Consider the following 70,863-nt stretch of genomic DNA (forward strand, 5'->3'; position numbering starts at 1 on the left):
GGAATAAAAGGCCAAACCTAGGGAAATACTAACTATTACATATTTCTCTTTAGGTCCTCCGTCTTCTCCATAGCGCCTTGAAATTACATATTAATTTCTATACTACTAAAGATAACTTCAATTAATTTTGAATGGAATTAGATGAGAGGAGAAATTACAATAGATAGTAGATAGGCAGGACTCGCAGGCCCTATTTCAAAAATACCAAAAGACTAAATAGAGGGTCCAAATATGTCCATGACTCCAAACATACATAGACTCAATTAAATAAATTTAATTGGTTGATTACATAATATACTTATGTAATATTTAGGTTTTTTTTTTGCGTAACGGTTGGGACTGTGGTGAGCGGTTTAGGGGCCGAAATTGGCACTCTAAACTGGAGCTCATCAAACCCTCATATTATAAATAAAAGAAAAGTTCAGTACAGGAGGAGAAAATGAAAAGAAATGTATAAAGAATAAAAGAAATGAAAGAATGACAAATTAACGAACACGAAAGTTGGCAAAGTTTGAGATGTCGGAGATGATGAAATTGTGACAGAAGGCCGGGGCCATCTCCCACCAGCGTATACCGGAGACCATAACGCCAAATTTGGCTAGCGCATCCGCCGTTCTGTTTCCTTCCTGGAAGATATGTGTTGCAATTATTTGCATTGACGAGCATTGTTGAAGGCATTTGAGCCATATCTGCTTCACATTCCAAGGAACCTCATCTGACTTGTCCCGGAGCAGGCGGATCACATATGTTGAGTCTGATTCTATCCAGAGATTCGTCCACCCTTTTTCCCACGCAATATCGACGGTGAATGTGACTGCCCTTAGCTCTGCAACATGTGCGAAATCCGGACTCAAGGAGAAAGCAAAACAGCCCCTAGCAAATCCTCTGTGAGATCGGAAGATTCCTCCTGCGCCTGATGCCCCCGGAGAGTCCTGTGCTGAACCGTCTGTGTTTACTTTCATCCAGTTCAGCGGCGAGGCAATCCATCTGACGCAACGGATGTTTGGAGCTGGCGGGATGCGTGGCGCGATTCCAATGTTTTGGAGGATGCGTCTGTCATACGGCCTGTGGCAAATACCTGACCCCCTGGCTGCGGATTCCTTGGTTAGAGATTTGAGCTTCAAGATTGCCATTTGGATTGAAGGGAGTTCTGATTGGAACGTTGCTGCGTTGCGCATTTTCCAAATTAGCCAACAGCATGAGCAAACCGCGGACTGCCAGGCCGAACGCGCCTGCCTCCCGAACCTCAGTGAGATTAACCTGTCAAAGAAGCTTATTAGTGTACCTGAGTAATCTATCATCACGTTGAACAAGCTGCTCAGTGATTGCCACAACGCCTTTCCAAACTTGCAGCTGACAAATAAGTGCAGAGAAGTTTCAGATTCTGATTTGCAAAGAATGCAGTGCGAAACGATGGCGATCCCGCGCTTTTGCAAGTTATCGTGTGTGGGGAGACCGTTTTGAAATTTTTTCCAGCACATGGTTGAGTGAGAAGGCAGGATATGGGCCCCCCAAATAAATTTGTACCAGTTCAGTTCCGGGGCTGTCGGAAGTGAGAGCTTATAGCAGAAATTTGGCGAGAATCGACCTGAAGGGGAGGGCTCCCAAATGCAAATGTCAGATTCATGTGAGCCTCTTGAGATATTCTGAACCTGTTGCGATATTTCTGGTGTTAGGGGCGGGAGGTTCCAGTAATCCCCAATTAGAAATTCCTCCACCCGCGAAGTGCACGTACGACGAGCAGTAGCTGACAAACCCATCTGATCCCCTAAATTAGGCTTAATCCAAAGCCCGGTCCAGAAATTCAATTTCGATTGGAGGCCGATCCACCATCTGACCTGACTGTTTAACACTTAAAACCTTGTTCTGCAGGAAGACCAGATTGTTGAGGTGTAAATGTAAGATCGGGGGGTGCCTGTTTTAGATATAAAACGGACCCGGAGGAGCTCAGCAATAAATGTGTGACCTTGAACAATATCCCAGGCCATTTTCCCCAGCAGTGCCTGATTAAAAAGTTGAAAATTTTTGATGCCCAAGCCACCTTGATTCAATGGTTTGCAACATTTAGACTAAGGAACCGTTACTAGCTTTTTAATGTCTGTGGATCCCGTCCAGAGGAAGTTGCGGACCTTTCCGTTGAGCTTCTTCAGCAAGCTGGCTGGCCATTTATATATTGTGAATGAGTGAACCAGGACGCCAGCAAACGAGGCCTTAATCAGAGCAAGCCTCCCAGCAAACGACAGAGACGAACCTTTCCAGTTACTGAAAGTACCTAGATACCGATCCGCCAGCCCATTTAAATGTCTTGCGCGTGGGCAACCTACGAACAGCGGCACGCCAAGGTATTGAAAGGGGAGAGGGGCTTCATGTAATCCCATGATTCCTTTAAGGGCGTGTCGTCTCCTAGGAGGAACCGCGGAGCCCAAATAAATTGTTGATTTCTCAAAGTTCACCTGCTGCCCAGATATATTGCCATAAATGCGGAGGATGTTCTCTAGCGAACGCATGTTACTGATAGAGGCCTTTCCAAAAATTATCATGTCGTCTGCATAGAGAAGATGAGAGGGGAACTTTGAACCTTGTGTATAGCGCATAGGGGCAAAGGAGCCGTCTAATTCCGCTTTAGAAAGTAATCTGTTGAAGAAGTACTCTGCGATGCCAAACAGAATAGGTGAAAGGGGGTCACCTTGTCTTACGCCCCTGGAACACCCAAAGTATCCGTGAGTCGAGCCACCAATCATAATTGAGATTTTTGCAGAGGAGAGGATGTTAAGAATCCAGTCACGGAACTGCAGAGAGAAACCAAATGCTTCCATAACTGACAATAGAAAGCTCCAGTCCAGTGTGTCGAACGCCTTCCTGATATCCACCTTGATTGCCATATTGCCTCCAAAACAATCCTTGTTGAGTAGATTGATTCCTTCAGATGCGGCCGCGATACAATGATAAATATTCCGACCCTTAACAAACCCGAATTGGTACCTGGATATGATGCGCGAGGCGATTCCTGCGAGCCTGTCTGACATCAGTTTAGCTATTATTTTATAGCTAAAATTGCTCATCACGATAGGCCTATAAGCCTCAATCCGGTCCGCCCCCGGCGTCTTTGGGATAAGTGCCATGAGGTTGGAATTTAGCCTAGGAAGGATATGCCCAGATGTGAAGAATTCTCTAACCATGTTGCAGACATCATCCCCGACGATATCCCAGCAGGCTTGGTAGAAAAGACCCCCGAATCCGTTCGGGCCAGGCGCACTATCTTTGCTCATACTGAAGACGGAAGTGCGAATTTCAAAAGCCGACGGCGTAGAGATGAGCAGCTCGTTTTCCTCTTCAGTGACAATATTCGGGATGACAGAGTGTATCAAGTCAATGTTTTCCTGAGCAGACCCTCCACTGAATAGATCCTTGTAGAAATCCACTGCGTGTAGAGAGATGACTTCCCTATCTTCAACCAGCTGTTCATTTATCCATAGGGATTGGAGGTTCGAATGCACCTTTTTAATTTTTGTCGAACGGTGAAAGAAGGTCGTGTTTCTATCCCCTGCTTCCAGCCACTTGACTCTGCTTTTCTCTCTGTAAAAGAGTTCTTGTCTGTAAAGTTGCATCCCTAGGTCCTCCTGAGTAATGCGCTCCCTGTTCTGCAGATTAGGAGATAAGCCTGCAATACTGATTTCATTCTGAATAACTGTGAGCCTAGCTGTTGCTTCCTGAATGTTCATCTCTACCTGGCCAAAAACTTCCCTGTTCCAAGCTCTTAGAACTGGGCGCAGAGTCTTGAGTTTATGACAAAGCAGCTGGGATGGTGGCAGCGAAAGAGAAGAGCTTCGCCAGTGGGATCTGACAATATCCTTTAGAGATAGATGGGTGAGCCACATAGAGAGAAACCTGAACCTGCAAATCTGTGCACTCCCTTTCTTACATTTTAACAATAACGGATTATGGTTTGAGCAGTGTCTGGGGAGGGTAATACAACTAATCGAGTCCCAACTATCCAGCCAACCATGTGAAATCAATGCTCTATCAAGACGGCATTCTACATGATCAGGGCCCATTCTACCATTAGACTAAGTGAACTGAGAGCCGGATGAGTCCACCTCAATTAAATTGCATCGGTTAATGAAGCCCCTGAAGTCTGTGCAGGCCCTGTTAGAAGGTTCTGAGCCTGTTTTTTCATGTGCCCCTGTTACCGCGTTAAAGTCTCCCATAACGAGCCAGTTTTCATGAGTGACTGCTTCAACTAGGTGATCCCAGAGCTCCCTGCGACAAATGGTTGAGTTCGAACAATATACAAAGGAGACCCTTTGAACATAATCAGTGCGTTGTATGTTGATGGTTACATGCTGTTGATGAATGGAAGCAATGGTTGTGAGAAGATGAGGTTTGGCAAGCACCCATAAGGAAGGGAGTGTTGTGTTGTTACTAGAAATTAGCGTTAGCCCCAAGGATAGCCAAAAGGAAGACGGCGAGCTTTCAAAACTGATCAAAGGTTCCACGAGGCAGAGGATATCCGGCTTGTGAGTGTGACAGAGCTGCTTGAGAGCCCTTTGAGTTCTATTATTGCGTAGGCCCCTGCAGTTCCAGAACAACAAGATCATTGTAAGCGAAGAGGGGGCCGGCTGAGCCTTTTGGCTCTAGCTGCTATCACCTTATTATACTGCTTCTTCCTTCTAACTGTTATCCACGACGGCTTGTCCTCTTTGAGCTCTGCTTCCGGTTCCGTGTTTGAAGTTTCATGCAGTACCATTACTGTATTCTGAGCCCCTGGGTTTCCTGAATGTGTGTTAATTGATTGAGGTAACTAGGCTTGTAGGGGGGCAAATACCGTTTGTGGAAGCCCTGGTGAAGGTTCGCTCGGTTTCTCCGATCCCTTGTAAATCTGGATAGCGGTATTATGGTCAACTTCCGCCTCTGAAGCTAGTGAGCTATCTGTATCGCTGCAATCCGCCCATTGTCTCTGTTTTGAGTCATTTTCTTTACTCTCAAGAGGAGGAGATGTTGATGAGCTGGGGTCGGTGTTTAGAGGCATCTGTGTCGCCTTGGTCTGATTAGGGGTTCTTACTGGATTTTTGTGCTTTTGGGGCTGTTCCCTACCGGGGTTCTTACGGCACTGGCCCGCTGTGTGTCCTACAACTCCGCATATGGAGCAAAAATTTGGTAAGTTCTCATATTCCAGGTGAATCCACTACATCAATGAGTCAGTATCTACTCGGAGTTTAAACTGAAGCATCTGAGCAAGATCGACATCAATTAAAACCCTTGCATAGTGCCCAAATTCCCCTGCCACAGTATTCTGATCAAACCTCAGCGGAACACCGACAGCGCGAGCAATACACGAGATAATTCTCTTGTCCTAGTATTCCCAGGGCAAGTTATAAAAGCGGACCCAAACCTGTGCAGAAGTAGCTTTGTGGGAGTCAAGATTGAATCCGGGAGACCATGGAGAAAAACGGATAATACTGGGTCTTAGCGCAATGGCCCCTTTAGCCCAGACCGACTAAAGTGCCTCTGCCGAAGGCATGATTATATGGTAGAAACCCCTGCCTAGTGAAATCAATTTCCAATCCATCTTCCTATCCCAGATCGTGTTTAGTTTGAGCTTCAATTCAGAGTGTTTCCATGGGGATTCCCCTTTTAATAGAGTAATTCTACCAATAATAGAATTTTTGCATACCTGTAGCCTTTCCTGGTAGACTGATTGCTGAATTCTGACAGCCCGGAATCCACCCTCATTCGAGATTATGGGTTTGTCCTCGCCTGCTGCGATAGCTGTTTCTAAGTTTTTCCCCAGTGCCGCCGCGAAAGAGGTCTTATCTGATTTGGGGCCGTTGGCGTTCCGAGCAAAAGCATCGCGGCTGAATAATTTTGAGATGCAGGGGATGTCCGGAGCTGCTAGTTCCCGAGCGAATGATTGTTTTGAGAAGAGGTGCGCGATTGCGAAATCGCAAGTGGAGGCTGTCCCCGGAGTGATCGTCGCCGCCATGGTTAGGTTAGAGAGAAATCGCCGCCGCCATCAAGAGGTTGCGAAATTCCTTCTGATGTAATATTTAGGTTAATCACATTAACACATCAAATTAACTTTCATCCAATTTTAATTCTATTAGTTTCGTATCTTATATATTAACCTTTTAGATTAATACAACTATACAAAACTATATTCATGCATATCCCAATTATTTTGATTTTAATTCATTTAATACTTTTGATTTACAAATAGGTAAAACAAACTTTTAAATAAATTTTTCATTCGATAATCAAAACAGAAAACTATTAATTTCTGAAACATATATATAAATATATTTAAAACTTAATTTTATTTTAAAAACAATTTTTAAAACAAATACCCATCGGGCCCGAAGCCATGGCTGCAGCCAGCGTCTGGCCCGTCGCTGCCTTACGGCAGCGGCGGCCAGACGCAACCCGGTTGCTGTCGTGAGGCAGCAACCGCGGAACAGCTGTTCGAGTCGCGCGGTGCGACCCGAACTGCTGTTCATCAATTTTTTTAAATATAAATACATATATATATATGTTTTAAAACGGTTTTAAAACGATTTTCAGAAAATAAGGAAAAAACTTATTAAAGATTTTTCCGTTTTATCTTTAGAATAATAAAACTAATTTTTATCAATCTAACTATAAAACTAATAGATTTTGTTATAATGATTATCAACCAAAATAATTAGGAACATATGCAGAATCTATTTTAATTAACAATTAATTAAAACTTATTTATCTTTAGAATTAATTAATAAAAAATAGTTTCGTTAATTAACCTAATTATAAATATTCATTCTATCTGATTGAAAAACTTCTAAATTTTCATATATAAAATAACGGATTTAACGCAGGCTCTGATACCACTGAAGGAAAATAGGCTAACGTTTGATAGCGGAAATATAAAAATTTTAACCTATTTCCATTAACCCAAGATCCGTTAATCGTTATTTCATATAAAGAGGGATAGAAGGAAATACCTTTTGGAGTTCTATCTACCGTTGCAATCGTAGTGCTCACAACTCTTACTCCGAGTTCCCGAGCACAAAACAAAACACAATTCAAAATCAAGTTAGAACTCAACCGTATAAAACAACCAAAGTAGATTGTCTCTAATTAATCAACACAAGATCAAGGATTAGAGAAAAGAGATTGATAATCAATTGAAACGAAAGGAAGCGGTGGATAATCTCGTCCTCAACAAGGGGTGTCGAAATTCTCTCTCCCGGGATTGTCTGTGTTGGTCGAAATTTACCAATAGGGGGGTTATAAATACTCTCTTGTATCTAAACCCTAGTTAGATAGAATTAGGTTACTGAATAAAAATTTAATTCGGAATATAATTCTTATTTATTATTTACAATTATATCTTAAATATAAAGATAATAATAATAACCTTATAGGATAATAATAGGAGCAATTTAATCTCATTAAACCTCCTAACTTATTTATCCTTTAATTAATTTAATTCACAATTATAATCTAATTAGAATTGTTAAAAATCAAATTAATTATTTATGTATTTTACTACATAAAATCGCCCCCCTCATTTACTGGGCCTTAGTGGACTCAGTTGGGCTTCCATCAATTAATTAACATCTGTTTCTCTTTTGGGCTCCAAGTCTTATGTGTGACCCATTAGGTTCTTATTGCTTCTAGCCGTATGCAACTATTAAATTAATTTTCTCAGAATTATATTTAATCTTTGCATAACGAAATGAGTACGCGGAATGTGATTAGCAAATCTGAAACATTCCCCCAGAGCTATAAGAAGACAGGTTGATTCTGTCGTTGACATTTCCGTATTAGTTACAGTATAATTCGACCCTTTATCAACTACATCCTTGAACTGAATCTTATGACTATGGATAATGTCAAGTCACATATAGCGAGACGTTCGTTTTACTTGTACAGGCCGAGCCAACTCCAATTAGATAGGTTAAGTGAAATCTGTATTTCAAGTCTTAAGCTATCACCTTGCAAGGATTTAGAGTCAAGTCTTCTACAAGCGATCCTTGGACGTATCTCCCATTTATCCGGAGTGACAAATTCTCAATCCAATGTATAACTTTCCTGCAATTACTTCATGTGATACCCAACGTCTGCCGTTCACACCCCAGAGTCATCTCTGTTATGGATCGTGTTACAACAGGATCAAAGCATCACATTCCATAATCCAGAATCACCAATTAACATTCCTTTGAGTCTGAGGATTACTTATGCCTATTAATACCAATGAGATGAACAGGTGACAAGGATAAATCTACCCATCCTGTTATCTCAAGTCGGGTCCCCAATCCTAATGAACTCCCTTTCATTGGATCCATGCAACTGTCCAGATTATCTGTATATCTGAAGCTTGTGAGATCAGCTCTCTGTCTTGACAGAAGACATTGTTACATGCAAGTCTCAACAGTGATATGTCAATCCTTTTCTAAACATATTACTTGACTTGGGGTGGTTTTAAGTTTATTAGTTTATTATAAAGTTTCGTCTCACACTTTCAACTTGTAAGCTCTAGCTCTAATCTTTCAGTTTTTTTATCAATACAAACATTTCTATACAATCCAAGCAAAGTTTCCCTCTTTGAATTCTCTCTTTTGCAACATCTTAGTGTAGTCATAATCAGTCTTCTAAATTTCACTACGAATTTTAAGCATTTTATGTCCTTTAAGCTTTTACACTTTCGTTTGATTAGAAGTTAGATCTTAGCTTTTAGCTCTTTTTGTAGTTTTTTGACAAAGCTACTGGCACGCTCGCAATCCGATCCAATCCACACCAAAAAGGCACGAAACAGTTAGCAACAGCTTTATCAAGCAAACGATCCTCTCCGCACCAAATCTCCTGCCAGAAGAGAGTATTTTTACCATTTTGAACAATCCTACCAATCCTTTTAGCCAAAAGACTTGATCCTATCACAATGCTCCTCCATATAGAAGATTGCGAGTTCTTGGCCTTGAATAAATCCAATCATTCTCTATTAGCACAATATTTTGCTTTTAGACACTTGACCTATAACGCTTCACTGTCAGTTAAAACCAGCTAGAAGAGTTTTGCCACTATCGCTATATTAACTTTCTTAATAGTCCTAATGCCGAGACCACCTTTCAATAAATAAATTATAAATTAATAAATAATAAAAAATATTTAAAGATTGCCACGTGTCTAAACAATATCAAAATTTACAGATTTGAAAATTTGAAAAACTCATTTGATTTTGAAAAAAAAAACTCACTTGATACTTATCCCAATTTCTTTAAGTAACCATTAAAAATCCGAAATTTTTTGACTTTAAGATGGAAAAATTAATATTTGGTCCATGTTGAGATTTGCGTTATTGCATCGGCGTCAGAGCCGATTCTGAAAATCCAACAACCCCAAGTCTTAAATTTGGGTTCCTTTCCTTCCTCCAATTTCAAAACCTATTTCAATTAATGTCCGATTCCAATTTCTCTCTCCCTACTGTTGTCTTCTTCTCTCCTTTGTCCCATTTTCATTTCCTTTTCTATCTCACATCCTCAACTTAATTTTTAGTTTTTCACTATTGGATTTTGGCGATGACAATCACTTTTTCCCTTTCTGCGCTCTCTTCCCCTCAACCTGTAATCCCTGTCTCTTCTTCATTAACTCGGCGACTCATTTCACCAATTGGAGGGGACAACTGTGCATCACCAATTTACTGTCATAGACAGATATGTAATAGCAGTCATGGTCGGATCAGAAGTAAATGTAACTCTGTCCTTTCCAGTATTTATCAGAACTCATCTGCGCCCGTTACTGCATTTAATGAGGTATGCACTATTTTTAAATGTGGTCATTTTTTATAAGTTTTTTTCAATTTTGATTTACTGTTGTGATTATCTTTTGGTTAGCTGCTTGAATCTTTGATTGATCGGGTGGATTTATCGGAATCAGAGGCCGAGGCATCGCTTAATTTTTTACTAGATGATGCCAATGAGACACTTATTAGTGCTTTTCTTGTGCTGCTTAGAGCCAAAGGAGAGACTTTTGAAGAAGTGAGTAGTTTCTGCTTCTTAGTAATTGAAAGCTCAATAAATGTATAAACTGAGTTTATTGGAAGATTTCCTCTCAAAGCTTCGGAACTGTTAACTGGACCAATTCAATTTGCTTATTTCGTTTAGTTTCAGAACAGTCCCGTACAGTAATTAGTTGAATTTGATGCAGTAATAATGATTTTGGCATTTGCGAGGGCTAACAGGTTGTAGGATTGGCAAGGGCGATGATTAAGTATGCTAGGAAAGTTGAAGGGTTAGTTGATGCAGTTGACATTGTTGGAACTGGTGGTGATGGAGCAAACACGGTTAACATTTCTACAGGGGCAGCAATTCTTGCTGCTGCTTGTGGTGCAAAAGTTGCCAAGGTGACCACTTTTCTAGCTTTAAATTAAAGGGATAAGGTCAAACTTTATCTTGAGAAGTGAAGATACATCCTATTGTAAAAAATGGTAAAATTCAATGTGTAAAAATAAATTCAGCTCATATTGGTTGGACTTCAAATTTATTTTGTCCGTACCTAGGCTAAAATGCTGCCATTTTAACTTGGGTTGGGGGCAAAAAAACAATAAGATGCACGATACTTCATTTGTTAGGTGCAATCAGAACCCCCGTAAATGAAGATGAAGTGATGGGCAAGGGTATAATTATCCCTATAAAGGATGTACCCAATAGCCAGGGGTGCGCTGACACCCAGTGCCCCCTTGTCTTTGTCTTTCTGTCCAGGAAAGAGTATCGTTTTATAGTTTTGTTACCTGAGCCCACAATTGATTTTAATGCACTGTTATTTTAGCCTTAAATTGCTCCAAGTTGGAAAAAGGACAAAATTTTACCATTTCTAGGGATATATTTGCACTTCCCTAAAAAGCGTGGGCAAATTTGAACTTATCCCTAAATTAAAGCAATAAATGTGTTTCCTGGTTATTCATTGTGACATGCTAACTGTTAGGGAAGTTGATTTTTTTAATCACAGCAAGGGAATCGTTCTAGTTCCTCTGCATGCGGAAGTGCTGATGTATTAGAAGCGTTGGGAGTTGCGATTGACCTGGACTCAGAGGTAGGTTATTATGAATGAAAGCCATTAATGCTAAAGGTTGAAGTTACTGCATTGTTTTTGTGATAATGATTTTTTGGTCCCTCTTTTCCAATATCTATCCCTAGAGCTGCTAAGCTAGTAGTATACTAGTATTAGGAAACTAAATGCTCGTCATGCCAAAACCTTCAAATGATAAATGTTCCTTTTTGCGCTTGAACATAATGAGATGATACCTATTTAACTTTAACTGCATATAATATTTGGTTATGGTTTTGGTTGAGTTGAGCATTTATTACTAGCTTGAAAAAAAATAAATGGTCCATGTCCACGAAATATTATTGATAATGTGTCAATTCCTTGCTAGATTTTGCTAGTGCATAGATATTCCTTGTCTGCTCGAGTGTATGGTTGGAATTATGTTCCTAATCAATAATGCAGCTGTAGTAGGGGCGGGGACGGATCTAGGAGGGTCGGGAGGGGGCTTGAGCACCACTTATCACTGGAAAACTCCATTGAAATCTGTGTACGAAGCTTTAATTTTTAGAGTAAAAACATCCTAAAAGTTTCAATTAAGCACCCTACGCATTGGAGCATTCTATGTCAGTGAGTTGTCACTGGGTAGGGGTTAAGTTACTGAGAGCTTTCGAGTGATATGGTCTCCACACTTTTTAAGCTCCTATCTAAATTGGAGACTCTTTAGGAACGCAACTTCTTTGGAGTTATAGATGGTTTCAGTTTTTTCTTTTTTTAGACTGAATTTTAATTAGGTGAAATTTAAATTATTGGTGAACGGTTAACCTTGCATTTACAGAATTAAACACATTGTTCTTGTTTGTACTCATTTAGTTTGGTCTCTTGTCTGTTAAATGAAATCAGGGGGTACGGAAGTGTGTCAATGAAGCAGGAATTGGTTTCATGATGTCCCCGAAATACCATCCAGCAATGAAGACCGTCAGCCCTGTGAGGAAAAAGCTGAAAATAAAAACAGTGTTCAATATTTTGGGCCCTATGTTGAATCCTGCACAAGTCCCGTTTGGTGTTGTTGGTGTATACAAGGAAGATTTAGTAAGTACCTATATCATACACCCTATTTGTGGCAGAAACAATCTGCAGTTGTCTCTTCACTGGTTCAGTTCATTAATCCTACTGCCGAATGTTGATGAAAGAATATAAATTCATGATTAATTGAAGTTTTTGAATTCCGAGTTCTTAACATGTCGATTTACATCCAATTATGACATCTGCAATTGAATCTGTTGATATTGGTAAGCATTTGGTCGCTGACAGTTACAAGCAAATGATTTTATGTTTGTATAGTGCACCGGGCCGCCCTTTATCATGATTCATGACCATATGATATCTATATGGGACTTTTCATTTTAAGATTCTCATTGTGGCCAAGGCAAAAGTTTGGAGAGTTATGGGAGACTACTTTTCTCACCGTATCATCTTTTAGAATACTACTTTTTAATGTTCCTTCTTAGGTCCCTAAAATGGCTAGAGCATTACAACGATTTGGAATGAAGAGAGCACTAGTTGTTCACTCAGAAGGCTTGGACGAAATGAGTCCCATTGGTATAATTTCTTTGTTTTCTCTTTTAATCTCTACTTACATGGAATATATAGTGATACTCTGAGTTTAAGATGCTTCAATTCAACTGTTCTAATGATTCGATTTGGCCTTTCGTTTCAAGCTCGTCTAATTTACGCGTAATGTTCTGAATATAGGACCCGGGGTAGTACTCGATATTACTCCTGAAAAGATTGTGAAGTTTTCATTTGATCCACGTAAGTTCTTCTCACAAACTTGGTTATTCTTTGAAAATGTGGCATAATGATAGGGCTGTGCATCGGTTTAAAACCGACCGAACCGAACCGAAATATTTAAAAATCTTGTACCGAACTGAACCGACGTAAGAACATAAACCGAACCGAACCGAACCGATTTTTTTCGGTTCGGTTCGGTTTTTCCCGAATTAACCGAATTATTATAAAACTTTACAAATAATCTAAAAAGCACAAAGCTTTAATTCATATACTAAGTAAGAGCATAAATTAATGGTTATATTAAATGTTTTTTTAAAGTAAATAAGTGTTAGATTAGAATTTAATGGTTATATTAAATTCAAAGTTAAGGTAAATAGATGTTAAATTAGAATTTAATGGTTATATTAAATGTTTTTTTTTTTTTGTAGAATCATAAAATTAGCAGGTTGTGTTATCATTAGATAGGTGGTGTGTATAAATTTAGGAAGGATTAGAATTTTTTTCCAACCATAAATATATAAAACGACATAGTAGCGACTAATCGGTGCGGTTCGGTTATTTCGGTTTTTATTAGAAACCGAACCGAACAGCACCGAAAACCGAAATTCTCCAAAATAACACACCGAATCCGAACCGTGGAATAATAAAACCAAACCGAAAAACCGAACAGTGTCGGTTCGGTTCGGTTTTGCGGTTTCAAACCGCATAATGCACAGCCCTAGCATAATGTGGCAGTAGCTACGTTAAGTATCACATTAACTGTGTGATTTGTCTTTGAGAAGTTGTATATGCATATGATTATGTTGAACTTGCACTAAAATGAGAGTATATTTTGGACAGTGGACTTTGGTATTCGTAGATGCACTTTAGACAGCTTACGAGGTGGAGATCCGGAGTATAATGCTCAAGCACTAAGACGGGTGCTGTCCGGGGAGAAAGGACCAATAGCAGATGCACTTGTTAGTTTCTTCAACCCTTTATATTTTCCCATAACAATTTCCTGTTCTCCTTTGTGTTCTTCATTGAAATATGTAGTCTCATTTCGAGTTCTGACTCGAGAATTACATATCATCAGATTCTTAATGCGGCAGCAGCTCTCTTGGTGAGTGGAATTGCGGATTCTCTAGCTGAAGCAGTAGCTCTGGTTCGTGAGACACAATCATCAGGAAAAGCTATGGAAACGCTTAATTTATGGATACGCGTTTCAAATGCATGTAACATTTCATCTTGAACTTTTCACCATGTTTTTTATATTGAAACTTCATCAATTTAGTTGTGAAGAGCAACAGCCCGAAAGATGAAAATACTTGTCAAGCAAGACTGCCTGTATTTTAATTGGTCTTAGATTAAGCTTGAACAAAGCATTGCCAGAGATTTGGCAATTCTATAGAGAAGCTACAGCTCTATGTGGTGTGTGGCTTATGTATGTAGCTCAAATTTTCAACCATTGACTTGTAACAATTGCTGTCTTGAGTTTGAGGAATGTAATCCTAGCAAAAATGTAATGCATCCCAATGAAACCCATTTACATTAAAGTGTTCATTCGGTTCTTTCATATTTTTTTTCTTCAATTTGAATCTTTACTTTCATAGCTCTTTTTGGCTTTTTCTTTTTCTGGTAGAATATAAGTGTTTGGTTGGAACTCCAAACAGTAGAATTTGAATCTTTATTTTCTTGGCTTTTGCTTTTTCTTTTAGAATATAGGTGTTTGGTTGGAATTGAAAAATGGTAACGTCGCAATAACAAGAGTAGATATAAACTACAACTGAACCAAATACATGAGTCCTCATGAATTATTCCTTACAAACCATTTAATTTTGGATTTGATTACATTACATTTTATTTTTGTTTGCACATGATGAACCTGTTTTCTAACACCTATTTAAAGCTGAGCAGAGTTGTTAGCAATGGCGCCAGCTTCATTGAGAAGTGTCAAGAGCTCGCCATTTTTGTACTTGTCGAATGTAGCTGCAACCAAATTAAACAAGAAAATGTAATCAGATATTGAATTCTATTGCAGTAAAAAGCAGAGGAGAAACAGAAGACATACAATCACAGCCACCGATGTTTTTTCCAGCAATAAACACATTAGGAACGGTCCCCAGGCCAGTCCATTGCTTTAAAGCTGAATGGATATCATCTCCATCACCTTCATCAGAAAGAAAAGGGGAATTCAAATTGATAAATAAAAAGAAACAAGTGATGTATATACTTGATTAAATAGCTATAAATAATCTTACTTTCCACATCCAATTCAATGACCTTAAAACTTGCTCCTAATTGAGTCAGCAGCTGCTTCACTCTCGTACAATAACCACAATAGGTTTTGCTGCAAATAAAGCACAAAGATTCTCAACAACCTGATTTTTATCCCTAAATTGAAAGGCAGAGGAAACACAAATTGGAAAAAGAGGGAATCGGAAAACCTGAAAACGACGACAGGGGCAGAAGTGGCGATCTCCTTGGCCTTGTTAAGAGCCATATCAAGTTCTTCTTGTGTTTTGTTGTTAGAACTGAAGATGGAACCCATTTTTCTGGCTATGTTGGAGTATTTTAGGGATTGGGAGAGCAGAGACGGACAAAGGTAGCCGATATGCGAGGAACAGATGTCCTGTTTTAGATTTTCGTGCCGGCGGAGAAACAGGTGGCTCCTCCTCAACTAGGCACACGGCAGCACTGCAGATCTTGAGAAGGTGTACAACACAGAAACGGATCAGATGCTCTCTAGTGAGAAAGCCCGTTGACCTTTATGCGTAAAATAATTTGGATTTTAATAAAATAACCGCTATTTCTATTTTCTTCACACTTGGATTTTATCTGCCAGGCTTAAAATAATTTGGATTTTAATCACACTTATTATTTCTTCAATGTTAACAAGTGGTATGATGTAAAAACATTAACAATGTTAATGGTGATAGGGTTTCCAGAAATTAATTACAGTTGTATTTTATATTTATTTATTTATAAATAAATAAATTATTACATGATTATTATTAAAATGTGTATTATAGGATTAAAAATGATTTAATATCTTTTTAAAAAAAATTAATATAGAAAAATATATATATTTGTAACCAGTTGCTTGCTGTCTTGATTCCCATTTGTTGACGTTCTATCTGGTACTTCTTTTATTCCGTTGTCAACAGCAGCCTAGACTTGGCTTTAGCAAACAAGAAAGCAACATGTGCACATTAGTGCTAACACTCACAAAGAAGTATTACAAATATGTTAAAAACAACATTTCAATAATAATATTATTAGCCAATTAAGATCGATTTGAGTGGTTAAGGGGCTCAAGTCGCTAAGCTAGTGATCTTGAATTTGAATCCTAGTATATACAAAAAAAAAAAACTTTAATTGAAAGAGGATCTAAGTTGAGTATATGTGCTCGTATACGTCTACTAGCCACTTAGTAAAATAAATATGGGAAGGTTCAAGTGGAAAGCAAAATAGTTCAAACTTTCGTATGTGTAAAAGATGTTCAAATATGAATACACAGTAATGCTCATCTGGACCCTGAATGACTAAATGAATTTGGTCATTCACCGTTAGATCCATACTTATTAGAATCATATGGTGGAGATTCAAACCATCCTAAAGCTTAAATTTAATAAGCATGGATCTAACGGTGAATGACCAAATGAGCGCTACTGTATGAATACAATAGACTTTCCTATAGTTTCACTTAATTCATGTTAATCCAGTTTTATTGTTTTTACATATTCATTTTATTTTTCAAGTTAATCTTTTCTAACATTTATCTTACCTTATATAAGATTTACTAAATATATACTAACTATAACCTTTTAAAGATATTAGATTTAATATATCAAGAGTTCTTTGACTTTAGCCACACAAAAAAAAAATGATCGGAACTTCTAATTGCAAAGTATTTTATTAGTTTCTCTAAACTTACCTTATAAAGTGTTTTGTTGGTTTTTCTAAACTTATTTAAAGTTAAGTATCAATTATCTGAATTTGTTTAAAATAATTTATTAGGCCTTAACTTGCTTATAGGGATTGTTGAGCACAAGAACTTTTTTAAAACCATATAAAGTTCAATGTATCAAAATCATCTTTTGTCCACGTGAGCTTAAAGAGTTAATCAGAAGGTCGTGATGTATTAAGTCAAACTATTAGCTTATATATATATTATTAATTCTTAATCCGAGTTTAGCATGCATATTATGCATTTTTTTACTTTTTATGATATTCAAATATAAATTATATTAGCAAGCTTAATATAAACGCAATAATATAAAGAGATAAAGAGATAGATAGATAGATAATTAGATGCAATAATGCAATATAAATAGATTGGTAAAGCCAACAAGCAATAGGAAAGCTGTTGAAAGCTCAACTAATACTTTCAGGAAAAGCTGTTGAAAGCTCTTCAACTGAAACATAGTTTCATTTCGATGCAAAAATGGCTTCTAAATCTTTGTATAACCGACTTGGTTTTAACTTGACCTCTGTAGAATTCTGAGATGAAGCATCACTGCTTTTCGATGTGTAAAATCCACTCCATTTAGTCCGGCTGGTTGAAGGCTCACTCCATTTAGTACGGCTGGTTGAAGGCTCACTCGGACCTCTTTCTTTTCCATTAGTAAAGCTAGCTTTTGCCATTTCTCTTAACTGTTTCGTCCATGGTTTATCAGGAGTGCCCGAGCTCCTGCTTCGCGAGTTCCTATTCCTGTCCGCTGATGAACTACTCTCTAATGCTTCTCGTCCTTGCTGTCGATCCTCAGCGAGTTTGCATTCCAAATTTCTACTCATTTTCTGTGGAGTGAAGAACAACACAAATCCAATTGATGCAGTTTTGATTCCTGTTGAAAAACACTTCTTTGCAGGGTCCAGCAGCTTTGTCTGTTTATACAATGCATACCATTCGTTGATCATTTCCGCCAAGAATCCAATCAAGAACAGCATAATCATGAATATTCCAACTTTAGTTTCGGTTTCTGTTGTTAGTTTCTTTTCTTTGAGTATAAAACAAGTGACAAACAAGCATTCTTGACAGGAAATGGTGATGATCTCAACCAGTTGGACCTTTTTCTTAACAAAAGGCTTCTTAAGAACTAGGAAAAAGAGCTGAAATGAGGTAATGCACAACAAGATGATTGTTGGAGTTGCCGAGGACCAGTTATCTAAGTACACGCCAGCCATAATACCCAACACAACTCGCCTGACTGTTTCGAGCAATGTGTAGTATATTCTGAGAATCCCAAATACTTTCTGAATGAAGGGTGCTTCTGCATCTTCTGTTTCGTCATCAGATGCAATTATGCGATCCTTTCGGTTACTCATTAGATCGCCTCCAGATATCTGTGAAAGCATGTACTTAGGAGGGCCTCTCAGATCTTCAAACAAAGGACCAAACTTTGTTAGATAATTAGAGTTAGTTTGGTTTTTCCATGTCCATTGACCTCTTTTGCCCGGACCTAAAGATACTCGAATAAGGTCTTGATACCAGTGAAATATTTGCCCTTCTTGGTGTACTTCCTTGTACTGAAGTAGCTTCCCTAGTGTAATTCCAATGGAGAGGAACAAGAATAATACCAAAACTAAAAATGCCACAACGCCAAGCAACAGAATGCCGATTACATCCCCCGATATCGTTCCTCCTAGAACCACAAAAGATATATGTATGCATCAGAGAGCAATCATGACAGCCCATAAAGGCATAGCTCATAAAGGAAAAACTTTGCAAGTGATTTCAGGTTCTATGGGTTTTTATGCTCATATATGATATGCTTTCTGCACGTAGAAAATTAGACGCATAAGAGGTGACGATGAACAAGCAAGATACCTCTGACAAGAGAAGCTGACGCCTCACAAAGACAAGGCAATGCAAGAATTATGAGAAAAATCTCGAATCTCGGGAATGCTAATGCTCCATAATCCCTCTGCTTCTCAGAGTCTTTCTTTCTGAATTTTAGAAGAAAAAAGAGTAGAGCATGTAGCAGTATCAAACTGCCACCAATTACAGCCAACCAGAACATGCTCCTACCGAAAATTCTCCACCTACAAGAGAGCATAAGATGTCATACTAATATTAAATACAATGATAAACTAGCAATAATTTCCGGAAGCACCATCTGCAATGACTGGATCAAGGAGCATTGAAGATGGCATTACGATGACGGAATTTCATTTGGCTAGATAATTAGCATTTAGTATTTAGTATTTACCATAGTGTAGCTTATCCCAAGTTTACTTCACCTATTTAACTTCTATGGTTCTTTTAGCAAATGATAAGCTCAGGAAAAGTACAAAACTCACCCATTTGAGTTCTGTGGGTCAGAAATATATTCTGCTTCTGGATTCATATTTTCGATCTGTTGATAAAACAATAATAAGAAGAAAGAAAGAATAAAAATACTATATTGTAACATGATTACTTTAGTGATTTGGAGTTGAAAGCAAGAAGTCATACTGACCTCAAAAAATGATTTGTACTCCATTGGAGTGAGTGGCAATCCATATACTGAAGCAGCAACACTCAAACTCTCTTCTTTGGGTAGCAAGTTCTGGGAACTCTCCAAATCATGAAATCTGGAAATATAAGAAGAATGTGGGATAGAAGAGAAATTCGAGGCCCACATGATTGGGCGAATGCCTCCGTTTTCCCATGGGAGACTGAAGTAGGGAATACTCCATTGTATACCTTTTGCAAATTCATAATATTCAACTGGCAATGCAACACCTAACCATCTAGACAGTGCAAAAACCTGAATGTAGCATACGATTCTCTACATAAGAGGAAAACATAGTATGAGGAGCTCATCAGTGCAAGGCATCCAAGATTATTTGAGATCAGGACATATCTGCTTCATTTACTTAGAGGAAAAGGGAAATTCCTAAGGTAGATATGAAACAATACGAATGAGATGATTTTTCGTGAGTTAAGTTTCATACAAATAGAATCCTTGCAGGATTAGAGTTCAGCAAGGAAGTTGGTCTTGAAAGTGCTCCAACGGACTGAAGACTTGCAGTTGACACAGTAAGCAGTCCAGAAGCAAGAGCCGTTGCCACGAAAACAGCAGTTGCAAGAGCGGAAATCAGGGAAGATACTGTAGGTACACAATCTGAATATGCAATTTATGTCAGCCAATCATCAGGAAATTCCAAAAAGCTCCACAGCTATGATCATCTATGCTTAAACACAGTGCAAACAAAAAGTAGTAAGCATGATCCTTACAATGTCTCACTCGTAGAACATTGGATGCTAGATTTTTATTTCCAGCAACATCTCCAGTTACATTTTGAGGAACACTAATAGATACAAAATCACCATCAGCATGTATCTGTGCTATGTATTTGCTCCTGGTAACTTCATGAAAGCTGGACTCCACTAAAAGCAATAAATCAAAATATGACAGTTAATTTTTCTAAAGATTTACTACTTCACTCGGATTTCCTAAAAGTAAGTATATAGTAATTTTTTTTCCTGTGTTCATACAGCCATAGGTAAGCATAGATATAATTTAGTTACATCAGTTGACTTGCCTCCGCAACTGGCCTCCTGAAATTGCTAGTAAGGATGAATTGAAGCCAAATACAGGCTTCATGAACTTGATAGATACCGAGATGATGTGCTCCTTTGTTCTTGAATTAGACGTAGTACTCAGTCTAACAGACGGTCTTTGAGAATCTGGAAGTTTCATCAATATCCTTATTAGGTTGTATCTATGAAAAACGCTTTCAACTAATTTCCAAGAGCACAAAAAATTCATTATCAATGTGGGAAGTTATACCATAAAGGAAAGTAACAGGTGCAACTGGAGAAATGGAAGTCCCGGGTCTGCTGATTATAGAATTCGATTGAAGGTCTATAGTGATTATAGAAATGCTAGAGAAATTTACAACCTTGAAAAGAATAGCATACATAAAACAATCACTTAAAAGAAGGAATAATTAGTTCACAGCTAAATGAACATCAAGAGAACGAAATTCACTGGACAGACATACTGACCTGAAAACCAAATCTACGGCTTCCAAGGTTTTCTCCACTTATAGGAAGAAGTGCACCCTCACTTACATTGAGAGAATCTAGAATTTCGGCAGATGAATTCAGAATAGGTTCTGAAAAGTATAAATACAATTTCAACTTATCAAGACTGTTTGTTGCCAGCACTGTCCTAGTTTGATTTTCAAGCTGAATTAGCTTTTCAGGAATGTGAAGTCTCAGGTCTGCAAACACACTTCTTCTATCTGTAGAATAAACCACCAAATGAACACAATCGATTCAGAACATATTGGCGAAAAGGGGGACGAGAAAAGCTGTTTGGAAGCTCAACTTGAAGTAACTTTGATTTTAATGGAACGTAATAGAAAATCCTTTGAAAAACTCATGAAAAAACTCACCAAAATGTACAAAAAGAGAAGAGTTTTCAGGCCTTGTAAATCTGTTTCCAGCAGTGTCTGTACAAAAATTCTTATCCATAACCAGTACCACACGTCCATAAGCAACACTACGTGATAACTCTACCAGAAGAGAATATTGAAGATTTGGTTTCAAAACAGTAAGTGAAGATGGTATGACTTTCCCAGCACCATAGACCAGCAGCTGTAAACAGATTACGCAGCAACCGATCCGAAAAAAACACCAATCAATAAACAAGTTATGATCAAATTCGACTTTCACAACAACAAAGAAAACAATCTGCGTAAAACCATTTCAGCACATATCCACATAAAGAACATTAAATAATCTTAAAAACATTAAGGCACCTACTCACGTTGCAGGCATTCACAGATGAACATCGAAAACCCCCTTCTGTAGAGCAGGGTTCACTGAAAGAAACATTTACAGAGAAATTTAGAGCATTTGTGAAAGATGTTGATGCAGTTATATATGCTGTTGGGGGAATGGTATCTGCAACCAAAAAAACAAAAAATTAGAACTACATTTAGCTTCTTTTAGAGTCATTATAACCTCAATTTGTAAGGAACCAAGTAAATTCTAAAAAACTGAAATGTTGAAGAAATACAAGGGAAAATTTCTTAACCAACAGTCCAGTTATATGTAGCACAGCCAAGTCCTTGAGATCCATTGGAGCAGACCTCAAATTTATGATTTCCATCCTGCAAACCCTTGTATGAAACCATCCTACTTCCACAATCAGATGCGCTGCCATTATCTAGCTGCATAAATGAACCTATGAGAGATGAAGAAGCTGAAAAGTAAGTAAGAAGAAGAAGAATTATGCTAACCTTGCAACTAATGGTGCAATTTGCGCAATAATTATCAATTCCCTCAACCAAAATTTGAAATTGAAATGTAGTAGAGTTCAAATGTGAGATTGTATGAGGAGCCTTCAAGAATTTCACAGGTAGCTTTGATTCTGAATCATCCTCACAAAGAGCTTTAAAGCACAAAAGTGCAAAAACCAGAGAAAGGAAAACCTTCCATGGATGTGTTAACAGAACCATTTCAGTAGGGCTCCAAAAATGAAGCCAAAACCATGTAGAGAAGTCTAAAAATTAAGTGCAATAATGGAGATTTGACATTGCATGTTGATTAAAGAAAAATGTGGTAAAGAAGGAGAGAGAGAGAGAGAAATAATGGAAGTGAGAGAGTGGATTAGAAAATGGGTGATGAAAGATGAGTTTAGGGATAGTAAGTAAACATGAGAGTGGAAGTACAGAATCAGCTAAGCTTGAACTTGGTTGGATTGGAAGATAAGTAAGAGAGAGAGAGAGATAGAGAGATTCCCCAATTAATGAAGTGTATTTAGAACATGACAAGAACAAAGAAACATCATCTCTATTTTTGGCCATAAAAATTATTGATTGAAAAATCTGCAACAAAAAAGTCTCCATGGAAAATTGTGCTCCTCCATCTATGATAGCTTCATAAACACATACATAAGTACATACAAACATATATTTATGTCATTTTCTTGTAAAAACACAATTTTTACAAAAGAAAACTTAGTAAAAATAAGTAACTTATCGGAATGAACTGAAAATAGGAAGAGAGTGATTGAGTTATATATGTTATATAGTTGTACGCTGAAAGAATGAGACAATATTAACATGGTATTCTACTCTACGAGTTATAGTGATACGATACTAACATAGTGGTACCGGAGTGAAAGTTCTTAAATCCTAAAACAAGATGATAACGGTAAAAATAAAACTCTAAAACGGCAAAGTCTAAGGAATGAAACATATCAAAGCGGACACTTTCGGATCTAGCAAATATAAAAAAGAGTGATAAGATGGGAACATAACTAATCAAACTAACATGTATAAATAAATTGTCTGTGCCAACTGCCAAGCAAGCATGCACACATTCCACCAACTACCTCTCACATGCTCATGATGCCCAAACTTATTATTTCTATCACAGCTTACTCTGCCCTTTATTATTCCTTCCAAGTCAGTGATGAGTATATGATTGGTTCATCGGACCAATTTTACACGTGGCTGTGATTGAATCGGTTTGAACAAACTTAAAAAAAATTCAATAACTATCATGTATTAATGAAGTTGAAAATAGAAGACCAAAATCATCCATAACAATAGTATTTTCAATGGCCGAGGGGCCGGAAACCATCCGGATGGTTCCGGCGGCCGGGGAGCCTGGCCCTTTGTCTCCGCCCCTTCTAACTTTTAACATAAGGATGAATATTTCTAATGATTTTATGTGTTGACATCTAGAATTCATTTTACTAGCAACATATACATTGTTTTTAGTCGGAATTCTTTGTTATAATATTATAGATTCTAAATATTGAGAAGTATTTCAAAGTTTTCATCTTTTTTATTGACTGGAATTGGAAGAAAGATAGAAGTTTTCTGCTTGAGTGGGTTAAGACAAAAACAATTAACAGTATCTAACGTTTTGGTTGAGCAGAGGATTGAATTTTGTCTTTTTAGAGTAAAAGTGGGAGATTCAGTTCAGTTGTTAAAAGGGACATCTTTTCTTTTAAGCATAAAGAGTGATTCACGTGAATTAAAGTGAAAGATGAACAAACCCATTTGGCAATCGGTTAAAAAGAAAAGATTTTCACTTGCATTTACCGTCAGCCCAGACATAGACCTTACTTATGTTTAGGGACGGTCAGGTTGGGAGACCGATTTTGGACGTGTTTGTGTAAAAAAAAAAAAAATTTGCTAAATTAAATATGTTTGGGAGGGCGAGCCTTGGCGCAACGGTAAACGTTGTTGTCGTGTGACCAAGAGGTCACGGGTTCGAGTCTTAGGAGCGGTTTCTTGCCAAATAAATTGGCAGGGGAAGACTTGAACAAGTACACCTTTGTGGTGGGACCCCTCCCCGAACTTAATTTTAAATTTAAGTCAGGCAAATTTTTTAAATTTATCAAATATCTAATCAAATCACCAATTTAGCATCCTAATCCTTAAATTTTGTGGAGATATGGAGTCAAAACTACATATATCATAGTGGTTCTTGCGGCCGGAGAGGCCATATCCCTCAGGCCTCTGTATATATCCCTAGAGATGACAACAAATTCAGGAATGCATTTTCCGTCCCGTCTCTAAAGTTCGAGGGAACAATTTCAGGAAATCTCTAATAAAGGTTTTCAGAGATTTTCTAGGTGTACATTAATTGATCTAACAACCCGAGTTTACCTAAATTCATCATTTATTGTAAATCAAATTTTCATTTTTTAAGTGTTCTTAATCTTGTATTTTTAATCTTTATGTCATTCTTTACCTATTTTGAGCATTTTAATCCGAAGAAGGATCGGGAGTAGATAGTTGTAATAAACTATATTGTTTCATGGTAAAGGTTATGCTTACTTTGTTTTTAACAAAGTAAACCTTACTTTATGCGTTTTCACCATTGGATTAATTTTCTAATCCATCATCCAATGGTGAAAATACACCAAGTAATGATACTTTGTCAAAAACAAAGTAACCATAGAAGGCACCATTGTTTCATTATATGGAAAACTACAAAACAAATCATTGTATTTTCATTTTTTTTTAAATTGCACACAACGCACTTACATTAAAGAAGAAAGAAAAATCTTCAGCCCACCCGGATGTGATTCGAACCCATGACCTCCCTAATCATAGGTAAACTCTCAATCACTAGGCTAAGAGTTTCACCACCATTGTATTTTCATTTGTTTTGTAAATGAATTTGGTATTTCTTTTTGTCAAAACAAAAAAAAAAGTTTTATGTATAAACAAAGAAATTCGATTGACATGTTTGTTACATTCAGCATATCACATCATAACATATATGATGTGAATAAAAAATCAAGCCATAATATTTATCTAAAAAGTTTTGATTCGCTTTTAAACTTTCAAAATATCCTCATAGCCTTCTGAATTTACATAACATGTTCAGTTAACCCTCTGAACTTACGTAAAATGTAATCAATTAATCAATCGGTTGTAAAAAAGTAAGTTAAATGCGGACTTAGAATATTATTACGTAATTCACAAAATAGATTAAAACATATTAAAAAAATAATTTTTTACTTGTTCAACTATAAAAAAATTTCTTCTCTAATATTAGAATCGCATACTCTGACCTCGGTCGTTTTACTTTTTTAAGATGTATGCAACATATCTTCTGCATTTAACATTTTTTTTTATAACCGAGTGATTAATTGATTACATTTTACGCAAATTCAATGGGCTAACTGAACATTTTATACAATTTCAATGAGTTATCAGAACACTTTGAAAGTTTAGGAGCAAATCAAACTTTTTGAACAAGTCCAAAGGCCATATTCCATTGTCTTATATTTTTTTTGCATCAAAGTTGGGACGCGAAGGAAGGCCGGACATCCCAGCTAGGCTGGCACCTCCAGCACAACCAACAACCCGAAATTTATTAAAAAAAAAGGAGAATACAAAGGGAGGGAGAAAAGGAAAGAAAAAATGAAAAAATGAAAGAACAATATTACAGAACTCGAATATGAGCTACATTGCAAATGTCATCAAACACGAAGCTTTGACAGAAGTGAGGTGCAGTATGCCACCAGTAAATAGCCGAGAGAGATTTCCCATGATTGGCCAGTCGATCCGCTGCTTGATTTCCTTCTCTATAGATATGAGTGGCACGCCAATTCATATCCGAAAGCTTAGCTAAGCAGGATTGCCAGTCTCTCCTGATTATCCAAGGAACATCAGTCCTTCCATTATTTAGTAGCTGCACCGCATAAGCCGAATCAGATTCTATCCAGATCCAACGCCAGTTCCTTTCCCAGGCAGAATTAATGGCAAACATAATCGCTTTGAGCTCAGCGATGTGTGCAGGCGAACATCGTAAGGGGAGGGCAAAACAGCCAACCACAAACCCTCTAGAATTTCTAAAGATGCCTCCTGCTCCGGCAATGCCCGAAGAATTCGCGGCTCCGTCTGTATTAACCTTGAGCCAACCAGTCGGAGGCGCAATCCACCGAACAGTAATGCACTCAGGCTCATTAAACGTTCGAACGACAGCCTCAGGATTAGCGCTCCTTTCCCTGATATAGATCATAAGTTTGTACTTGAGTGTTTGGATTGAAGGGAGCTCTGAATCAAATATAGCTCTGTTTCTCGTCATCCAGATAAACCAGACGCAGGTGATCACTGCGGAAATCCACTTCTTCCTTCTACTTCTCCTAACTCTCAGCAGCCTTAACACGGTGAAGAAATCAGAGAAAGAATCAGTAAAGCCGCAGCCCATACTGAACTCGTTAAAAACCATAGACCACAGCTCTCTTGTAACTGCGCAGCTGACAAAAAGATGAGCAAACGATTCCTCTCCATTCTTGCAGAGCACACACCTTTGAGCCAGATGAATACCATGCTTCTGAAGCAGCTATTGAGTCGCTAGCTTACCATGAATCAGCTTCCAACAAGTCGCGGATCTTCGAGGCGGAGTGAACGAATTCCATAAGAAATTGCTCCAACCAATCTGATCTCTCATCGAGTGACTTTCATAGAACGCTTTTGCTGTGAGCTTACCAGATTCAGCTGGCTTCCAGGTGGAAGAGTCAGGCTCAGTCATAACTTCAATCCGATGCACCGCTGCCTAAACGTCCTCATGCAGAGATTGTAAGTTAACCCACGAGCCATTATGCCTAAAGTTGTGAATTGGCTCAAACAGATTGACTCATGAGAGGGCAGGGATATTCATTTGCTCTGCAATAATGGGCTCTACCCACCTATCAACCCAGAAATTCCGAGTAGACCCCTCTCCAATCCACCAGACAGTGTCAAGCTTAACTTCTTCAAAAACAGATCTCAAAGAATTGTCTTATATTAACAATGTCAACATTTCACGTCATCGAGTCAACGTACGACATCATAAAGTCAACATATTATGTCAATAAAAATTAATAATACCAACAATGTTAACATTTCACATCATCAAAGATTAACAACTTTAATTAATTTTTTTTTGTATAACTGTATAAAGTAAGTGTCTTTTTTTTTTTAAATAAAAATACTACATTTTTCTGCTACAAATCAAGGAAATCACATGAGTTTTTTTTATATATATAATTTTCAATTGATTATATTTACCATTCAATTTCTTTTTATCTTGGTTTACATTTTTTAAACTGCTCATTAGAACATTAGAATTAATCTGAGATGAAATATTGGTTTATGGTGAGAAATTATAGTAGTGGAATGAGTGTATGATTGGTTACTTACTGATGTGGTAAATGATTCAAAACCCTTTGGGCCTAGTAAGGAAGCAGACTCTCTCTCTCTCTCTCTCTCCCGGCGCATGTCAAGATATTTTGGTAGGTTATATACGCATACAATCTCAATACTCCATCGTTTAGTGAGCATAGACTATAACACTACTTGTCCTTTGCCACAATCTATGAAACAAAAACTAAAATGGTGAAAACAACTCCCCACGAGGTCACCCCACAAAATAAATTATTCGAACGAGCGAACAAGCCAATAATAAAGAAAAATGAACATCCTCCCCAAAAACTTGGACACCAGCATCTCCTCATGGAGACAAACTCAGAAGATGAAACTAGGAATCCCACTACAAAACTGATGGAGACTCTTTGAAGTTTCCACACCACCCAAAACCGATTCCACCTCGGCGACAACATCGAACCAGCTTGCATCAAGTGTCACGCACTCAAAGAAGGGTACGACCCGCTTAGCCCTATGTGGCAAATGAGCCAAAACTCTCTAGGCCTAATTAGGAAGCAAATCCAAAACCATTACCTTAGTTCCATGGGCAACCCACATCAAGTCACGCCTTTCGAAATTGAATCAGGAGGATAAAAAAACCATTTCACTCCACCAAAATCTATAAATACAAATACTTAGCATCCATGCAAAGGGATCCAAAACTCTCACACACACTCTCTTTATCTCTCTTTCTGCTTTACCATTTTTACTTTTCGATGTTCTTACTAATTTGACTATTAGAATGCATTCAGTGAGCTGCTCCCATTACAAGTCAAGATATTCTAGAGGGCTCTATACGGTTCAATCTCGATACCCCCACCATTTACTAAACTTAAAATTGATAGTGTAATTTTAAATTAATTAGTAGAAAATAAAAAAAGTATCATTATGTAGTGAAAGAAAACTTCAAAGTAGGCGACCGCCACGTTCCCATCCTTTGGACTTTCAAAGATGAATTCTTAACTCCGCAACTAATTAGAAGATCAAATTAAGTGCATGTTATGCGATTATAGATAGATATATGGTTTCATAAATGAAATAATAGAATAATCATGGTTGTTGGAAGCATTGTTTTGGTTAGAAGAATGAATAATATGAAGCTATAAATAATTGAACAACGGGTCTAGTTGTAAAGGAGCCCACATAAGAAGGAATAAAAATGTGAAGAAACACATATATTAGTGGCAACATAAGATAGATCAACGTCTTGCAAAGCTCAGCCGCAAACCCATTATCTTCTCAGCCTAAAAAATAATATCTCTGCGCACCACCAAAAGAGAGCATGGCCGATTTCAAATTCTCACTCTGCAATGCTTACATACAGACACACTCAAGAACAAGAATATGAAAAAGAATAATAACAAAAAGGACCCATTCGAAGAATAATTGAGAAATATAGACAAATAATAAATAGACACTGTCCATCTTTCCAGTTGGTGCTTCTGACACAACAATCTTAACAAAATACTATAAAAGTGCATTTAATAGAGCTAACTGTTATTTTAGCTGATCGCCAATTTAGAAGGATAAAAAATTTGAAACAAAGGGCACAAAAATAAAATGATATTATGTGCAACTCAGCCCACAATAAATTAATTGGTCTATTTTAGATATGTGTTTCCTAAACATAACATGCGAAAATAAAGCAAATTTGCATCTGATGGATTGTTCGGCAAAAGCATTACGAAACGACCCTTCTAATCAGTCCGTTTTCGATGGATTGAGTTTTTTATCTTTTATTTCAAAAAACCAGACTACTGAACATCTAATTCCATTAAAACAGTGTTATTCATTTCATCTGTGTTTGAAATTATTTTTTTAGTTTAAATAAGATTTTTAGAGTTTATACATAGCTACATCACACATAAAAAAAGATTGTTTTCAAATTGTTAAAAAGTACAAATTTTAAAATAATACTATGATATCCGAGTTTTATGTTCAACAATGATATCTGAGTTTTATGTTCACAGTTGACTTCTCTAGTCATTACAGGCATTAAAATGAAGGCCTAATACATGTGTTGCTCTTTTACTTGGCCCAAAACTTCAATTGTCCGTTTGAACTTTCAAAAGTTCCAACTAGCTTTTATTCTTGTCCAATTGCATTCAATAGTTTCTCTATTTCTCAATAAAATTTGTTGGAAGACACTCTGCCACGTGTCAAAAAGAAAATGCCAAATACACAAATAATTAGAAACTTTTAAAAGTTCACGTGCAATTGAAGTTTTGGGGTTATTAAAATGCTTGGAGGGGGTTACTGAATGCAATTGGACAAAAATATAGATTATTAAATGTAATTAAACAATAACATATGATCATTTGTACCCTTTTAAAAGTTTAGGAAGACGGTTGAAGTTTTGAACCAAACATGAATCACTTCACCAATATAGTTCTACTCAGAAATTGCTTTGAGTTGCACAAATTATTAATAAACTTCTAACTTTATTGATGACAATGTCCTAAAAATGAGCTCAAGCTTTAAAAAAGCAACCTATGACTATATATATATAACAAAAGTTGGCAGGAAACTAGGAATAGGATGAGTTGATGCAAGATCATTGGTTTAACATATGAAAGTGGAGCTCTTAATATATACTCCTAAGATCTATCTATAACAAGTTCTACATCCACAAAATAAAATAAAGATTCCTTCTGTTCCCTTAATAATAATAAAAACACTAAAAATGAATTAATAATGGACACAAAATGTTCATCATTCCATACCCAATGGCAATCATAACACAATCTTTTTTTCCTCCTCAACTCCCAAGACAATGAATTTCTAGTATAAAAAAGAACTGGAAAGTGGAAGCTACACTTACCATTATTACTATTTTTATTCTTTTACCATAATAGAAGAAAAAAAACAACACCAAGCAATGAGGAAGAACTACCAATTTGGGCTGCTGAATATGAACATATACAAAAGTTATGTCTGCCATGATATCTAATCTATATTTAGCACAAACAAAGGTTCTCATTCAAAGTAAACATAGTAATATCTTCTTTTAGCCTATGTTTGTATTCAAGGATGGATAAAAGAGAGGACTAAAACATAAAGTCAGCTGCTTTTCCATATTTCAAGATTTTTTTCTTTTCAAATTTATACAATTAGGGCATCTAAGTCTTAAGAGGGCGAGCCTTGGCGCAACGGTAAACGTTGTTGTCGTGTGACCAAGAGGTCACGGGTTCGAGGCTTAGGAGCGGCCTCTTGCCAAATAAATTGGCAGGGGAAGGCTTGCCCCCAGTACACTCTTGTGGTGGGACCCCTCCCCGGACCCTCGCTCAGCGGGGACGCGTAGTGCGACCGGGCCGCCCTTAGGGCATCTAAGTCTTAATGCATTTTTACCTTTTTGTAATTACAAGTTATATCCTTAATATCTTCAAGTATTCTCAAAATAATCCTATGGATATTCATTAAATAAGTTTCAGTATTCTTCTTGTATAAAGAAAGTAGCTAGAAATAGTAGATAATGCATACCTTAACAAAGCATGGGCATATGGCAAAGCATCAGCCACAATGCCTAGTTTCAAAATGTAGGATGAGATACCTTTGTTGCACTGAATAACTAAGTCAAAGAACATTAACATTTTCCGGTATCCATATCCGAAGAAGACGATCATAAAATGAGCAAGTAGCCACAGCCGTCTTCTTCTGCTTATCTCCCTGTAACAATTCCTTACGTTGCCAATCAGCTCCATAAGCGAGCGAGCCATGCTGAGAATAAGTTTCAATCACTTCACCTTTCTGATCTTCTTCAATCTTTACAACTGCAAACCCGTTGTGCATACAAGCTGCCAATATTAGACCTGGAACATATGGATGATGCTTAAGTCTCCAGACTCCTCCCCCTAAATGAACTGAAGTCTCATTTATTGGTCTCGAAATCGATCTTACATCCCAAACCCTTAGATACTCATCATAACTACCGGTGACCAACCTATTTGGATCACTAGGGAATTTTGCAATGCAACAGACACCCATTTTATGAATCTTTGAGTTCTGAAATACCGCATTGGCCGGACTATCCCGCAAATCCCAGCAACTGAACTTGCAGTCATCTGAACCAGTATATACCAGCTGTGGTTGGTGTATGTCAAAGGAAGTAGCCCATACCTCAAAATCATGTGCCTTCCATTCTTGAATTACATCTAATTGGGACTCTGAGAATGAGACTGCAGAGACTGAGCCATCCGAAAGTCCCACCACAATGGATGTAGCTGATGGGCTCCAATCCAAGCAAAGGCACATAGAGGAGCTAATCTTTTCACCAACAATATCTCTTAGAAAGCCCCCTGCAAGAATTTTAATGAAGTTACCAAAAACTATCATCTACTCAAGGAATATATTAACAAGTGATGAATGCATGGATACTAGAGATTTGTTTGCTGAAAAGCTTTGAAATGGCCTTCATTTTCATTACCATTTCTACCTAATATGATACTGGCTTCATTTATATTCAGAAAATACAGCTAGCTAGCATACCTTAACATTTCTACAAAAAACCCCAAATAATGATGTTTGACATGTGTAAAGTTTTCATATTTCCTTACCTTTCTCTTTGTCCGGAGAGCACTCTAACGCATGAATTCTCAAACATCCGTCAGCATCAGCTTGAGCAAGCAATGGCCTATCGACATTACCACCAACCGGATTCCACTTGATATCGAAAATTCCCGCAGTTTCCACACGATGAATCAACTCAAACCGGCCAACATCAGCATCCACATCAAATAGCGAAATGCTTCCAAATCGGGTCGGACAATCGCCCTCTTGCAGAGTGTAAGTTGCAGCTGCTAGAACATGGCGAGACGAGTCATGTGGACAGAACTCGACTGCATCTGCATTGCCGTCAAGACAGCAGTTTGCTACTTCCATAGCCTAGAGAAATCAAAATCAATGAAATTTGTCGTTGGGGCATTTTGTCGAACAGGTTGTAGACACTATAATGGTTGATATCAATTGGTTTAAAGAGAGAGGAAGTGAAAGGGAAAGAAATGCGTACCGTTTTGTTAGTTGAAGTGGAGTGCGAAACAGATCTAACTTTTGGGCAGTGACTGTTTTGTGTTTAAGATTGTAGAGTACCAAACCACAATTTAGATTTAATAAATATGATTACTTCATAAAGCAAAGTTGAGAGTTCCTGTACCTAATGTACGAATGTCCATATGATTATAATTAACTTATTGAGACGGTCTACCGTTTAGGGTTAGACTATGCTTACTTTGTTTTTGACAAAGTAAGTCTTACTTTGTTTTTGACAAAGTAAGTCTTACTTTGTTTTCTCCGCCCTTCGATGAGCTTATTTTGTCAAATTTCACTATCATCCAATGATGAAAAAAATAAAGTAACACTTACTTTATATATATAGGTTTAAGACACTCTAAGGTTTAAGTTTCTGTACCAAAAAAAAATATATATAGGTTAATTTCTCTTTTATGTATTTATTTGTTCGATACTTGTTGGATTTCTCTACATATAGTTGTCACCTTTCATATTTATTACACGCCTAATGCTTTTCTAGTTCCTCAATTTATCTAAATTCGTCATTTTACCAACCAACTTATTCAATATTTTATTTACCCTCTTAACTCTATAGAAATAAGTGGTATTTCTCACTCCTTCAACTTCCATTCAACCCTTCAACTCATAGAATATCCTATTTACCCCTTAACTCCACAAAGTGTTATTTATCACCCTTATAATCTGTTATCAAGACCTAAATTGATACATTTTTTAAACGTTAAACTTATATTGGTCTTATTGTGTACGTGAAACCTAGATTGATACTTCCCCAAAAACCATAGGCATATTTTAGTATCTTATCCCTATATATAATGTCTTTAACTTGTTTATATTAATGTTCTTGTTATTTGTGTCATTTATTCATTCATTCTCTTTTCAACTTTTTTGTATAGTTAAATTTTGATTATCTAATTATTGTAATACAATATTATTGTAATAAACACATGAATGATCAATATAATTATCAAATTAAAACAAAATAAAAAAGTTAATATTAAAAAAAAATATTTTCAAACTCATTCGAATAAGTTCTATTAATTTTGCACTATAGAGGGGTGAGAAATATCACTTTTATGGAGTTAAAGGGGTAAATAGGACATTGGATTAGTTGGGGAGGGGTAAAATGACTAATTTGGACAAGTTAAGATGGTGAGAAATACAATTTTTATGAAATTAAAGGGATAAATAGAACATTCGATGAGTTAAAGGGATAAAATAATCAATTTAGACAAATTAAGAGGACTAATAAAGCATTAGGCCTTTAATATAGGGAAAAGTACAAAAATAAACCTTGTGGTTTGGCCCATTTTCGAAGTGCACCACTGTGGTTTAAAAGTTTGCAAGTTGGTGCCTTGAACTTCATTCCGTTAGCAAAGAGGGGTAAATCAGGGAAACACCGTTAGAAGTGATGATCTGGCAAAAAAGTCACGTGACATGCCGGGGGCACTTTCGGAAGATAAAAGATTGAGTGGTAAATGAAAAGTCTTTATTCCTCTTACCTTTTTCATATTAACTGTCATCCCTAACCTTTTCATTAACCAGAAACCTTTCATCTTCAAGCTTCCATCACATTTAAAGGATCAAACACATTTGAAAAAGGTAATTCTTTCAAACTCCACATCGCAGACGAACCATCTTTACGAAGAAGAACATGGTGGTTGTGTAAGAAAAGCGGGGATTGTTTTGCTACTGGTTCAGCTTACTCTGTTTTACAAGGTTCAAACGCATACTCTGTTTATTTTTTATTCTTTCTACTTGTAGTGATTGTTTTGCATGTTCGGTGTTATAGATACAAATGGGTTTCAAAAGGGGGGAAATGGGTTTTGCAGGGTGATAATATGGGTTTTGTACAGTGATTAAGTGGGTTACGCAATAAGTTTCATTATTGTCGATTGAACTCCTTTTGCTAAATGTTGTTTTTAACTATCGATTGAACCTGTATTAGCCGTTTCAATGGATTAATCATTTTTTTTTGTTTATCGTTTCAATCGCGATGTTGTTTTGTTTATCGTTTACCGCGATTATCGTTTCTATACTGTTGCTTAATCGATTGAACCTGTGTTTATCATTTCAATACGTTTGATTATCGTTTCATACTTTTGTTTATAGTATAGCATGTTTATCGTTTACCATGTTTAATGTCTTGTTGGATAAGTGTTTCTTTGTTTCAAGCCAATGGGCACTCTGTTTAATGTTAGTTTATGTTTGTATAGTTGATGATGCTCTATTTGGATATGTGATTATTTGTTTATGTTTACTCATTTTGACCAACTGCTTGTTTGCCTGTTGCTGAGTAATGTGTACTCATATTGGACAATTGGTTATTGCTGAGTATGGACAATTGCTTGTTTGCATGTTGTTGATTAATGTTTACTCTTGTTGGACGATTGCTTATTACTGAGTATTGATGTTTACTCTGTCTATTGATGATTTATAGTTGGATATCTGTTGCTTTGTTAGTCTTGGTTAATGTTGGTCTTGGTTAATCTCTTTATGGATAATTGCAATTGTGGTTTAAAAATCATGTTTATTTCGTATAGGTGGTGATAATGTTTAAGTATGTCAAGTTAATCATACATCATGGAGGCAAATGGGACATTACAGAGGATGATATGGTCTACAATGGGGGTAGTATCAAGATAATAGAGGAGACGGACGTGGACTACTTATCATTATTTGAACTACAAACTATTGGGTTTGAGCTGGGTTATGCAAATTGCTGTCAGATATGGTTTAAGATATGGGGACTGCGAGGTGAGATAGCGTATGAGGAAATAACATCGGACAAAGACATATTCAACATGTTTGATTACAATAAGCCGCTTAAGACGTATGATCTGTTCTACCAAGAAGTAGTGCCTGTTGCAGTTGTAAATGAAAACCAACCAGCCCCACAGCCAAACTATCCAGAGCCACAAACACCAATCCATCCAGAGCCACAACCCCAAGAAGCACAATCACCCCCACCTATGCAAACTGAACCACACTCACCACAACCTTTTGAAACTGAACCACAATCACCTATGCAAACTGAGCCACAAACATCAATCCATCCAGAGCCACAACCCCAAGATGCACAATCACCCCCACCTATACAAACTGAACCACACTCACCACAACCTTTTGAAACTGAACCACAATCACCTATGCAAACTGAGCCACAAACATCAATCCATCCAGAGCCACAACCCCAAGATGCACAATCACCCCCACCTATGCAAACTGAGCCACAATCACCATTTCATCAACAGACACAAACTGAACCACAAACACCAATTGGGACTCAGCAATCACCACAACCTTTTGATGATCCACATGAAGATCCATCTGAGCAATCAAACAATGATGCTAGCACTGGGGAAGATGATTCTGATGATGGCGACTATGACTATACTAGGGATGAGGTTGATAGTGACACCACTGATGTTGAATTGGACTTGAGTGAAGAGTTTGTGGATCTAGAGGGGAGTGATGATGACATATTCCAAAACTACACAAGATATGTTGATGGAGCAGAGGGAGATCGACAAGAAGGTGAAAGTCAAGCTGGTGCTGAACCTGCCCTGAATGAAGAAGACTTTCAGGAATTCAATGAGAGCCCGTGTGATGAAGATGACTTGCACAGCTTGAGTGAGTCTTCTGATGATGGTAACCCTAAATTTGAAGAATTTAATGAAGTCACAGGGATGGCAGATCCTAAGTTGTCTTTGGGTATGAGGTTCTCGAACGTTTATGTGTATAGGAAGGCACTGAAGGAGTGGGCAGTGAAGCAAGGATTTGATTATAAGTTGAGCAGGAATACTAAAACAACTGTGACTGCCATATGCAAGCAGAAATGTGGTTTTAAGGTACATGCATCTTCAATGAGAAGGACAAGGACATTCCAGATAAAAACTTTCAAGCCAAAACATGAGTGTCCAAGGGACAATGTCAATCGATTGGTTGGGTCAGCTTACATTGCTGAAAAGTATAGGTCAGATTTGCGGGAAAATAAAGACTGGAGCGTGGAGGCAATGCAGATGAAGATCTAGAGGGAGTTAGGAACCGAAGTTAAACCTTCTAAATGCTATAGGGCAAAGAGAAGGGCCGCAAAACACTTTGAAGGTGACCTTACATTGCAGTATAAGCGGTTGTATGATTACGCAGAAATGATCAAGGTATCAAATCCTGGAAGCTTGATCAAAATTCAGACAGAGCTGCAGTTTTTGGAACACACATGTGAAGCAAGTGCATCAAATGCTATACCTATGGAGATTGTTGTTTTTCAGTACATGTATGTGCGGTTTACAGCTTAAAAACAAGGGTATTTTGCTGGAATGAGGCCATTAATTGGTCTGGATGGATGCTTTCTCAAATCACCAATGGGTGGCCAACTGTTATGTGCTGTTGCTAGAGATGGTAATGAGAACATGTTCCCATTAGCACTTGGATGTGTGGACATAGAGTGCAAAGCCTCTTGGCAATGGTTTTTGGAATTATTGGTTTCTGATTTTGGTACACCACTTGAGACCAAATGGGTCTTCATGTCAGAGCAGCAAAAGGTACGTCCTTAAATTTGATTGACTATTGTAATTAATTAGATATGAGTGTTTAATGTCATTCATTGAATCTAATTACTTTTGTTTGTTTATTGTTTGGTCAATATTAGGGGTTGGTAGAGACAATGAACACAGTCATGCCAAGTATAGAGCACAGGTTTTGTGTAACGCATATGTGGGAGAACATGAAGTTGCAATTCAAAGGGACAGAATACAAGAATCTATTGTGGAGGGCAGCAGGAGCTAGTACTGAACGTTCATGGGAATTCCATATGCAAGCAATTAAAAACCTTGACGAGTCTGCTTACAATTGGGTTATGAAGCATGATCCAAAGATATGGGCACGATGTCATTTCTCTACTCACACGAAATCGGATGCGTTGCAGAATAACATATGTGAGTCATTCAATGCCTATATCAAGTTAGCTAGAAACTTACATGTTCTTGCAATGTTTGAGTGGATAAGAAAAAGGATTATGAAAAGATACCATATTAATTCAGAAGGGATGAAAAGGTACAAGAGGGATATTTGCCCTGCAATTCAAGAGCAATTGGAAAAGCTGAAGATTGAAGCTAGGAACTGTTTCTGTACTGCAGCGGGTCAAGATAAATGCTCTGTGGATTGTTATGACACCACATCTGTTGTGGATTTGGGAGCTAGGACTTGCAGTTGTAGGTTGTGGCAATTGTCAAGAGTGCCTTGCAAGCATGCTATCTCTGCCATATACACTAATAGAGAGAAGCCTGAATCTTATGTTGATAGATACTTCTCCAAGGATGTGTACTTAGGAGTGTATAGTCATGTAATTAACCCTATCCCTAGTCATGAAGAGTGGGTGAGGACTGAATTACCAGACATACATCCATGGGTTGTTAAGAAACCATCAGGGCGTCCCAAGAAGAAGAGGAACAGGCAAGCAGATGAGCCACGCAACCCATTCAAAGTTACAAGGGCTGGTGGTAAAATTCTACGTGGTAGATGCAAGATGGAAGGGCATAATTCTAGGGGATGTAAGGCAGCCATTACCGGAGAGACGGCTTGGTAGAGACGAATCCGAAAGGAGAGAAATAAACGTTTGGGTAATACCGGAGAGGTACATGCATATAAATGTGTTTGTGTGGTTTATATGAAGTTGAAATTGTTGAATGTATGTGGATTAAATGGTGAATTTATGAGTTGATTGCTTATGTTGTTTACATGTATATTTACAAGGTATCTCCATTAAGGAGGAGAGCCAGACCTAGGAGGAACCAAACTACAACTGGCCAATCTTCACATACAGGGCAATCACAGCCAGCTCCAACTGCATCAGGCCATGCTTCACAGCCAGTTCAAACTGCAATAGGCCAAACTTCACAGCCAGTTCAAACTTCAACAGGCCAAACTTCACAGCCAGCTCCAACTGCAACAGGGCAGGCTTCCCAGCTAGCTCTAATTGCAACAGGGCAGACTTCCCAGCCAGCTCCAACTGCAACAGGGCATGCTTCCCAGCCAGCTCCAAATGCAATGCAGTCTTCACAGCCAGCACGTACCACAAGGCATTCCTCACAACCAACTCCTACAACAAGTGTGTTCAGAAACTTCAGAAGGGCAAGTGAATTACTAGGCATTGCCAATGCTAGCGGACAGAAGAAACGGAAGACTAAGAAAAATTAGAATGTTATAGGATATGCTGTTTTGTTCGATTTTGTAGCTACTTTCTAGCTATTTTGGTTCCAATGTGGACAGTTTTTTGTTTTGTAACCCAAATGCATACTTTGCTATGTTTGGCATGCTTGAATTGTGGGGAAGTCACATGTATTGCGTGGTACCCATTTTTTTATGTTGAACAGTTGTGTTGAAGTAATGCAAATGGTCATTTCGTATCTTAATTGTGCTGGATATTTGCTCTGTTTTTGGACGAAGCTATGCACAAAGCTACTTGTCCGAATTGTAATTCCACAAACCTATACACAAAGCATCTAAATTGCACAAAAATAAACCTATGCACAAAGCCATTACTCTCAAATGTAATTGCACAAATAAACCATATATCATGATCACAAGCTGGACATTAACCATTACCACTAAAGCCATTACTCACAAAAATAAACCTATGCATAAAGCCATTACTCTCAAATGTAATTGCACAAATAAACCATATACCATGATCACAAGCTGTACATTAACCATTACCACTAAAGCCATTACTCACAAAAATAAACCTATGCACAAAGCCATTACTCTCAAATGTAATTGCACAAATAAACTATATACCATGATCACAAGCTGGACATTAACCATTACCACTAAAGCCAATAGTCACAAATGTAATTGAACAAAGCTGAATCATAAATATTACCAAAATTCAGATTCAAAACACATTCATCTTGTTTAACACCCTAAACTTTTAGTCTGACAACTTCTTCACCACCTCTACCCTTTCAATATTAACACCCAACACAATTGCTATTACAAAAATTGCTAAAATGAAATATCCACTAAACTTCAGGCTGTTAACTACATCAAATTTTCTTTTCCTGGTAAACTCCAACTTCAGTGCCTCTGTTTCCTCCATCTTCGTCTGCAGCTCTAACTCCATTTTATGATTTAGAACCTTACACCTATTGAGTTCCACCTCCATCTCTGCCAACCTTGCATAAGCTTCTTCCATCTGTTCCTCACAGTCCTTCATTTTTTGCTTCAGCTGCTGAATAACCTCCCTCCCTCTGTCACATATTGGATGATCTAACCATACGAAATAATCACATTTCGCTTGTTCCCTGTATCTGCCACAACCAACAAATCTTCGACCAAAATTAGCATTAGTTGAAGCTGTTCGAACAGGGGATATCAAGCCACATCGACATTTCATTAAATTCTCAGTGTCTGTTCTGCTACCCAAAGACGAGTCAACACTTGAAGCCATTGCAGACTATCGATTACACGCACCAATTCAAAGACCGTATCAATCGTAACCCAGAAAAAGTTGAGAAGAAATCACCAAGCAGTTAAATTAGGGTTGAGAAGAAATTACGAAGCAGTTAAATTAGGGTTTAGCAAACATACCAGTTCGTCCCACCTTCGCCAGATGATTTCAGCAGTAGAATCGACTCCGTTGTTTCGTGCTTTTTGCTTTTCAATTTAGGGATTTCACAGACTAGGATTTAGGGATTCGATTTTCATAAATTGGGGGTTTATTATTTGTAATCTCGTGTATTTATAAGAGTTACCCATATTTTGTCTTCCAAAAATGCCCCCAGCAGTCACATGCCTTTTTTTTGCCAGATCATCACTTCTAACGGCGTTTCCCTGATTTACCCCTCTTTGCTAACGGAATGAAGTTCAAGGCACCAACTTGCAAACTTTTAAACCACAGGGGCGCACTTCGAAAATGGGCCAAACCACAAGGTTTATTTTTGTACTTTTCCCTTTAATATATATACAATTTTTATGGTGTCATCTATTTCGATTTTGATTGCTTTTTCTTTTGTTAAGACGTCAAACCATTTTATTATCCCCTTATTCCGATTAATTTTGTTTTTGTTAATTCTCATTTCAATTAAACTAAAAATTAACTCATTGCTTTTAAATAAACTTAAAAATTATAGTAGTGAATTTATCATATCAATGAATAAAAATACGATTTAAAAAAATAGATTTTTTTTGAAACAAACATAATAGATATATTAATATGAATCAGCAAACAACAAATGCAAAATAAAATCCGGAGGGAAAATACCCCACTTCGTTAATTCTGACAAAGAATGATGTGCATGAGCAAGAGCATTAGCAACCTCATTCACAGAACGAGCAACAAACTTGACAGCTACGTCATTAAAAGAAACTAAGAACCTCTTACAATCCTCAATTAGAGTGTCATAGGCAGACCGATAACGCGGTCTATGAATATCTTCAACCACAGTCAGCGCATCAGACTCAATAATCAACCTATCAATTCCGCGATTCTTTGCCCAACTGAGTGCCTCCTTGATCCCTACCGCCTCAGCTTCCCTTGGGAGAAAATTTCCAAGCACTTTCTTCACCATTCCCGCACAAAAAACCCCTGCACTATCCCTCAACACAGCTCCAATTCCCATAACTCCCGAACCAGCTACGACGGAAGCATCGACGTTTAATTTTGAATATCCCATAGGCGGTCGCCTCCAGCGATCAATACTGTTCGGCGTAGCTGGTACCCAACAATTATTCGACACCAGCAGTTGTGCCGCCCGCCATGCCTGCAAACTCGAGCATGCCATCTGGAAAACCGTCTCTGCCCGCGGCCTCTCTCCATGCCAGATCAACCGATTTCGACAATACCAGATATTTGAAATAACTGATGCCCATAAACAGCACTTATCCATTGACAATGAATTCAGCAGTTCACCCATCCATTCTAAAAAACATTTCATTGCTATGACGAAATCCTCGTCCAAAATCAGCATAACTCCATACAGCACGTGCAAAACGGCATTTCTTAAAAATATGCAGACTTGTTTCCTGCTCCTCACTGCAGAATCCGCATAAACCAGACAATACAACTGCTCGCCGAGCAAGATTCGCCGCCATAGGTATAACTTCATGACACGCTCTCCAAACCAGATTCTTTATTTTTTCAGGCACCCACAATTTCCATAACTTCCTCCAAACCCCGATATTCCCATTCACAACTTCATTAACAGCCAACTTATAACAACTTTTTACAGTATATTCGCCATTCTGTTCATAACACCAGTACCAGTCATGGGAATTATCATTTGTGGATAAAGGAATACTGAGGATATTGTTAGCATTATGAGGGTTGAAAATATCCAAAATAACCTCAGAATCCCACGCTCGCCTTTCAATGCAAAAAAGTGACGAGACCGGTGCTTGCAGAATATGATCAGGAAGCGCAGTGGTTGGCCGACCTGCAGCATTCTTTGGAATCCATGCATCCTCCCCAATCCTCAAATTAACTCCATTGCCCACACGTCTTCTACATCCCCGCATCAAAACCTGAGTCGCCTCCCATATACTGCTCCACACATAACTTGGATTTCGACCCTTAAGTGACTGGGTAAAATCCGTATGAGGAAAATAGCGAGCCTTTAACAGTCGTGACACTAAGGCATGCGGCTTCGTCAAAATTCACCATCCCTGCTTCCCAAGCATCGCCATATTAAATTCATGGAGTTTCTTAAAACCCATGCCGCCCTCCTCTTTATCCACACACATCCTCTCCCAACTCATCCATCTTATCCCAAAATTGCCATTACACCACCAGAACATATTAAACATCCATTCTAATTCACGACAAACCCCAAGAGGAAAAAGAAACACATTCATGGCATAATTAGGTAAAGCTTGTAATACAGTTTTCAGGAGAATTGCTTTACCAACTCTAGACAGTAGCCTATTATGTCAAGCTTGAATACGATCCCACGCACGGCTCTTAACAAAACGTAGAATCGTGGATTTATTTTGCCCCACCATTGACGGAAGACCAATGTATCTCCCCTGATCAGTTGTTTCTTACACTCCCAGGACATTACACATTGCAATTCGAACCTCCCTCGCCACCTTTCGACTAAACATGATAGCCGACTTATTGAAATTCACGACTTGTCCCGATGCGAGTTCATACTCATTCAACACCTCCTGCACCGCCTCACATTCATCCACATCAGCCTTGAAAAACAGATAACAGTCATCCGCAAAAAATAGATGGCTAACCACAGGGGCATTTCGCGCGATCCGACAACCATGCCAAAGCCCATCTCGTTCTTTCTGACGAATCAGCCCACTCAACCGTTCAACACAAATGATAAAAAGATACAGGGAGAGAGGATCACCCTGTCGTACACCTCGATAGGGTACAATCGGACCAATTTCTTGACCTTCCGTAACAACATGATACTTCACAGTAGTAATACACTTCAGAACACGATTTAGCCATACCTCAGAAAATCCAAACTTCATCAATATGGCTCGAACAAAGCTCCACTCAAGCCGATCATACGCTTTACTCATATCAATCTTTAGCGCAACAGAACCAAATCTCCCTTGTGTCTGTCTGTTAAGGTAATGGGTTGTTTCAAAAGCAATAATTATATTATCAGTGATCAGCCTACCAGGCACAAAAGCACTTTGAGCTTCAGAAATCATGCCATTTAATAGAGGTTGCAGCCGATTGGCAATCACCTTTGCAAGAACTCTATACAACACATTACAGAGAGAAATCGGCCTAAAATCCATCATCGTTTCAGGCTGCTTCTTTTTTGGAATCAGCACAATGTTGGTATCATTTACTGTTGGCGGAAGAGTCCCCGAATCCATATAATCCCGGCAAAATTTAACCACATCAGGCCCAATTATTGACCAGAATGTCTGATAGAACGCAGGATTCATACCATCAGGTCCTGGTGCCTTATCTGGATGCATACTAAAAACTGCTTTCCGAACCTCTTGTTCACTCACTTCCTGTATCAGTTCAGCATTTTGCTCTTCAGAAATTACCGCTTGGATATTATCTAAAGTATCCATGGAAAATGAATTCGCTGATTGAAACAGGTCCTGAAAGTATGATTTTATAACACCATCCATTCCACTCTCCCAATTCTGCCAATTTCCATTCTCATCCCTCAACTTTTCAATTTTATTCATCCTCCTTCGACCATTTGCAAAGGCGTGAAAAAAACGCGTATTAGCGTCTCCCATCTTAAGCCAATATGCCTTCGATCTTTGTTTCCAGAAAACCTCCATTTGGCCCAGTACCTGAAAATACACTTCATGTTTCTCTTTGAACAATTTCACCCCATCCATATCCCGTCGACATCGTAATTGAGCCAAATCGTTCTTTACTTGAACCATTTTATGCTTTAACGTACTCAAATAGTCTTTGCCCCAATTCCATAAATTCCGCCACACTCCTCAATTTTTACCAAAATCTGATCAGATCCACAGCCTCTCCAAGCATCCTCAACAATGCTACGACAACACCCATTCTGTAGCCATGAATTTTCAAACTTGAATTTTTTGACCCAAACCCTCTTGCTTTGCTGTTGAAGGGACAACAAGAGTGGCAAATGATCAGATGAAGTAAAATTCAATACTTTAACTTCAGCATTCGGAAACAAATTCAGCCATGTCTGTGATGCTAAACCACGATCAAGGCGTTCCTCAACCCATCGGTCCATTCCTCTACCCCGCTCCCATGTAAACGGATGACCTACAAAGCCCAAGTCCACTAACCCGCTCTGCACAACAGCCTCTCTGAACCCGTCAATCAAACTTTGAGGATGAACCCGCCATCCCCGCTTCTCCTCCTGAGAAAGCAAATCATTAAAATCTCCCAAACAACACCAGGGTAATTCTGATTGCTCAGCCAGACAACACAACCTCCGCCATGAATTTGACCGATTTGGTCGTTCTGGATCCCCATAATACCCAGTGAAACGCCAAACAGATTGGGAAACCAGAATCATATGAACATCAATAAAATTTCTATGCGTTTCAATAACTTGTACCATCTCAGCCTCCCTCCAAATTAGACCCAGACCCCCACTCTGGCCTACCGAATCCATACCAATACATCCCGCATAGCTTAGTCGTCATCGAATTGCATCCAAACGACTAAGACAGATTTTAGTTTCAGACAGAAAAATAATATCCGGTTTATACTGACGGACAATATCCACAAGAACGCCTACTGCACGTGAGTTGCCTATCCCACGGCAGTTCCAGGCCAAGATACTCATAATATCAGGCGGGCCTGTCCAGCAGAGCCCGCCCCGACCCGTTTTTTGGGCCCAATGGATTAGTAATAATTGCCACTACATCAACCCCCACTTGAGAACTACCTTCCCTGCGCCTCTTCTTTGTGTCACCCACGCCTACATCCCCCATGTTCTCCTTACCACTGGCAGTTGTAACTGAATTAGTTACTGTCAAAATCGCATCAGAACTGCCCCTAGCCTGCTCCATTACTCTTGCCCCTCCCCCATTTGGCGGCACCACATCACTCACACTACCTCCGCTGCCTTCATTCTCAACCGTCGGCCCGGTAACTGATCCGCCCCCTACAGCGCCACCTCCTTCATCGGTCTGGCGACCCTGTACAGGTTCCATTGGACTAATCAGCCATTTCGAGCCCTTGGCGATTTGCTTACGGCTATGTTGTGCGAGCATATATGTCCCATATGGCTTTTCAAGCATGCCATCGGGCGATTCATACAACTTTGGACAGGCATATTCTGTATGATCCAACAAACCACACACAAAGCAAAACTTACGGAGTCGCTCATATTTGAAATCCGATTTCAAATATGAGCGACTCCGTAAGTTTTGCTTTGTGTGTGGTTTGTTGGATCATACAGAATATGCCTGTCCAAAGTTGTATGAATCGCCCGATGGCAAGGGGTAGAGTTGGAAATTCGATTTTTTTTTAATTTTTCTCTCTCCTCTTCTTCTCCTTCCTCCTCCTCCTTCTTCTTCTTCCTTCTTCTCCTCTTCCTCCTTCTTCCTTCTTCTTCTCCTTCTTCCTTATTCTTCTTCCCCCTCCTTCTTCCCCCTCCTTCTTCTTCTTCCTCCTCCTTCTACCTTTTTTTTTCTTTTTTTGTAAGTTTCGAAAAATTCCAGATTTCTGGAAAATTTCCAGAAATCTGGAATTTTTCCAGATTTCCGAAAATCTCATCGCGCAGAAAATCCTTTACTCGATCGAATGTGAGATGAGGAGTTGTCCGTACACTCGCGGTTTGCAAGCCAAACGACGTTCACAATCTGAACAAAAATCCGTACGAGCAAATACACAATCACGAGAATCAAACGCTGTACACTACACACCAGATACTTGAGTCATGGATTCAGGTAACTAAAGAGGTAATTAAACGCGTAATTGAAAGAATCGAGGCGAAGAAATTTGAAATGGCATCAAGCGATTGCTACATGCTAGAGAGAATCTGGAAACTACTATCGGAAATAGAGGATTTACATCTGTTAATGGATCCAGATGATTTCCTGAAACTGAAAACCAGCTGTTAATGCGATCGCTGGACGAAACGGAAGCTTTCTGTTTCAGATCAAGATCGCTGGTAGAGATTACGAAATCGTGCAATGAAAATTCCAGATTTCTGGAAGAAGGAGAAGAAGAAGGAAGAAGAAGGAGGAGAAGAAGGAGGAAGAGGAGAAGAAGGAAGAAGAAGAAGGAGGAGGAGGAAAGAGAAGAAGAGGAGAGAGAAAAATTAAAAAAATAATAAAAAAAAAAATTCGAATTTCCAACTCTACCCCTTACCACGTCAGCATTTTTAACGGTGTTAAAGCCTTTTCCGTTTTTCGGGTAACGGCGAAACCACGAGCCTTTTTTTTGTAAAACTAAACCACAAGGGTTTTTTTGGAACAACATCAAACCACATGGGTTTTTTTTTTGGAATTTACCCTTTATTTTAATTAAAAGTGGGTTCTTGCTAAGTAATAGTATATGATAGCTTAATTAATAATATCATTAAATTTTTTGAAAGTGTATAAATATATATAATTTGAGGAGTCAACCAACTAACTTTGTGAATGCAGCACTTGATTCACTTTTCTCTTTTGACAACTTCCACTGGGCGTGTGTATTGTTTATTTTATTCTTTCTTTTTCTTTTTGAAGAAGAATTCTTTTCTTTTATTACATTCATCAGAACATTTACTAGCAAGAATAATATTATGGGACAAAAAAGAAAAAGGTTCTTGTTAATTATCTTATCAAACAACTTATTTGTCCCATAAATTCAATGATTATGCTTCTTAATTAATATATAAACTAGTAGAAAATCCGCACATTACACACAGTGGCGAATATAAGATAGATTCGTTAGGAGGCTAATTTTACACTTGCATACGTAAAAAAAATTTTACTAAATAGATTGTACTCAAAATTTTCCGAATATATAGTTGTTATCATATGAGAGGTCCAGAACCAATTTTTACGTATCAATGTAAAACTTCTCAAAATTAAGGTTGGGACATTTGAAACAAACTTTGAAAAATTTATCATCTATCATATATTAAATAGTTGAATTTTGTAATTAAATGCAACTCAATGAGTTAATTAACTACTCTGAATCTTAATTAAATACAACCTCGATGAGTTAGTTTTCTATTAATCATATAACAATCCCCAATTTATGAAATTCTCAATTTATCAAATACTCAATCAAAGTTCTAGATCAAATCATCAATTTATCAAATACCCAATTAAAGTTCTAGGTCAGATCTCCAATTTATAAAATATACAATCAAAGTTTAACCAAATCACTAATTTAGCACCCACAGCCTCAAACTTTTATGCAGACATGAGGGTCGAAACTACCATTGGGCATGATGGTTTAGACAGCGAATGGATCTGAGCCCCCCTTATTTGCCCTGATTATATAGGATATTTAATCATTTTATGTTTGATAGTGTTCGAAAGTAATTCCTTTATTGATTTTGATTTATAATAATCAATATATATACAATGATAATAACATAAATTTAGGTTATTAAAGATACATTTTCCTAATTTTAGAAGATATGGAGAGCCAATAGTCAAATATATCAAAAAATACATTTTCCTAATGCTTTTCCTTATTCTTATTTTTTCTTGCTCTCTTCTTTTTCTTCAAACTCTTTTCGATCTCAGGTTGATAAGGTTCATGTATCTGCTTAGTACTTCTTGTCTGACGTATAAACTTGAACTTAATACCTGTAAATGGAAAGAATAGTGTAAGTCTATAAATCAAAATTCAGAATAAAACAATAATAATTGAGTAAGTCAATTTGGCATCCCCCTGCAACGGTGTCAAAAACTTATCAGGTGAATTCCGCAAGTGCACGGTTTCGCGTGTAGTAATAAAAGATATCGATCCCACATGAAATGCTATTGACTGTTAATGTATATTATTTACTAATTTATTTTCTTTTGCTTTATAGAAAATCATTAGTTTGGTAAATTGTTTCACTTTAACTTATATTAAATCTAAACTAATTTCTATGATTTATTTCCATGCATAGCTCGGGATACGTTGATGGTTTTATTAAGTATTAACCTACTAACAGGGTCGTCTTAAACATTTTTTGGGTTTTGTGCTAAATGAAAAAATAATTGGGTCATATTCAATACAAAATTAATACTTTCATATAATAATAATGTTTCTATAAAATGAAACACCAAAATACTTTTACAGTATTTTTCACATGGACCCTGATAATCACGTGAATTTGGTCATTCACCGTTAGATGTAGGCTGATTAAATCTAAGCCTTAGGATGCTTTGAATCTCCACCTTAGGATTTTAATTAGCCTACATCTAACGGTGAATGACCAAATTCACCGTGGTCATTAGGGTCCATGTGAACACTACTGATACTTTTAACTTGATTTTTAACGTAATAAATATAATAAAAATAATTAAATTAGATATTGTACAATAATAATAATAATAATAATAATTGGGCCCCTTAAGGCTCTTAGAGCGTTAGTTTTCTGGATGAGTTAATATTCACTTAATTTTTCACATAATAATTAATAATAATAATTTATTTAGATTTGTATAATAAAAAAAATTGGGCCCTCTTAAAATTGGGGCCCCGTGCGGGAGAGCTCATTGTACACCCTTCTCCTACTCCCCTGACTGCTACTACCTTCAATCTGCATGCAGTTGTATCAGATGAAATAGACTTAATTCAATCTCTTGATCCAGGATTAAACGACTTAAGTGTTTTAAGATAAATAATTTTAATTCCTCGACCTAGATTATCATCCGCTTGTGGAAATTACACAAGAAATTGAGATTGAGTCGAAGAGCACTAAAAAGGCGGCTTGGGGCTAGGTCTTATTGTTCGTTTTGGTATTGGGGTCCGCCCTTTTCTTTCTTCTTTATCTTTATACATCTAGAGAACCACTCCAGGAATAACTTGCTTACCGGAGGATCTTCACTCAGAAATAGCGAAACGTTCACGATAAGACAGAACCTGACTATCGTAGTGAATTAGAATTATAAATTAAAAACGGAATAAGTTACGAATGTAATACAATTATCTTCTTTATAAACTGAATCTTTTCTATATTTATAAATTGATAATTATTCCTATATCTTGCTTATATGAATTTCCATAGAATATACATAAAGCAATAATGAATAATTTGCATTTGATTGATTTGTTTCTGAAGAACAAGTATTGACAATGTTGAACATTTGTAAAGAGTAAAGAATAAAGGGAAAAAGACTGTAACAGATGAGAGTATAAGGTTGTGAATCCTTTTACTGTCTTTGTAAGGTTTGTCAAGCCCCGGGATCGTCTTCTCTTTTGTATCTTCTTCTTTGTATCTCGAGGAAGTTTATCTCTCGACCTTACTTCCTTCGATGCTTGGATTTAAATCTCTAAGTTATTTCAATATCAGTGTTGTAAACCCTGATCCTGAAATATCTGTATATTTGTATCTTGATATATCTATATATCTTATGATTGATGTAGAATGTCCTTTTTATAGATGTAGGAAAGTCGTGTCCCTTGGAAAACATCCCTCCATAGAGATGTGGTGAACGGACGTGGCTAATGGCGAAGAGAAATGTTGATTCAGACGAAAGGATGTGCTTCAAGGATGAAAAATCATGTTTTTTGCTGAAAAAGTGTCTGTCACGAACAAGACAGCAGAGTCATGTTCGTGACATGAGGAAATCAGTCTTGTGTAGCAAAAATGTGCACTACAAGAAAAATAGTAATTAGCAATCAATGTTTGAAACCAGATTAAAATTGGTTGCAATATTGCCACCCATATGGTTGCAAAGCATTGTCATTGGTTGCAAATGTGAGAAGTAGATTTCTTAAATACATTTGAGACCAAAATTCTGGTTTCAAAGTTTTGTTGGTTGTAAAGATTGCAACCAGACACGTCTCAACATATATTTTCTGGTTGCAATTTATCTATGCCCTAAATTTCAATTTTATTAAACCCAATTTTAGAGAACAAAACTTGTTCATAAACCTGATTCCCATTTCTCCAAGCCAACAGTTAGGGCTGTAAACGAATCGAGCCGCTATTATGCATCATTTAGTGATCGGCTCGATACAAGTTCGATCAAGTTTGGCTAAAAAAAAAAACTCATGAAAGAAAAACGTTTATTTTTTTTTGTAGGTTTTTAAATCAAAACTATATAATTTTAAGTAATAATATTGTTTATATTTAATACTGTAATTATAATTTGATATTTAAAAAAAACAAAAAAATAATTTGATATATTTAAGTTAAATAATATTATAACACTTGCTAATATTTCTAATTATTTACTCTGTGTACCCAGTACGACTTATTAAAAAAAAAGTAATATTATTTTATAATTTGGTATATAAAAGAGTAAAGTAATGTTTTAGGGTTTTATACAGTTTTTCTTATCTCATTTCCGCCTCCATCGAACTGTTTTCTTCCTTCTTCCTCAGTTTTCCATTTTTGCTTCCACTGTCTTCTTCAATCCTCCATCTCTGGTCGACCGCCAAATCCTCTTTATCTCAGTTATCCATCTCTTGCCGACTGCAGTAAAACTCTTCACCTCAGTTTTCCTATCTCTCGCCGATCGCCGTAACCCTCTTCCCCAGTTCTCCATCTCTCACGGATCGTGAATCGTCTCAGTTTTCCACCAGTCACGTCAACTGAACTCGTAACTGCTATAAGGTGGGTTATCTTTATATTTTTTTATTTATACATCTGTCTTAAATTAGCGTTCCAAAATCCAATAGAAATATTGAAGTTCTTAATTCGAACTTTACCTCTGCTTGAGCTTGTTTATCTTCCTCTGTTTAGCTCAAAATCTTCATTCACTTTTCATCTTAATTTTATAGAAAAATTATACATTATGGTTCTGAGTTAGCCTCTGTTTCCATTCTGGTTTCTCTTATAAAGGTAGATTATTGTGTTTTAGGTTGCAGAAAATTGGGGGTTTTCACCAAGAGTGGACTTCTGAATTGCAATTGGTCAATGGTGGGGTTTTTATTTGTTGGCGAATATCTGGAGGCTTTTGGTTAATGGTGAGATTTTTCAAAATAGTATGTTATGCAACAACATCCTAATGTGATTTTTTTTTTAATTTCTTCCATTGCTTCACTGTTGGTTAGTATTATTTCAGTCAAATTGGAACTACATTGTACTTAAGCCTTGATTTAGGGTTAATTTTGATACTCATTTGAGCTGTATCTTACTAGAAAGAAGTTTTATTTCTGGTAGTAAATGGATGGATGTGTCATGCGTATCATATATGCCTACATTAGAAACGCCAGAATTAGTGAGAAATAAGTTAATGCACTATGGAGATAGGATTTTGAACCCCCTATAACAACCAGGAGTCAATAAACCATCTTGCAAACTTAATGAAAATAAATAAAAGGGGCACTATGGAGTTATAGAAGTGTAGAGATTGATGTATAGGTTTTGTTGTTTTCTTGATTATGTGTTCAGCTTTAATTCTCTTATCCATGATATTTTTGGATGCTTCTTTTTAAGGCAACTGGCACTTAAAACTTGTCTATTTGAATTCAGGTCATGTATTTTACTATTGCGGATGGCTTTCAAGTTTCAACTGGGTATTACTTAAGTGGAGTTGATAGGTATTTACACAATTATGAATATACTTTAGGGAAGTTGATAGATATTTACACAATTTATCAACGACTCCCCATATCCCATGAGAAGTTGAAATTGGCATCCCCTTACTACTTGTGTTTTCCTTAATTGAATTGCATATTCAACACATTTTTTGAATGTGCATGGCAGATATGACATTTAGCTTGAATGCCCTCCATGGGATGCATCAGATCAGGAAGGGTTTTTGGGCAGGAGCATATGATTCTAGTAATGCCCCTGCTTTTAGGAACTACACCATCAAAAAGGGAGATAAGATAGATTGATGGGAATTTGGTGTAAGCCTTGTACAAAGTCTTTTTTTTTTTTTGCTTAAAAGGCATCGCTTGCACACCTTATCTTATGTATTCCCTTTGTTATGGAAGGTAACGAGTTAAGTGGAAGTGGAGTTAGTGCAAGTGTCAGTGCTGAACTGTACGGGAGAGATGTAATCAGTCTTAAAAAGATCATCAATGATTTGTATAAGAACTCTGACATCAAACCTTCACTTGTAGCACGTGGAGGATTATTTTATAAGCTGTGGTATGCTAAGTTTCTTCAACTTTCTGGCACACGCAACTTCAATATTATGATTCATCACATATGCAACTTAGGTCCAGGTAGGCTGCTGTGGTGCCAAAATCATTTCATTGTGACTAAAATGAAGAATCTGTTTATGATGACTGCTATGTGTTGAAATATTACATAAGTTTCATGAAAGTTTAAAACACAGTTGATTTTATATGCACTGCTTTATAAGTCTTCTAAATCACGGTCTTATTGGTCACTGCTATACGATACTTCCTTTCATGAATTTGATTTGTTTGTTAATGTTATACACCCTGCCTGACAGTATCTTTGTGAAACTAAATTGCAACTTCAAACTTAGTAGACCGTAAGTCGGGACAGTATGTCGTTTCAGTTGCATCTCATTATTACCGGGACTGTATGTTTCTTCCTAGAAATACAAGAGTAACTCTTCATCTTTAGGTCCCAAAGTTAACTATTCAGTTACCTCTTATGCTAATACACAAACTCATCTTCAGTCTATACAGGATATGCTTAATGATTTCAAGAGTGGACTCATTTTTATAGAGCATCCAAAGTGCATAGATGAACGTCATCAATGGAAGGATCAATCACTTCAAGGTTTGCATTTGCGTGTTAATGCATGAGGTTAATGAGCTTCGAGGACGATCGATAGATATAGAGACACAAATTGGTCCATCTTTAAGGCAAATCCAAATCACTTTTGATCGACTTTACAACTTGGAGAGGATAGATTTTTTTTTGAAAGAGGGATCGACTTTACAACTTGGAGAGGATAGATTGTTTTTTGGAAAGAGGGTGGATATCGAACCCATGATCCCCACCCTAATTTGATATTAGAGTTGTACAGAGTTATATATGCTCATTTTGGTGATTATAGTATATGCCATGAATGTATGACTTGACTAGTTTATTATTATGAGACCTTAAGAATATGTGTATAATTTTAATTGTTTATTCGAAATGTTCTTTTGTTTATTAATTATATTGTCTGTTTTAGTAATTATATTGTTTGTTTTATCATGGAAAAAGTATATATATAAAAAAGTTGTCCAGAATTCAAAACAATGTCGTCACTAATCCGAAGGTATAATGTTGGTTGATGAAGTGAGCTGTCAACTTTCCGTCCAAAAACTTTGGTTGAAAAGTCGTCGGTGAAATTTGCAACCGGATTCTTTGCAACCAAAAGCTAGGTTCTAACAACATTGACATACAAATCTGAAGTTGGATATTGAAACCAAATAATGGTTGTAAAAAAACGGTTTGTAACTTTGCCACCAACTTACCAACCAATAAAGTGGTTGCAAACTTTGCTACCTTAAAGCTAGATTTGGTTTCAAAAATTTAGCAACCTAGCAATTACCAACCGATTCATTTTGGTTGCTAAAGATACAAATCTGGTTGCAAAAACGTGTTAGAGACCGATTTTGCAACCAGATTTTTGGTTGGTAATTACAGTTTTTCTTGTAGTGGTGACAGTTTAGTTATGAACATGACATGGACTTTTGTCCTTGGGGAGGGAAATTCATTTGTCACGAACGTGACATTTGGGTCACGAATGTGACATGTATTTTTCTATTTTTTGCTCCTTTTTGTCTATACTTTGCTTGTTTTCTGCTGATATTCCTTAAATGTGAGTTGTCAACCGTATTTAACATATCTCTGCTCAAATCACAAATAACCACGTGAAATCTTTTCAAAACATTAAATAAAGTAAGCTAAATGTATGAATATAAACGTGAGAATGCATGCGATAATAAGTAAATTTCGGACTTATCAATGCTCTCAATTTTTCCTCGTGTTAGACTCTTTTCGTAGTCAAATTATTGAGGATTCGAAACTCTTTTCTTGGAACCTTTTCTTATTATAGAAGTATAATTTGAATTTATTTATTTTGGTTGGATTCTTCCATGGGCTAGGTGATAATTCAACTCGGAAGAGGACTGTTTGGATAAACAAACTTTAAATCGTGATGGAAAGAACATAGTTAAAAAGAACGATTATCATTTGCTCATTTCAAATTTCTATGTTTTACAGTCTAGAGAGTTATACCGAGATGTATAATTATGAAAATAGAATACTGTAGAGATCCAAGTAAAGAATACAGGAAATGTGGTATAAAATTTGGGATAAACGCATACAATTTATCATTGCTTTTACACAAGTCTGTGCAACCTAAACATGTGTATAGTACTTAAGTTATCGAGACGTTATATATCACTAATAAGTATATAATAATGATGCTCTCGATGATATGTTGGTTGTATGATCTATTTATGAATATGAAAGGAGAAAGCTAAAGCGAAATTAATTAATACGTGCGGGTGGATTCCTAATCGGGTTCGGGTGGATTCCTAATCGGATTCAGATATTTTTCTAATTAAGAAATTAGATAATTAGAAATTCTAGTTGAATTAATTCTAACTAATTAACTAAAAATATTAATCTAACTAGAAAGTTTAAATAGTAACTAAATATGAATTAATAAATGTCTAATTCTTGAAGGACATGGTTACTTAGTCTAAAAATAGAGGCTAGGTGAGACATAACAAAGAGACAATCAATTAATTTATAGAATTACAAGCAACTTCTCTCTCTAGTATTAGGCACCACTCTTTCTCTAGTCAATGAGACTTTATTCTTAGATTATGGATTAATCGCTTTTTCTCCCGAATAACTTTCACATGGAAAAAGCGTGACCACTGATACACGTTCATGGTTCAAAGATTCTTCCACTCCCTACTCAAGATTAATTAAAGCTTAAAGAGGTAAGATCATCTTTAAACCATTTCATTATTTTTGCTATATCAATTCGTATTTTTTTTTTTTCTCTCTTTGTTTTGATGTTACTGTAATTTTTATTTTTGTTCCTACCCATTTCCTCATTTTCTCTTTTGTTTCTCTTTACAAACAAAAGATTTTTTTAAATAATACTCCCCCCGTCCCATTATATAAGTCGTTTTAGAATTTTTTTTCTAAAATATAAGTCGTTTTGGTTTTCTGGTCCAAACATTTGTCTTGATTTATGTGTATTTCAACATTCCAATGTTTATTGTCCAATAGTTACATGAGCGAGATTTTTTTTAAGTTAACCAATGCAAATTTATTAATTTGACTAACATTAATTGTATTTTTTAATTTGTGTGAAAATCTCTAAAATGATATTATGGGACAGATGTAGTAATATTTATATAACAAAAGATAAAATACTATATATAATGAAATATTATTTGATGTTGGCATCAAACTTTGTTGGTGCAACATCAAATTTATTGGAAAAATGAGAATACAGTTTGATGATGGTTGGAAAGCCGACTATTATCAAATCTCTTTTCCAACATCGATTTGATGTTGGATTGGAGATGATTTAAGGGCCAGTTTGTTTCACTTAATGTTTGCTGTTGAAAAAAAGCTGCTTTTTCAAAAGCAGGAATGTAAAATGTTGATTTTCAGGCGTAAAAAACAAACATGAGATGACTAAACAAACATCTAAAACTCTTCGTTTTGAAATGAAATGGCAAAAATAGCATGAAAAAAAAGCAATCAAACACTACCCAAGCCTCACTTTGATTTGATTATTTGGATAGTACTTGAGGTAATATAAGAAAATTTTACTTGCAAAACTTAACTTTAAGAATACTAATATGAACCATTTCTTTTTGTCTCTATGTTGTCTTGGTTGATATTTATGGCTAAAAAAGGTGTGATTTTTGGGGCGTAATTGATTATGGTCTTGTTTGGTAAAGAGCGTTTTGGGATAAAAAGAGCGGTTTTGACCAACTTTAGAGGTTTGACCACTGAAACCGCTAATTGGAGTGTTTGGTGAAGATAGGTTTGAGAGAGAGTTTTGAGATGAAAACGCTAATTTAGAAAAAGCTCTTAAAAGGAGTTTTTTCAATTAGTGTTTTGCAATATTAAAATTAATGGACTTCTTTAACCCTAATAGATAGACTCCCTCTTCTCCTGCGCCAAATTTAATGCCCTTATTCGTCTTTTTGCACAAACCGTTATTATCAATCAGCTAATTTTTACCAAACAGGTCTACACAAACAGCTAATCAAATCAGCTAGTCAAATCAGCTAATGTAATCAGCTAATAGCTAACAGCTAATGTAATAAGCTAACAGATAACTCCCAAACATGGCCTATGTTGATTATGTTGATTATTTAGAATAGAGAGAGAAAAAAAAAAAAAAGAAAGGGAAACCAAGGAAAGAAAAGGGTTGGGGTTGGATGGTGTGCCTAGAGTAGAGAGAGCGTATAGAAGAAGTAAAAACTAAAAAGAAACCAAGGAAGACAAAGGGAGGGGCCAGACCCAACCCAGAGAGCTTCTCCTTGTTTGTACGCTAAATATCACCACTTCTCACTTCACACCTCCGTTCCGTCCTTTCTTTCTCTTCCTGTAATTCCATCTTCTCACGTAATTACTTACTTGTTCCTCCATTTCATTTCCTATGCTCACCACCACCTTCTTCTTATTCTTATTATTCCCCCCACCACTCATTCACTCTCCTCCTCTGCTTTCTCTCCATCTCCATGGACATGGATGAGCTTTATCTTCCTTCCACTTGTACTGATTACTCCTCTATCTCTATGCAACATCATCACCACCACCACTGGCTCCCTGATAATAATTATCCTCCTCCTGCTCCTCCTCCTCCTCCTAATAACTTCCCTAATTCTCCTCTTCCTTCCTTTCCTATGCTCGGAGGATCCGACCATCACTTGTTTTCTCCTTCTTCTGAATCTGATGCTGCTTCCATGCTCGCCGAGTTACAACGAGGTTCTAGTGGTGCTACTGCTTCTTCTTCCGAACAACTACATCTTTCTAGTGCAATTAGGGCTAAAATTGCTTCTCACCCTCTTTACCCCAACTTACTTCAAGCCTATATTGATTGCCAGAAGGTATATATATCTATATGTCCATCATGTACTGGTTTATCATTGAAGATGATACCTTTTTTTTTTTGGGGTCTGAGCAAAGTCTCAAGTTTGATCATTGAAAATGCTTTATCACAAGTTCTTGATGGTAATTGTATGTGTGTTTTGGTGGGTTTTTATTCTCTCAACTTCTTTATATGTAAGTTTTAATAGATTTTGACAGTTTTTCCAACTAATTATTAGTTGAAAGACTCTTATCCTATTGGCCAAAGGTGTCATTTTTTTTGTAAGCTAACAGTACTATGGCTTTTTCGGTTGCAGGTAGGAGCACCGCCGGAGATTGCTAATCTATTGGATGAAATCCGGCAAGAGACTGACCTTATCAAGAGGTCCACCGTCGTTACTTCATGCTTAGGATCAGATCCCGAGCTCGACGAGTTCATGGTCTCTTTTTTTTTATCCTCCATTGAAAACCCTAATTAAAAGCTGTAACTTTCTCCCTCATTAATTCCTTTTGTGTTTGCAGCAAACTTATTGCGACATTCTGGTGAAGTATAAATCGGATCTGTCAAGGCCTTTCATCGAAGCGACTAGTTTCTTAAACGACATTGAAGCACAGTTTAATACTCTCTGCAACAGCTCTACAAGAACCCATATTTCTGGTCTTTCTTTTCTCTCTACTATTATTTATATTTGATTTTAATGGGGTTTTTTCTGTGTTTTTGGTATCTGTGCTCATGATATCTTTTTGTTTCTTCTTTTCACATAGTTTAATTAATTCATCTTTCTGCGAGAGGCGCACGTTAGCATGAAACCTATCGCAAAATTAGCAGGGGAAATTCACATGAGAAATAGTAGTGGGTTCCTTTCTTAGTCCAATTTCCCATATTGGATCTGGACAAAAACCTGCTTCTTTCACGACATTTATTCTTGTTCCGCCAGTAAAAGCCGTCGATATATACCCAAAGGAAAGAAAAGAAAGAGAAAACAAAACCCTAAGAATATAATTTCTTACATTTTATTAGAAATTCATGAGCATTGAAGACATTAATATCACTCAAGAGGTAGCTTTCCCTATTTAGCAAAGTTCGGATTCTTCTATCCCCATTACCCATAGGTCTTTCCCTTTTGGTTTTACAGATGTTTTCTTCTGCATATACATACCTGGTCATCTTAAATAACATAAATTATTTTCCAGTGAAATGTTTTTAATGATTATCCTCTTTCTTTTGAAAAGCAAGTTTAGTCATTTTATCTAAGTTTGGAGTTTGATTTTCTAATTGGAAAAGGAGTCACCTAATTGAAATTAAATTGAGTTTTGGATATTATTCCATTTTATCTCTAAGAACAATATATCTACTATATAAAGTGGCTCGTGCTCAGCACAATTTATGATCATTAGACATTGCTGATGAGTATTGGGGATGCTGTTTGTAAGTGATGTGTGTTCAGACGATAATGGTGGTTAATTACCTTTAAACAACTAGTCATGAACTTTATTCTAATTGAATTTTGATGTAGTGCACGCTGGGAATTAAAAAAATATTTCCCAGGAAAGATCTTAAGATCATTGGATCATTTCTGACATCCATCTGAAGTGTGAGTCTTTCAGCTGTTTTCTTTGGGCATAAATAATTCATTGGGAAGAGTTGCAGAGATTTACAAACTCATAAAATAATACTTGGAACTCAAAGTAAGCCCCTTTTCTGCTTAATCATCCACATCATTAAAGTAATTGGATTCCAAACTGAATCTCCCAACGACAATATATCATGGCAGATTGAAAGTAGCAAGATTTAGGTTTTCAAAATATTACATATGCTTTTGAGAAAAGAAATTAAAAAATCTGTTCAAGGTATTTGATTCTGTTCATCTCCTGCTTTTGAGGGTTATACTTGAATTGAAAAATGGTTTAAACCCATTTGCACTGTACTTGCATAAGAATGCATATTATAATATTTTTGCTGCCTATTTTTAGTATCACTTAGTGATAAGGTTTCATTTCATGCATTTTCCTTTTCCAGTTGTGGGCGTAGATTGGAGGTTATGGAATTCTTTAATAGGAGTAACAGCTTTGATGGACATATATATATATATTTTTATTAGCTATGTGAAACTGAGTTTTTAATTGAAAAGAGCAGCTTTTTACTTTGAAACTGGTTCTTTATTTAGGGCTTTTAATACTTTTAAATTGATTGCATGCTTAAGAAGATTCTTAATTTGCTGTAACATGTGTACTTAGAGAGAGGGATATGGTATTATATCAAGTTGATAACATAACATGCTTAACGTGAGATAACAGTCACATTACATGTAAAAGCTCATAAAAATTATTTCTGTATCACACATCATAACATGTGATGAGCACACATGATTCCTATAGTTCAAAATTTTGCGAGGAGGACCAAGAGTCTTGCCTTTATGTTCTTTTTGGTTGCGATTATCATTTCGCACATATTCTATTTTCCGAGAACTTATACCATACTCCTGGATCAATATACTACACCAATCAATTTATTCACTTGCATACATTTATTTCTTGATACCAATCATCTCCAATGAAATGATATGCATCCCCTTTTGATTGTTCATGTGTATAAGATTGCCATTGTTGATATGAGAGTAATGTAACTAATAGGCCAAATTGGGGAGATAATTTACCATTAAAATCTTAAAGAATAGTTTTATGTACTTCGTATTTTGCATAGTTGAGGGATTAGATATCATGTATTGAGATTGTTCCCCCCTTTGGAATGTAGAATGCATATATTTTCCTGCATTTGCTGGATATGAATGTATGCAACATATTCACTAGGAGCAAAGTAGAAACCAATAAACCATATATCATATGGCATGATGTTGATCCATTTACTTTGATTCTTATTAATAGCATTTATCTCTGATTAAATCTTCATGTAGAAATCTTCTTAGAGACTGATATCTATCTAAGCGCATTAATCAAAGTTTAGATTGTTTTGTTTCTCAGTTACATGTGTGAATTTATATCTGCCATACATTGAGTTGCCTGCATGTCAGTCTGCATACTAGTGATTCAATGTAACTATGTATAATGAAGGGTTCAAAAACTTGGCTGAGTTTACAGCATTTTGGAACTTCACAACTCAGAACTGAGGCTGAACATGAATAAAAACTGCACTGGAGAAAGATATTTTATTTTGCTCTTGATCTTTCACTCCGGTTGCTATTCTTACTGCACGGTTGGGGAAATTATAGGGCGGAGAAGGGCGAGTGAGAGATAGTAACAGCTATCTTGACATGGTATTTGAAATTGTTAAAATCCACAACTCTTGTTAACGAAATTTAATAAATTAAGGATCAAAATGACTCTAAAGTTGGTAATCAAAATCAATTTAACTCAAGTCTAACTTTTGGGTATCAAATAGAAATGTGAAGTAATGGTCTAAATGGTCTCTAAAGTTGATAGTAAATAACAATATAGGCTGAAATTGAACTTAAGATATTAACTCAACTTTCAAGTTAGACCATGTGAATCTCCTAACATAAAATAGAATGAGATAAGAAAGGCTATCTTTGAAGCTAGTGTATGAAGTTTAAATGATTTAATGACAAAAAGAACTACGAGGAAGACAGTAGGAGATGGAAATGAAGAAGTGAAGCACCCCCACCCCCCACCCCACCCACCCACATGGACCCCCCGCAGTTGGCGCTGTAATGCAGAGGGCAGGGGCAGTTTGTGGTCTAAGTTGAGTGGTGGAGCCTTTCGGTGGCTTATTAATAACAATTTCCCCCCACTTCTCTATCTATCTATCTCCTCCTAGATATGTTCCTTTTTGGAACAGCAGGTTTGGACCAATAGATAAATGCCCCAGCTCCTAACCATTTATGTATTCTAGCGTCCGTCTTTTCATTTCTTCATAGACGACAAAAGAGGTCTGAATACACCAAGTTCCTATCTAACTTGGACCTAAAAAAAGGGATTATATTAATTAGAGTGACTGGAGTTAAGTGTATGATTAAATTAAAATGTCAGATAGAGTAGAGTGCGTGCCTTACGGGTTATCTCTGTAGCTCTTTTTTTTTTCTGGCAAGGAAATGAAAAGATATGAAGGGGTGTGGGGGGGTTTAAGTTTTCTTTTCCTAGGCTAGGGAGCCGTACCCTTCAGTCACTGACTGGACTGGACACGACCAAACTACTCTTACTTTTACTGTGTTCAATAACATTATTAATAATAGAAAAATATAAGATTGTGGGGTACCCCCTCCCAATACACTCATCATACAACTATGGCATGGTCTATGTATGTTACATCACATCCCCTGCCCACTTGGAATCTTACCTTTTTCTCCTGGGTCCCTCTCCCCCCCTACCTTGCCTATTTCACTTTTAGCTTCTTCTTCGTTACTTTTTTTATTCTATTAATCAAATCCACATCTAAAATAGATTCATATCAATTTGGTAAGACAAAAATCATACTTTTGTGAGAAATGTTTACTCCCATTAAAGAAAACCTAATTCAATTTTAGTAAGTCTCATTGCAAATTACCTATGAAATTCTTTGTAAAAAGCTGAAATTGATTTAGGGTTTCTACCATTGGAGCAAAATCAAGCCATTGAAGTGGCAAAACTGAGCTTATAGGGCTTTTTAAACCTGTTTTTATGAAAAAGATAAATAATTTATTCTGCCCTAATATCCAACCTTAGGGCAAAATTGACACTTAAACATGAATATGCTGTGAGACTCACCGGATGATGTTAATTGCAGATGAAGGAGTTGGGTCATCGGATGAAGAAGTGAGCGGCGGAGAGGTGGAGGTAGAGGTAGAGAACGACGGAGGGAGAGGAAAGCAAGATAGAGAGCTCAAGGATAAGCTGTTGCAGAGATACAGTGGTTACCTAAGTAGCTTAAAACAAGAGTTTTCTAAGAAGAAGAAGAAAGGGAAGTTACCAAAGGAAGCTAGACAATTGCTACTTAATTGGTGGAACGTTCATTACAAATGGCCTTACCCTACGGTAATTAATCAATTAACTCTAATTTCTATAAACCCTAACCCTAACCCTAACCCCTAATTCAATTAAAATTGGAATGCAGGAAGCAGATAAGGTAGCACTTGCAGATGCAACAGGGTTAGATCAGAAGCAGATAAATAACTGGTTCATTAATCAAAGGAAGCGACACTGGAAGCCATCTGAGAACATGCAGTTTGCTGTTGTTGACAGTGTCTTTGGACCCTTTTTTCATGACTGAATTCATTTCATTTGATTTGGATTTGGATTTGATTTGTACATTTATTCTCTAAAAACTTGTTGCTCATGTATCTCTTATTCTGTCAAATGGAAAATTACTCATCTATTTATTCAACTATTTTAATCTTCTTCTTCACCTGAATTGTTGCTGACAACGTTGGGTTCGATTTATAAAAAAGTTGAGCTTAATTACGGTAAAACTTGACTTGAAAACTTTCAAGAGGCTCGATTATAGGTTTATAAACAAGTTGATAATAGTATTTCTATAAAGGTGGAAATGTAAAGCAACTTAGTTTGTGTAAATTTTAGTTTTTTAGGTTTCAAAATTATGTAGTTTTGTGTTAACGAATTTTTAATTGAATATAATTAATGAGTGGTTCGTGAGCCAAACTTCTTAACAAAATTAACAAGTTCCTTGTGAGCAAAACTTGCAAAACACCTAGCGAGCAGCTCATGAGCAGGAAGTTGAGCTTGAGCTTGTCAATTTTGCAAAAAGTCGCGCATGAGTATGCTAAAATTCGGTTTAGTTTGATTATAACCCTAAATATAGGGTTCGAGAAGGACTTTAAATATCCATTTGTCTTAAAATTTTGTTGAGCCTATTTTTTTTTAAGTACAAGATAGTAGATGTTGGCTCCATTTAGCAAATAGATTTTTACTGTTAACTGATTTAACTAGCTATTTGTGTAAATCTATTTGGAAAAAACAGAACTAATTGTTAGTAGTTATTTCTGTAAATGAATAAATAAAGACATTAATATTTTATGGTTGTTATTTTCTTTTTTAATAATTCATATTTTTAATCACCTTCTATAATATATAGATGCTAATAACTTATGTATTTATAATACATAAAAATATATTTATGGTTGTGTATGCAGCTACTTTTCAAGGGTCGGGTCAGGTGGGGGTTAGTGCGATCATTCGAGATTCTTCGGGTTGTTTTGTGGTTGCGAGAATTCGTAGGATTGATGGTTTTTCCCCAGTGGTTGAATGTGAAGCTATCGCACTTCTTGAAGCGTTGGAATGGTCGGTGAGTTGTGGATATGATGAGATGATTTTTGTTTCGGATTCTAAATTGGTTGTGGATGCGGTTTGCTCTTTGGGTTTTGATGTTTCTGAACTCGGGGACATTATTGGTAGGTGTTGGTCTATTCTTTCTTCTCGTGTCTCATTCTCGGTCACCTTTTCGCGGAGACAAGCTAATGAGGTTGCCCACATTCTTGCTCGGGAAGCTTGTTTTGCTAGTAGTCCTATGATTTTTGATTCTGTTCCAAGTTGTTTAAAGAGTGTAATTACTATTCTTTGCCAATTGGCTCATTAATGAAGTTTTAATTAAAAAAAAAATATATATTTACATTTTCATAAAAAAAATATAGTTAAACAATAAAAATATTTTTAAATTTTTACTAATAAAATTGATATATTCATCAATGATCCTATATATTGGATCAAGAACTTCATATTTCCATTGCAAGTAGCATATATAATATACTAACATATACTAATGAATTTATAATTTAACATTTTATTAAAAAAACACATAATATTTTTATATTCTTCTTAAACTTTCCAATAATATTTATTAGTTTAATTGTTAATTTTAGTGTATATAATTTTAAATAGAAATATAATTTTTAAAAATATAATAGTAGATCCACCATGGATTATCTAGATAACTACCTCGGTATAGAGGTTCTCTTTAATCCAAAGGCCTCTTTTCATAATTTGCAATCGCGTATCCCGCAACCACAGATTGCTTCGATTTCACAGGATCCTTTGAGAAAGCCTAATTTGGCGGTGCAGGGCAGGTCATTTGCGAAGGTCCTTGCTGGGAATCTGGATCCGACTCCTTGCTCGTCTGCTGTGATTTCTGATATTGGCGGTCTTCGGTCGGTTAGAATTTCTCAATCTGCCTATGATAGGCGTGCGGCCCTTTGCTCCTCATCTCTGATTGGCAGGTTAATCTTAAACAAAGGAGATGCCCCATGGAAGGTTCTTTCTCTTAAGGAAACTTTAACAAAGGTTTGGGGTTTGAAGGATTCTTGGCGACTGATATCTATCGGGAGAGGCTTTTTTCATGTGGTTTTGGGATCCCAGGAGATCAAGAATCAATTGCTAGCGCGGGGCATTATCAATACTAAGCCAGGTACTTTCCGTTTGCAACCATGGGTTCCGGACTTTGACCCCTATGCTGAGAAGTCTACAAATGCTCAGGTTTGGGTTAGAATATATTCTCTTCCATGGGAGTATTGGGATCCTCAAATTCTTTCAGATATTTCAAAGGGTATTGGAGGGCTTATACGATTTGATAATACCACTCTTGAAGGTGAGTTTGGTCATTATGCTAGAATGTTAATTGATGTGGATTTGATGAATGAGCTTCCTATTAAAATGGGTATTGAGAGAGAAGGAAAACAAATTTGGATTGATGTGGTGTATGAGAGATTACCAAGCTTCTGTAAAGTTTGTTCAAACATTGGCCACATGGCTTATGACTGCAGGAAAAATAAAAAACCATTGGAAAAGGTTCTAGAGGCTCCGGTTATTGAAAAAAAAACGTATAATGGTTTCACAGGAGAGGAAGTTTGTGAAAAAGCCTAATGCAATTCAGACCGAGGTGCCTGTTCAACATGCCACTTCACGGATTGGTTCTGATCTTAGGCCTCCTGCTGATACTGGTTGTGTGGTGGAGGTTGTTCTACCTGGCAGCCCGCAACTTAGGAAGGAGGATGAATTCAGTTGTGATAAAACTGATAGGCCGGATTCACCTGGAATGGACAATATTCTCACTAGATATGAGGGAGCTGATTCAGCATCTGAATCATCATCCCGTACTAAATCCTGGGCTGATATGGCAGAGGAGGATGACAATAGCTGGAACACAGTTAGCACTAAGAAAGTAAGGCGGAGGGAAAAAATTATGACAACAACGGAGAATTTGCCAGCTCGAAACAAACGAGCCAGTAAACCTCCGGTCCGTTTTAAATGATCTTTCTTTACTAGAATTGTAGGGGTATTCTTAATAGGGATACTCAGGGTTACTTGCATCATTTGTGTTCTCTTCATAAACCGGATTTTCTTTGTTTAGCTGAGCCTATGGTGGAGTTCAGTTCTGTTAATGAGGCCTTCTGGAGAAGGCTTGGTTTGTCTTTAATTGCTATGAACAATAAGGAGCTTCCAACTCTATGGGTTTTTGCAAAGATTAATTCTTCCATGGTTACCAATATTTGTTTCAGACATGAACAATTTGTTATTATGAGTTTGTCTAATTTAAATACTTTTGTCTGCTTTGTTTACGGGAGCATATGGGCAAATAGACGTGTCACTATGTTTGATGATATTTTGGCTCATCAAAATAGGTTGAATGGGCATTGGGTGCTTCTTGGAGATTTTAATTCTGTCCTTGGATCTCATGAGAAATCGGGACGGGCTCCTGCTTTGCGTCCTTGTAGGGAGTTTCGTGATTTTATTGATTCTGGTTCTTTTGTTGATGGTCCTACTCATGGGGCCTTCTTTACTTGGTCTAATGGTAGGTCTGGCTCTGCACGGGTTGAATGTCGGCTGGATAGAGTTTTATTATCTGCTTTATTCTCGGACTTCTGGGAATCGATTTGCAGTTTGGCTTTGCCGCGACATCACTCTGACCATTGCCCTTTGATGTTTAGCTGCTCCAAGGGGAATCGCCCTATCTCTAGATTCAGATTTCAGTCTATGTGGATTCTGCATCCGGGGATTATGGAGGTGATTGCTGATTTTTGGAATGGAATGCATCCTAGCTTACCTCCTATGCAAGCTTTATGCGATAAACTCAGGCGACTTCGGCCGGTGCTCCATCACTGGAATAAAGTGGTTTTTGGTAACATTGATATGTGTCTCACTGATGTTGAGACGGATCTGGCCCGTGTGCAGGCAGAAATCTCTGAGAATGGGTTTACTCCTGAACTACATCATGAGGAGATGAATGCTCATGCACACTTGGATAATATTTTGCATAGAAAGGAGGTTTTTTTGCGTGACAAGAGCAGAGTTAGATGGCTTAAGGAGGGAGATCGAAATACCAGCTTCTTCCATCGTATGTCATCTATTCGTGTTGCTGCCTCTGGGATTTCGGTGCTTCAAATTGAGGATGAGCTGGTCTTTAATCCGAATCAAATTGGGACACATATTGCTGAATTTTATTCAAGTCTTTTTAAAAATGACGAGGTCTTACCGCAGAATTATGATCTTGTTTATGAGGTTGTTCCACATCTTGTCTCTGACTTGGATAATGATTTGCTTACTCGTTGTCCGGATATGAATGAAGTTCGTATGGCAGTCTTTGCAATGGATATCAGTAGTTCTCCTGGACCTGATGGGTTTTCTGGGTTCTTTTTTCAGTCTTTTTGGGATATTGTTGGTGCTGATGTGTTTGCTGTTGTCAAAAGCTTCTTTATGAGTGGCATGATACATCATGGCATGTGCTCCAGTATTATGGTCCTTATCCCGAAGGTGGAGGGTGCGATATCTCTTGATCAGTATAGGCCTATTGCAATGAGCAACTTTAGTTATAAAATAATTGCAAAAATTTTGGCTGATAGACTCGCTTCTATTGCATCTCGCATTGTTTCTCAGAATCAATTTGGATTTATTCCTGGACGAAGTATTCACCAATGCATTTCGCTTGCTTCTGAAGGCACTAATATGCTTCGTAAAAAGTGTTTTGGAGGGAACTTAGCCTTGAAGGTTGACATCAGGAAAGCTTTTGACACTTTAAATTGGAATTTTTTACTTGCCGTGATGGACGCTTTTGGTTTCTCTATTCAATTCAGAGACTGGATTCTGAATGTTTTATCTACATCTCGGATTTCAATTTTGAACAATGGAGCCATTAGTGGATATTTCAGATGTTCAAGAGGGGTTCGACAAGGCGATCCGCTGTCTCCTATATTGTTTGGCATTGCCGAGGACTTTCTTAGTCGTTGGTTGCTTCACCTCGTGGATACTGGGCGACTTGCTCCAATGCAATATACTTCTGCAAAGGTGTTTCCGACTCATTTATTTTATGCTGATGATATTCTTCTCTTCTGTAGGGCCTCTTCAGGTAATCTAGCTGTTATTAAAGGTGTATTTGAGTTGTATGGATCTATCTCGGGTCAGTGTGTTAGTTGGAACAAATCTGAATTATTTCTGGGCTCCTTTGTTTCTTCTGGACGTGGTAATCGTCTTGCTGATATTATTGGTATTCGTCAAGGGTCTGTTCCATTTCGCTATCTTGGAGTCCCTTTGTTTTTTGGTTTACCAAAGACACGACATCTGACTAGTTTGATGGATAGGGTGCTTGCTCACTTTGCTAAATGGAAAGGGCATTGTTTGTCTATGGTTGGGAGAGTGGCTCTGGTAAATTCTGTAATTACTGGTAACTTCATTCACTCTTTTAGCATTTATAAGTGGCCCTCTGCGCTGCTTACACGTATGACTAGGCATATGAGGAATTTTATTTGGTCTGGGTCCATTAATTGCAAGAAGCTTGTCACTGTCCCTTGGAAAATTTGTTGTCAAAACTTCAAGGATGGAGGTCTTGGAATCAAGAATCTATCTATTCTAAACAAAGCGTTGAATGGAAAGATGGCTTGGGGTCTTCTTCAAGAAAAGTCTCTCTGCTTTAACTTACTTAGAACTCGTTTTCTCAATAAAGCGGGACAGTCACGACATTATATCATGAATTCTTCTATTTGGGGCTCGATAAAATCCATTTATTCTGAAGTTGAGCATCACTGTTTTTGGTGGATTGGTCAGCACTCTGAACTTAATTTTTGGAATGGGGCCTGGATGCGTCCTTCACTGGCTGCACAGGTTGGCCTATCTGTTAGTCAACAGCGTCGTTGTTTTGATTTGGTGGAGGATTATTTGGATGGTAATAATTGGCACAATCTGCCCGTGTTACCTGCGGATGTGGAGAATAGATTGCGGAATATTAGGCGGGGTAGGGACGATGTTGATATTTGTGTTTGGAAGCCTGCTACGAGTGGGGTTTTAACTGTTAAGCTCTTGTACGCTTGGCTTAGATCTCCTCCTACTCAACAGCCTTGGAGTCGTTTTTTAAGGTGTCAGAGTGTTCCTCCTGCACACTCGCTTATTGGATGGCGGGCTTATCTTGGGTATTTGCCAACACATGATCAGCTTCAGTTGCGCGGCTGTCAAGTTGTTTCTCGTTGCAGTTTGTGCTTGTTAGATTCTGAAACATTGGACCACCTTTTTGTCTCCTGTCGGTTTTCCAAATTTATTTGGTATGGTGTTAGCTCATTGTTTGGAAGACGAATTAACACAGACTCGACTCTTAAGAATCTAGTTGATCATGCTGTTATTCAACGTTTCAGTACTCAAATCGCTGATTTATAGGCGGCTGCAATTATTAATACAATTTGGGCTCTATGGCTTGCTCGTAATAGGTCCATTTTTGAGGATGAGAGGGTTGATACTTCCATCACGCTGAGACGGATTTGGGGAGCTGTTCGTGAATCTGCTCACACTGGACGGGGCTCCGTTTGGAATTCGAAAGTTGAACTTCAAATCTTAGGTGAGCTCGGGATTGAAAAGCGCCTTGCTAAGGCTCCGCACATTACTCCGATTTTTTGGCAACCACCTCCGAGGGATTGGATTAAGATCAATACTGATGCGTCTGTCATGGGTGCTCCTGGTCCTGCGGGTTGCGGAGGTATTTATCGCTCGCATACTGGCATGTGCCTTGGTGCATTTGCCTTTCCGATTGAAAGTTCCTTTGCTTATCTTGCTGAACTATCTGCTGCTATTTACGCCATTGACATGGCTATCAACAAAGGTTGGCGGAAAATTTGGCTTGAAAGCGACTCAATGTATGTTGTGCAGATGTTCAAATCTAAATCTTGTTCGGTCCCTTGGTTGCTTAGACAAAAATGGTTCAATTGTTTAAATCAGATCGATTATGTGGCTTTTGTGGTGTCTCATATTTTTCGTGAAGGAAATCATGTTGCGGATTCGCTTGCAAATTATGGACGGACGGCAACAGCTTCGACTTGGTGGGATGTTGTCCCAGATTTTTGTGGATCGGTCTTTTTTCATGATCGTGTAGGACGTTGCGTTTATCGCTTTTCCTAATTCTTTAGCTTCATTTTATTCTTTTTTCTTTTTGTATTATGACATTTATTTACTCTTTTAATAAATTTGGTTCGGGGCTTTTTTGGGTCTGTGGTGGGGGTGCCAGCATAGCTGGGATGTCCGTCGCATACCCTTCCTCGCTAACCAATCTTTAATCAAAAAAAAAAATATAATAGTAAGTTTAAATTTATTAATTGACATTTACCATTAAAATGTAGCTAGATTTTTTTTTTGTAAACAATATGTTTATCATGTGAATTAGTTATTTTAGTAAATGAATAAAACATTTGTTTGGGTAAATGGTACTCTATACGTTCTTTTTTATATGTCATTTAGATTTTTCATCAAAGACCAATGCAATATTAATTACGCTATTAAAATAACTAAGTTACCCTTAATACATCTCTCCTAAATTTTTAACTTTTATGCAAAAATTCTGTCTTCTTAATTTTTATGCTTTAATTAAGATTATCTGCATTAATACCAAACTTCTCTCTCTTGCCATAAATAAGGGAAAAATTAAAAAAAAATATTGCTAAAATACATTGATAATACAAAACGATATATAAAAAAAGAACAAATTAAAAAACCTAAAACGACATATAATAAGAAATGGAAGAAGTAGCAATTGTGGATAAAAATATCCTTTAAAACAGATGTAGCAATAAGTTAATTGAAAAAGTTAATAAAACTAGTGTTGGACAAAAATAAATAAAATTATATAGTTAATTTAAGTACCAACAGACATTTCCGTTCATGAACCGTTATGGTTGTTCATGAATAATCATATTCATTTATGAATAGACATGTTCTTTCGATCTTTTGAATTCCATTTATATTTTCAAATTTCATAAAAATAAACCAAGTTATAAATATATACACATAAAAATAGGAAGGAAAAGACAGGGGTGAACAAAAGTTTATTCCTTAGTTATTTTACTTTTTTGCTTTATAAGTTCAATAAAGTCCCTTCAGTTTTTGTAGTTCTTCATTTGTTTTGTATGTGGTCCTATTCCGATAATAACACGGTTGAGTTTGCTACCAATAACGACTAAATCTGTTTTAAGGAAACTGTTAATACATGACTCAAATTACTCCGTCCGATTTTCATGAAAATTTGCTAGTTTATATTTTTCATAATTTCGTTTGTATATGCAATTTCAGTTTAATAACATTTTTGTATTGTTATTTTTGTCATTCCTGTTTCGATTGTCTTTTTGGACTAATATTTTTCTACAATCTTAAGGCAAATATTATTTTTTTTCCCAAAGAGGCATACATGAATACTCATATGGATTATTTTGACGAACATAATATAATTTCGGATTTTTTAATGAAAATTATATTGGAACAGATTGGATAGCATAAAAAAATATAAACTATATATTTTTATTGTTAATTATTGGTCTAATGCTTCCCCAGCCTCCTTAACTTGTCCAAATTGGTCATTTTACCCCCTCAACTCATTGAATATTCTATTTACCCC

At 37.0% G+C, this 70,863-nt stretch overlaps 5 protein-coding genes and 1 long non-coding RNA gene across 12 annotated transcripts; 3 read left to right on the top strand and 3 right to left on the bottom strand.

The window, feature by feature from the left end:
• The first annotated feature begins 9,297 nt into the window (after positions 1 to 9,297).
• LOC136230256 (anthranilate phosphoribosyltransferase, chloroplastic) lies at positions 9,298 to 14,365 on the top strand. Its single transcript, XM_066019279.1, has 9 exons — positions 9,298 to 9,785; positions 9,867 to 10,010; positions 10,214 to 10,375; positions 10,981 to 11,064; positions 11,920 to 12,108; positions 12,528 to 12,618; positions 12,772 to 12,831; positions 13,651 to 13,769; positions 13,886 to 14,365. Exons 1-9 carry the CDS (start codon positions 9,552 to 9,554, stop codon positions 14,039 to 14,041), a joined length of 1,239 nt encoding a protein of 412 aa, XP_065875351.1. The 5' UTR covers positions 9,298 to 9,551; the 3' UTR covers positions 14,042 to 14,365.
• A 179-nt stretch (positions 14,366 to 14,544) lies between these two features.
• LOC136230266 (glutaredoxin-C1) lies at positions 14,545 to 15,523 on the bottom strand. Its single transcript, XM_066019289.1, has 4 exons — positions 15,237 to 15,523; positions 15,051 to 15,139; positions 14,861 to 14,959; positions 14,545 to 14,778 (listed from the first exon to the last, which is right to left on the bottom strand). Exons 1-4 carry the CDS (start codon positions 15,338 to 15,340, stop codon positions 14,693 to 14,695), a joined length of 378 nt encoding a protein of 125 aa, XP_065875361.1. The 5' UTR covers positions 15,341 to 15,523; the 3' UTR covers positions 14,545 to 14,692.
• A 1,567-nt stretch (positions 15,524 to 17,090) lies between these two features.
• On the bottom strand, positions 17,091 to 22,489 carry LOC136230277 (uncharacterized). 4 transcript variants are annotated; one of them, XM_066019297.1, is made up of 13 exons: positions 22,027 to 22,489; positions 21,822 to 21,957; positions 21,552 to 21,688; positions 21,178 to 21,379; positions 20,786 to 21,024; positions 20,568 to 20,679; positions 20,320 to 20,464; positions 20,012 to 20,154; positions 19,729 to 19,898; positions 19,251 to 19,562; positions 19,093 to 19,148; positions 18,620 to 18,834; positions 17,091 to 18,434 (listed from the first exon to the last, which is right to left on the bottom strand). In XM_066019297.1, exons 1-13 carry the CDS (start codon positions 22,243 to 22,245, stop codon positions 17,221 to 17,223), a joined length of 3,300 nt encoding a protein of 1,099 aa, XP_065875369.1. In that variant the 5' UTR covers positions 22,246 to 22,489; the 3' UTR covers positions 17,091 to 17,220. The 4 variants fall into 4 exon arrangements, with proteins under 4 accessions (XP_065875369.1, XP_065875376.1, XP_065875394.1 ...); XM_066019304.1 differs by lacking the exon at positions 22,027 to 22,489 and having other exon boundaries at positions 21,826 to 21,959; XM_066019322.1 differs by lacking the exon at positions 22,027 to 22,489 and having other exon boundaries at positions 21,548 to 21,688; positions 21,826 to 21,959.
• Positions 22,490 to 28,483: 5,994 nt separating this feature from the next.
• Positions 28,484 to 32,691, bottom strand: LOC136230296 (uncharacterized). 3 transcript variants are annotated; one of them, XR_010689340.1, is made up of 4 exons: positions 32,450 to 32,691; positions 31,998 to 32,325; positions 30,925 to 31,739; positions 28,484 to 28,704 (listed from the first exon to the last, which is right to left on the bottom strand). XR_010689340.1 is itself a non-coding variant. In XM_066019340.1 (3 exons), the coding sequence occupies exons 2-3, from the start codon at positions 32,320 to 32,322 to the stop codon at positions 31,018 to 31,020; spliced, it is 1,047 nt and encodes a 348-aa protein (XP_065875412.1). In that variant the 5' UTR covers positions 32,323 to 32,325; positions 32,450 to 32,691; the 3' UTR covers positions 28,769 to 31,017. The 3 variants fall into 3 exon arrangements, 1 of the variants encoding a protein (XP_065875412.1); XR_010689339.1 differs by having other exon boundaries at positions 28,484 to 28,749; positions 32,450 to 32,690; XM_066019340.1 differs by lacking the exon at positions 28,484 to 28,704 and having other exon boundaries at positions 28,769 to 31,739.
• A 17,669-nt stretch (positions 32,692 to 50,360) lies between these two features.
• Positions 50,361 to 53,118, top strand: LOC136230310 (uncharacterized). Of its 2 annotated transcripts, none has more exons than XR_010689343.1 (6): positions 50,361 to 50,663; positions 50,911 to 51,016; positions 51,525 to 51,592; positions 51,759 to 51,904; positions 51,992 to 52,225; positions 52,652 to 53,118. It is a non-coding gene; the product is annotated as an uncharacterized lncRNA (long non-coding RNA). The 2 variants fall into 2 exon arrangements; XR_010689344.1 differs by having other exon boundaries at positions 51,992 to 52,148.
• Positions 53,119 to 56,496: 3,378 nt separating this feature from the next.
• On the top strand, positions 56,497 to 62,397 carry LOC136230317 (homeobox protein knotted-1-like 6). The gene is made up of 5 exons (XM_066019364.1): positions 56,497 to 57,058; positions 57,356 to 57,478; positions 57,561 to 57,696; positions 61,780 to 62,027; positions 62,107 to 62,397. Exons 1-5 carry the CDS (start codon positions 56,690 to 56,692, stop codon positions 62,260 to 62,262), a joined length of 1,032 nt encoding a protein of 343 aa, XP_065875436.1. The 5' UTR covers positions 56,497 to 56,689; the 3' UTR covers positions 62,263 to 62,397.
• Positions 62,398 to 70,863: the final 8,466 nt, after the last annotated feature.

Source organism: Euphorbia lathyris, chromosome 1 (assembly GCF_963576675.1).
Source record: "Euphorbia lathyris chromosome 1, ddEupLath1.1, whole genome shotgun sequence".
Lineage (NCBI taxonomy): Eukaryota > Viridiplantae > Streptophyta > Magnoliopsida > Malpighiales > Euphorbiaceae > Euphorbia > Euphorbia lathyris.

What these genes read in the sequence shown, in the direction of transcription:
- LOC136230277 (XM_066019297.1), bottom strand. Translation starts at nt 22,245, where the DNA reads ATGGTTCTGTTAACACATCCATGGAAGGTTTTCCTTTCTCTGGTTTTT. An exon ending in AGTACAAATCATTTTTTGAG is followed by an intron (nt 19,149 to 19,250) that starts GTCAGTATGACT and finishes TTTTATCAACAG; the next exon opens with ATCGAAAATATGAATCCAGA. An exon ending in GACCCACAGAACTCAAATGG is followed by an intron (nt 18,835 to 19,092) that starts GTGAGTTTTGTA and finishes GCTCTCTTGTAG; the next exon opens with GTGGAGAATTTTCGGTAGGA.
- LOC136230296 (XM_066019340.1), bottom strand. Translation starts at nt 32,322, where the DNA reads ATGGAAGTAGCAAACTGCTGTCTTGACGGCAATGCAGATGCAGTCGAG. An exon ending in CTCTCCGGACAAAGAGAAAG is followed by an intron (nt 31,740 to 31,997) that starts GTAAGGAAATAT and finishes AAATTCTTGCAG; the next exon opens with GGGGCTTTCTAAGAGATATT.
- LOC136230266 (XM_066019289.1), bottom strand. Translation starts at nt 15,340, where the DNA reads ATGGGTTCCATCTTCAGTTCTAACAACAAAACACAAGAAGAACTTGAT. An exon ending in CATTGAATTGGATGTGGAAA is followed by an intron (nt 14,960 to 15,050) that starts GTAAGATTATTT and finishes TTTCTGATGAAG; the next exon opens with GTGATGGAGATGATATCCAT. An exon ending in AAACATCGGTGGCTGTGATT is followed by an intron (nt 14,779 to 14,860) that starts GTATGTCTTCTG and finishes ATTTGGTTGCAG; the next exon opens with CTACATTCGACAAGTACAAA.
- LOC136230256 (XM_066019279.1), top strand. Translation starts at nt 9,552, where the DNA reads ATGACAATCACTTTTTCCCTTTCTGCGCTCTCTTCCCCTCAACCTGTA. An exon ending in CGATTGACCTGGACTCAGAG is followed by an intron (nt 11,065 to 11,919) that starts GTAGGTTATTAT and finishes AAATGAAATCAG; the next exon opens with GGGGTACGGAAGTGTGTCAA. An exon ending in GGACGAAATGAGTCCCATTG is followed by an intron (nt 12,619 to 12,771) that starts GTATAATTTCTT and finishes TTCTGAATATAG; the next exon opens with GACCCGGGGTAGTACTCGAT.
- LOC136230317 (XM_066019364.1), top strand. Translation starts at nt 56,690, where the DNA reads ATGGACATGGATGAGCTTTATCTTCCTTCCACTTGTACTGATTACTCC. An exon ending in CCTATATTGATTGCCAGAAG is followed by an intron (nt 57,059 to 57,355) that starts GTATATATATCT and finishes TTTCGGTTGCAG; the next exon opens with GTAGGAGCACCGCCGGAGAT. An exon ending in CCGAGCTCGACGAGTTCATG is followed by an intron (nt 57,479 to 57,560) that starts GTCTCTTTTTTT and finishes TTGTGTTTGCAG; the next exon opens with CAAACTTATTGCGACATTCT.